This window comes from Zea mays, chromosome 7 (assembly GCF_902167145.1).
Source record: "Zea mays cultivar B73 chromosome 7, Zm-B73-REFERENCE-NAM-5.0, whole genome shotgun sequence".
Classification (NCBI taxonomy): Eukaryota; Viridiplantae; Streptophyta; class Magnoliopsida; order Poales; family Poaceae; genus Zea; species Zea mays.
The window spans coordinates 180351165-180423253 of NC_050102.1; the positions used below are offsets into that span (position 1 = coordinate 180351165).

General features: G+C 45.8%; 1 protein-coding gene across 4 annotated transcripts; it reads right to left on the minus strand.

Moving 5' to 3' along the window:
• Positions 1–3774: 3774 nt before the first annotated feature.
• Positions 3775–23933, minus strand: LOC103633530 (protein CHROMATIN REMODELING 5). 4 transcript variants are annotated; one of them, XM_020540744.1, is made up of 31 exons: positions 23241–23933; positions 22121–22807; positions 21934–21995; positions 20725–21144; positions 20161–20385; positions 19942–20025; positions 19551–19610; positions 19385–19488; positions 19083–19134; positions 18932–18995; positions 18305–18398; positions 16384–16471; positions 16163–16297; positions 13986–14177; positions 13836–13903; positions 13240–13333; positions 13008–13132; positions 12754–12817; positions 11890–12099; positions 8870–9112; positions 8664–8774; positions 8496–8585; positions 7644–7826; positions 7474–7554; positions 7137–7376; positions 6221–6373; positions 5958–6135; positions 5697–5878; positions 5049–5399; positions 4869–4959; positions 3775–4713 (listed from the first exon to the last, which is right to left on the minus strand). In XM_020540744.1, exons 2-31 carry the CDS (start codon positions 22755–22757, stop codon positions 4229–4231), a joined length of 5166 nt encoding a protein of 1721 aa, XP_020396333.1. In that variant the 5' UTR covers positions 22758–22807; positions 23241–23933; the 3' UTR covers positions 3775–4228. The 4 variants fall into 4 exon arrangements, with proteins under 4 accessions (XP_020396333.1, XP_020396332.1, XP_008653436.1 ...); XM_020540743.2 differs by having other exon boundaries at positions 4848–4959; positions 23241–23931; XM_008655214.3 differs by having other exon boundaries at positions 20161–20394; positions 23241–23931.
• Between the last annotated feature and the right edge of the window lie 48156 nt (positions 23934–72089).

Sequence of the window (72089 nt, forward strand, 5' to 3'; positions counted from 1 at the left end):
ACCAGTTAGCCGCCTACACCTAGACGGCACGCAGCAGCCTCGCACGATAGACGCTATGAGCCTATGATGGATGATTGATACGTAGATCGCGCTAGCGTTCATGTAATTTGCTTCATCAAATATTTATTAGGTTTGTCGACAAAATTAATGTATATATGTATAAAGATAACATGTATAGTTTTGTCATAAAAAAATAATTTTAATACAACACTGAGGACTAATGAGAGTCATGTAGACCAAAATTTCTTCTTTTGCATATATTCTTGCTTTTCAGAGACATAATGAATTATATTATTTAGCTTTATCTTAGTTAAGTGTAAAATATTAGCCTCGCCTTCAATCCATTTCTAGATCTGCCACTGACTGGAGGTGCTCTTAGAAGATATATTCTCCAAATGTAAGTAGACATTTTCAAACGTCGGGTCAAGGTCGGGTCGTGGGTCGTTTGGACGACCCTTATTCGACATGTGTCTGGTGTCGAGTCAGGTTGACCTGTCCTTCCCTGTTGGATATGTCGGGTTGGATTTTCGACTTTAGGTTGGATTTTTTAGGGTCAGATTGGTTTTATGTAAAAAAACATGTCCTGTTCTTGGCCCGTAGATTGTTACGGGTCATACAATATGGCCTATACCTGCCCATTATGTTTGTCGGATCAGGTTTTTTCGGGTTGGATAAGGTTTTTTTTGACTTTGGGTTAGATTTTTCGGGTTGGATCAGCTTTGTGTTAAAACATGGTGTAAGGAAAATGGACCCCGGGCCATTTGGCTAATTGAGTTTTGGTGTTTGATGAACAACACAATCCGTGAACTAATAAGTTTTCTAGTGTTTGTGTTTGTAGTTCACAGGATGCGAAGAGAGTTGGACCAAGGCAATGAGGATGCAACACCTCAAAAGAAGACATAAAAAGATACATAGGAGTCCAATACTCAAGAACAAAGAAGCCCGAAGAAATCAGCGAAGAAATCCAAGATAAGGGCTGTCAGCCAGCGCCTGGTGGCGCACCGGACATTGGTGTCCGGTGTGCACCGGACTGTCCGGTGAGGCACCGGACTGTCCGGTGAGGCACCGGACAGTCTGCGCAGAGAGGCCACAGACAGGCGCTCTCTGGCTGTAGCACCGGACTGTCCGGTGTGCACCGGACTGTCCGGTGTGCCAACGGGCAGACGGCAACGGTCGGATCCAACGGTCGACTGCTACAGGCGCCAACGGTCGGCTGACGTGGCGTGCACCGGACATCTACTGTGCAGTGTCCGGTGGTGCACCGGACTGTCCGGTACATCTGACGACAGAAAGCTGCTGCTTTCTGTCCAACGGCTAGTTTGGGGTGTGGAGGCTATAAATACCACCCCAACCGGCCATTCTCAAGTGTGAGAGCCCAAGCAACATACCAAGACACATAGTGCATATTTCCAAGTGCTCAAACACCCAAGTGCTTAATAAAATCACTCGGTGATTAGCGTAGGTGCTTTGCGAAGTGCTTAGGTTAGTTAGACCGCTTTAGCGCTTGCTCTAGGTGAACCCTAGATTGTTGAGTGAGTTTAGATAAACCTCACAACCCCTCGGCTCTTGCGTGAGTCGTTGTAATTGTACCGAGTGGGGCGAGAGTCTTGCGAGACCGTGACAACCGCGTTTGTGTCACGGCCGCCACCGTGTACCGGAGGGAACGAGGCCCGCGGCGTTTCAGCCGGAAGCTCGATAGTGGAGACAGCGGGGAGCGTCCGAGAGGAGCCGGAAGCGGAGCACCACTTGCACGTGAAGAAGGCCCGCGACTCTCTACGGAGTTACTCGACCGTGGTGCTTGGCCCTCGCGTGGGCTTCCCTTTGCGTAGGGGCACCAACGAGGATTAGTCGGGACCTTGCGTGGTTCCGGATACCTCGGTAAAAATACCGGCGTCATCCACGAGAGTTTGCTTCTCTACTTAGCTCTTTACATTCCGCATTTATATTAAGCATTTAAGTTTCAATCTTGTAGTCATACTTATTTAGTGTAGATTGAAACTTAGCCTTTGCGGTAGAGATAACAACACTTAGACAAAACCTAGTTTGCACAATCTAGTTTTGATTACTTGCATAGGTTTTGCTCTAGGGATTTAATTGTGGCCTAGTTAAGTAAAAGTTTTAGAAGTCCTAATTCACCCCCCCCCCCCCCTCTTAGGCGTCAACCGTTTCCTACACATGGTCCGTGCTCGACCGGTAGATTGTCGTGTCAAAAAATATGGCATATACTCGTCCGTTACATTGGTAGGATCGAGTTGGGTCGGGTTTTTTCTAGACAGATTGGATCAGGTTAGGTTAGTCGGATGACCCATGTTCAGGTCTATGTGTAAGAGAAAGTAGTTCCCTATTATAGTGAGGTGGATGAAAATAACATGTCACATAGTCTCTGTACCGACAGCGTTCCAGTGGCACATCGATCGACGCTCTTCCATGGCTCCCCACCATCCGTGGGACTTTCCCCGGAAGGAAGCAATCATGGCGAACCATCCATGAGTGCCTGCCCTGTGCCTTGCTTGTTTGGTCGCCAATGGCAATGGCATCAGCTCATGAGCCGTCAACATGGCGTCGCCTTGGCCAGGACATCGATCTCGCCGTCTCGATCGCCTCGCATTGCCGAACACGGCATTGCCTCCTCACGACCATGCCTGCCACTGGTACCGTGCAATGCATATAGCCATTGCTGATCCATACGGACCACATGGAGGCCCCAGCGATCGCAACAAGCAGATGGTCCAGACCTACGCAAGTGAGGAGACCTGCGCAGCCGGCCAGGAACAACTCTTTGCTGAAATGTGGCTACAGATACATGCTACCACACCCTAGCAGGAAGGCACATCCAGCTTGTGCGACGTCTTGCAGGAAGGCACATGATGTAGCATGTTCGTAGTTGGTGGTATCAAGGGCACCGTTGAAGCTTCAGCAACTGAAATATATCCACAACTGGAAACAATTGGCGTCTGCTACAACACCATTTATATACATGATTACAATTTTAATCGAGCGTCATCAAATTTATACTACCTCCTCAGTTCATAAATATAAGACGGCGTTGACTTTTTTTAAAAAAAGCTTCGATCACTCGTATTATTTAAATTATTTATTTGAAAATGTAAAATTTCAAGTTAAAATCAGTGATAAAAGCAAATCACAACAAAATAAACAATAACTCAAGAATTTTTTGAATGAGACGGATGATCAAAGTTTCGCAATGTCATATTTATGAGGGAGGGAGCACAGAGCTAGAAACATCCTCACTGCATCTAAATAACAAAAGTGAGGCATCCAGGGTAAAGTAGGCCTCATGCAACTCCTAAATTGTTTGCTTTTGCGAAATGACTTGTAGAATGGCTTTGATCACCTAGCTAACCTGCACCACAGAATACAGATCATGACATGTCAAAATGTAAATCATAACACCGTGTTGTCAAACAATTATTTGAAATACATATAACCACACACCTCATTCTCACATCACCTCAGGAAAAAAATACTATGGAATCAATTCAAGTATCTACCGATTCCATCGCGTGAACAAAATATATATTTCCTCTATTTAGAGAAATTGAAACTAACACATACTATGCCCCCCCAGCTGCAACTTCTTTATTAGGTGGGAGAGTTGCTCTGCAACTTCTCCTCTTTTGTAATGTCTTTTTTCCTCTCTAATATATAAGATGCGCAGTTCTCCTGCGGTTTTCTAAAAAAAAAAAAAAAAAACGAGAACATGCATTTCTTTGATCTATTACATCAATACAGAAGGGCACAAAACACACTGAGTGGGAATAACTGAACCATATTTCATTATATTGCAATGTAAAACATAATACATGTATAGAGTGAACTATAGATCATTGTTGAGATGAACTTTTTCCTAATGACCCCCAACTTTTCTATTGGATCACAAAACTGAATCGACAAAATTTCCTCGATTAATCCTCTTGGCAGTTGACAAGCCACCATGTATTCGTTTTACTGTGATGTTGTCAGAAGGATATTCAGTGTAGCTGTTAACAAATCCCTGCGTCGCCTCTGGAGTCCTGGCATTACCTTTGAGGGACAGTATTCAAACTGCGCTCCAGGTCAGGTCTTGCTTTTTATTCCTTCTTGTTATGGAAAAAAGAATTTCAATTCCGACAGAGTTCCACCATTTGTAACTATATGGAAGCTGAAATTCACTGGGAACAGTTATGCCAAAGTGGACAAGGTTGTTCGAGTCATCTAATTCCTTCAGCTACAACAAAGGTCCATGCCCAGTAGGAAAATGACTAGGATGAACACCACGCTTTGGCCTTTCATTACCATACCGTCTCATTTCAACTGGACCCCAACCAAGAATTCCTGCAGAACTACTAGATTCCTGCAACCTATTTCCATTTGTCATAATTGGAGGTTGATACAAAGGCTGGGTGTCAAACTGATTATCAGGGTCTGCTCTCCGTCGACGCTTCCAGGCTTCAGAACTTCCAGAGCTCTCATTATTGTGCAAAGACTCAGAATTGTACTGGAGAGACCTGGTTGGCCTATGGTTTCTTGTAGGATGAAGTTGATTTGAGTTACCTCCCTTGCTGGAAGGAATGGATGTGAAATTGGCACCATGAGATGGGCCAACTCCACCTTCCAGTTGGTCTTGACTAAGTTTCAAATAGAGATCATGCAATTGCTCCCCAGACATGTTTGAAAAGGTGGCAACATAATTCCATAACCTCATGGTCATGCCTGCAATCAATACAACAATTTAGACAGGAACTATTAAGGGATCCAACTATATGGAATTCAAAATCATCTGCAAAATGTTAAGACAGAGAGACTGTCTCGAGACTGATTTTGGAGAAGAGAGCATATACACTTACGGGAGGTGCGGCTACACTTACGGGATTGCCTATAAGATTCACTGTGTTGCCGGACAACTTCACCAATTTTGTCCCCAATTATCAGGAGATACTTGCGGATTCTTGAAAGAACCTAAACACAGTAAATTAAGATAAGATTGAGGAGGGGGGAGGGTGGGGAGGCAGCAGTTTGAGAATACATTGTCCACACAAAGCAGATACCTTTTCCTTTGGGAGGTTTACACTTGTATTCTGCAGCCTGTCCAGGCGCTTCAAAGTTTCCTGTTCCTCATTTAAAACTTCAGAGCACCATTCGAGCCACTTCTCCTCTTTGTCCAGACGATACTTTGTCTCTGCCTCTGATTCAGAAATTTCACCTTCTTCTCTTGCTTCAGCTTCCATCATTACCTTGCGCTTCTGAATGTCATCTTTGTTCGGCTTATTATCCTCTTTATCTGGTGCATCCTTTTGTCGGCCTCTCATTGATCGAGCTCCACTATTACTGTCGTTATTGACTGTCTGGCGGGCATTTCCTTTGACTTTTGAGCTATTACCGCTAAACTTAGCATATTCCTTGACAAATACAACTTGTCAGCATGATAGAATGCAAAAAAAATAGAGTGCAAGGTAACACCTAAACGCCACTGTACTTGATCCATCCTATGGGGCATTCAGGGTTGCAATTTGATAACAGTTCAAAACCTGAACTTATCAAATGATCAGGACATGGTAGAAGGCTTCAACTATTAGTAGTCCGTAAATTAGATAATCACATACAAAAAAACAAGAAAAGAACATTGTCCAAAAGTAAACAAATTCATGCGCATTTAAAAATAAACCGCACATGAACCTCTGGTTCGGAAGAGGTACCTTTTGCAGGAGAGCGCTAGCACGGTTATCCAAGTTTGGAGCACGTGGTAAAAATGTCTCTCTCTCACCAAGTGTTGCTGGTGCAATTTTTGTTGTCAGGCCAAGCTTTGGATCCAAACGTATTTTCTCCCAATTCCCGTAGCCATACCAATGAATTCCAACCATCAATCTAGCATCATCAGCTACAACCATACAAGAAAAAATGATAAGATTCCCATGTTTTATAGAATGTCTAAGCAATTAGGGTTGAAATGCAATTACTTTCAGTCCATCCACAGCTTGCTGACCACTGAGGCTTTTTATAAGGTAGTTGGATGCGGTATTGCTTGATTGGATCTTTGTATCGTGCAATGCGCTTTGACAACAACTGAAGCTCTTCAACACGAGCTAGCAATTCATAGGCCTTCACAGCTACACCGAAAAAATCCAAAACTGTGCCCTATATTGGAAGTGCACAAGTGAACTTAACAAAGGTGAGGTCATGAAATACTCTTTACAGTTACCAAAAAGGAGAGAGTTATTACCTTGATATCTGTATTCTCTTTAACAGCTTTCTGACAACCATCAATCAACAAATCAAATAGCTCTATTTGTGCTTCATGTGGTGCCTTCTCTAGTACACCACCAACATCATCCACAATTAAGTCAATCTGGGTTGCATTCCCAAATTTTTTAACCTAAAAAAATTCACATATCAGGGTGAGAGTGCATCAACAAACATATTGCTTCAGAAACAATGCCAGATGTAGTGCAACCAAATCAGACTAACTGATCTCATAGAAAAACTTTCCACGAAAAAACTTGCAAAATCAACTAGCAATTACATGCCCATAGAATTAGACTATATATTTACTTGTTCTACACTAACGGGCCGAGGAGGGAATGACCGCCCTACCGCCCTCCCGGTATTATACTAAGAAGAGACCAAAACAATGGTCTCGGCCAACAAAATCCCCGAACCCTAGCCCCCTATCACTAACGGGCCGGCGTCAAGCGTCCACTCTGCAACGGCCCAACCGGAGGGTGGCGCACAAGACGTAACCCGAGAGCAGATGGGGCACAACGAGGGGATTTTTTTAACCAAGCCGAGAAATTTGGCCCCGAGGGGAAACGTAACCGGGACTTGGATGTGCTACTCAGAAGCCTTTAACCACTAGGCTAAAGGCCCTTTCGCTAATGCAAAGTATTACAATCTCCCATCAAGCTGTCAACTCAAAGCAAAAAGAGACGATGCAATGACATATTGATAGCATGCTAAGACAGAAGAATGATAGAGCCTTTAACCACTAGGCTAAAGGCCCTTTCGCTAATGCAAAGTATTACAATCTCCCATCAAGCTGTCAACTCAAAGCAAAAAGAGACGATGCAATGACATATTGATAGCATGCTAAGACAGAAGAATGATAGATAGGTACATAGATAGATAGACGTGTATATTACCGCTCGTACAAAACGAGAAGCATCCTTCTTTGGAATATTACCAAAAGACCACTCTCGTACTTGAGCTACTGCTCCATCAACCAATGGTACTGAATTAACTGTTTCCACTGTTCTGCCAGAACGCCTCCTTGGCTTTTCTTGTGCTTCAACTGCACGTCTTTTCCTGTTATTATTTTTGTCAAACTGGGGATCTTCAACATAACTCTTTTTATTACGTGCAGCACGAGGCGCCAAAGTTTCCTGAAGAATATCAGTTATCACTATCTGATAATGTGTATATGAAGAAATGACTAAAGCAGGTTATAATAACTGGGCAAACTGGCTAGCCAATCAAGACCTGAATAATATCTGCAGGATCTGGCTGTATTAGCCTACTCCAGAATGTTGCATCATCCTCGCCACTGGAAAAGTTTGCGACCTATCCAAAACATGAAGAATAAATGTTAGTTCAGAATACCTCCTGCTCAGCATCAGCAAGCATTAGCAATTAGCATACACATCACATGCCTTGAAAGCACTAAGAAGCTCATTTCCTTCCTCCCCTTCACCACCCTTTGTCTCGACTTTCTCTGCTCTCTCAAGAATTTCATCAATGTCCAAACTTTCAAGGTTTCTCTTGGCCTCTTCATCAGTCTTGTCTTCTTTGAACAATTCCTCTGCTCCAAACCTCAAGATAGCCGAAAGTTCATTCTGCCAAGTGATGCAGTTTACATCAGAATTGTAAAACAGTGCAAAAGGGAAATAGGGAGGGAACAAGAGAATACAGTATGAATCTTTTTTCCCTTCTGGTTCAAAGGGAAATAGGGAGGGAAATAGGGAGGGAACAAGAGATTACAGCTCGTCCTATTACTCCCTCCGTCCCAGTATACAAGGCGTAACCACTTCTGGTTCAAAGACCAAAAAATGCATTTAATTCTCTCTATACCACTGCATCGATGTACGTGTGCATAGAGAGAGTGTGCCTTATATTGTGGGACAAGAACAAAAAGTGGTTACGCCTTATATTCTGGGTAGGAGGGAGTAGAAGGCAAAAGGAATAAGCAAGTGCATTTAGCTTCTAAAGTGAACAAAATTAATGTGATAGGCACTTGAATTTTCAGCATTTGATAAGCTATACGAAAATTTCTTGAAAGCAACATGTTACAGCTTGTTTCAACCAGAAACTACATTCAATGGCTGCCCCATAATGAATTTACAGTGTGTTGTTCAATTCCCTAAGGGAACTTTAAAGTTTCCATGTTAGATACAAAACAAGTCACTAATGAATCTTGTAAACCACCCAATACAAAACTTATAGGGTAATTCATGCCAAACAGTTAGCCTAAAACAAGGAAAGAAGATAGTCGAAAGCAAACCTACCTTGTCAAATATGGAGCCACCCTTTTTGGATTCTTTCTTCTCAAGCCTGCCCTCAGCATTTAGCTTCTGAATAACCAAGTGATCAAGAACCTGAAATAGGAAACAATAGGTAAAAAGAACAGTTCAATAATCCTACTAAAGAATACATGAACAATGCACTTTGACAACCATCTTTTTCTTTGCGCGTTCCAAAATATCCTCTTCAACACTTTTGCATGTGACGAAGCGGTAGATATTAACAGTTTCCTGTTGGCCAATCCTATGTGCCCTACTCATGGCCTAGCAAAAATTGAACCATAAAAACATAATAAAGATAAATAAATCTTTTTAAGTTAGACACACACTTGCAGGAGGAAGAGAATGAGAGGAAGAACCTGCAGATCATTTTGTGGATTCCAATCTGAATCAAAAATTATCACTGTATCTGCAGTTGCAAGATTAATACCAAGTCCTCCGGCACGTGTGGATAAAAGAAAACAGAAGTCATCACTTCCAGGAGCATTAAAATGTTCCATGGCTTGATGACGAAGATCTGCTCTTGTACTACCATCAAGCCTCTGAAACTGAAATCCCCGAAGGGAGAGATATTCTGCAAGGATGTCCAACATCTTAACCATCTGCAAGGTGTCAAGTAGTAATCCACATTAGGCGCAGATACCTTAAAAAATATTTTGCTTTCAGAAATATCATGTGAGCACTGTAATGTTTTAACTCCTAAAAGGGATCTATGCAATCACAAAGAGCTGCAAAAATAGAAAAGAATCAGTAGGCGAAACAAGTAGAATTTTTTTCCACAACAGCCGAGACGAGTTTCATTTCCATGAAGAAATGAAATTAGATTACAATTTTAAGTTGTAGCCTACAGATTTAACGAGAAAAAGAAGTGAGTGCCTGATCCTCTGAACATGGTCAGTTCATTTGGCTAGGCAAACACCAAACAAAGTCATTGTTTTGGTTTCCAAACACCTGCCATTTAGAAATAACTAATGTTTATTCAAGCATTTTTAATTAGTTTCCAATTCTTTTCATTTAGAAACATTTTCCAACAAGTGTCCCTCTGAATGCCTCTCCACGGATAGGGGGAGCCCCAAATACCTGCAGGGGAAGGTTGCCATCTGAATGCTTTCTCGGCAGCAGTTCCAGCCCTTTGTTGAAAGAATTGCAGATCAACTCCCTAATTGGAAAGCTGACTTGATGTCCAGAGCAGGAAGGAGAATTCAGGTGCAACATGTTCTCACAGGCATGACGGTTTATTTAGCAATGGCAATTGACATTCCCTAATGGGCCTTAGATGCCATTGATAAGATAAGAAAGGGTTTTCTATGGAGAGGCAGAAAGGAAGCAAAGGGAGGACATTGTTTGGTTGCCTGGGGAAAGGTGTGTCGACCCCTTCGGCTGGGAGGCTTGGGAATCTCTAGTCTCCTAGAGCTTTGTTGGGCTCTCCGCATGAGATGGTTGTGGTTGCAGAAAACAGATTTGGGGCGACCTTGGGCAAGTCTTCCCATACAGGTCCCAAACAAAGCTAGGGCTTTTTTCTCTATGGCTCTTATTTCTATGGTTGGGGATGGTTCAAACACCTTGTTCTAGAATGATAGATGGCTGCATGGCACTCGAATCGCTGATATTGCCCCTAGCCTGCACAAGTCAATTCCAAGAAGAATTGCTAACAGAAGGACGGTGAAAGAAGCACTTTTAAACAGGAAATGGATTTCAGATATTAGGGGGGCTCTTACAGTAAGAGTCTTGGTTGATTATCTAAATCTTTGGGAATCCCTCACAGAGATTGAGTTACAACCAAACATAAGGGATAAACATGTTTTCAGCCTTGCTTCAGATGGTAAATACACAGCAAAAGCAGCTTATAAAGGCTTGTTCTTAGGATCTGCTACTTTTGATCAGTACAAAAGAATCTGGAGATCTTGGGCCCCCTCAAAGTGTCGTTTTTTCGTTTGGTTGGTGGCACACAACAGATGCTGGACTGCTGATCGTCTGGCCAAAAAGGGCCTGAATCACCCGCACAGGTGTCCTCTTTGTGACCAGGAAGATGAAACCATGAACCACCTCCTTATTTCCTGCGTCTTCACAAAATTTTCTGGTATATGCTCCTAAGGAAATTTGGGTTACATGCCCTGGCCCCACAGCCTGGCCTCACATCCGTCTTAGAGTGGTGGAAGGGGGCTGCAGAGGCAGTGCAGGGAATGGTCAAGAAAGGGCTGGATTCTCTCATCATTTTGGGTGCCTGGAAGATATGGAACTTCCGCAATAGATGTGTGTTTGATGGAGAGACCCCCAGCCTTTCTCGAATCCTGAAGCAGGCTGATGAGGAGAGAAACCTTTGGGAGCTAGCAGGGGCCAAGGGTCTCTCCTTTTTGGCTGCTCCTTTGTCGGTAGCCTGAATTCCTAATGGATTTGTTTCTTTATGCTTGTTTCTGGCCTCCGTAAGGAGCGTTATTGTACTATGTATTATGTTTTTCCTCTTCTTAATATAATTAAAGGCGCAGTTCCCCTGCGCTTTCGAGAAAAAAAAAATGAATGCCTCTCCGCCATTGTCATGAAATCATTGTATGGTGAAAAAAATCTACTTTTTAGTGAAGAAAGTAGTTTGTTGAAATCAGTTTTGCAGTTTTCTGATTTTTTTTGTTACTATATCATGATGTTGATCTATGCAACCAGCTGCCCCTAACTTAAGTTTCTCGTTCTACCACTAGCAAAGCAATACTCTCAAAGGTGTACTCAACAGGTTGACATGTAAGTAGCACTCACATTCTTGATTTCTCTCTTAGGGCACCCGTATCCCGTAGTGCTTGTTTGAACCAAACCAAACTGCACTGAAGGGCCCCTTCATATTTGGTTTGGTTACAGGTTCAACGCCTCTAGAAGTCTAGAGTCGCGTTTAGTTCATGGGACCGCAGCAGAGAAAAATAAATGAATCCACATACACATTCTTTATTCTCCAATTCCCTCTTTCCATACTACTGTTGCCACAGAAATCAAACACTACCAGCAGTCAAGTCCACTCAAAATAGCTAGCTGGCCCGCACAACCTCACAGACCCAACAGTGCAACTTCAGACTAAGGCATTAGGAGGCTCGATTTTGGCAATTATGAGCTTGATTGTGCCAGCACAACCTCAATTTCCTGTCACCCGCCCTACTATCTCCACTACCAGTCACTAATCACCCCACCTCCATGGCCACCAACTCTTAGTCCGTCCTTGTTAATCTTCCTCAATTATTATTTTATTATTCATTTCTGCTGCCCAGAGGTCAAATGAAGTTTGAGATGCAAAATGAGAAATATTTTCCCTCAGTACAATAGACAGATGTATCCAATTGTTAACACTATCTAAAATTTGAATAACAAATCAAGTGGCGAGATTCTGGTAGATACAAACCTGTGAGAATATAAGCACACGATGGTTAGTCTCCCGTAGTCTCACCAATAGTTTGTCCAACAAGACAAGTTTACCACTACTCATAACAATCCGTTCAACTTTATTCCGATCGCCAATGCTATCTCCACCATAACCGTGATCGGCACTTTCAAACAAAAATGGATGGTTGCAGCATTTCTTCAATTCAACAACAATGTTCAAAAGTGATACCTGCATATGCCATGATCAAGTCAGTTTGGTAGCCAATGGCCAAGTGTTGCCTTGTGCCCATGCTCCAGTTTGCTAGGTAATGCACAGTGAGGTGAGGAACTGCTTGCGCTAGCAATAGCAGGTGAGAAAGAATAGTAACATTGTTCCAAGCAAGATAATCCTGGCAAACACCACAGCTTTTAGCAAGAAAAACGGTCCTAGACTACCAGCAACAGTATATATTCATGTATGAACATAAGGGTCAACTTGCTACATACTGAGACAACCAAATTACATTCAATTCCAAGATAAAAAAGAGCGGTAGGCCGGTAGCTAACAAAAAAAACCAAATGCACCCATTGAAATAACTAAAACTAAAGCCTAGAATCCTACAAAATACTCTTGAAGATGTCAGGCTGTGGAGTTTAGTTGGGGCAACAGTCCTTAGAAGGTTATGCCCTAGTTTAGGGATGTTGGTCTGTATATTCCTCTACCCCCCTCCCCTTCTTGGCTGCCTGTTCAGGCAGTTTGTGATTTGGTCGTATACAGACCACCCCCCTTTTCTTCTTAATATAATGATGCGCAGTTCTCCTACGTGTTTGAGAAAAATAACATAAGCCGCAGAAAATTAAAAAACATAAGAACTTGATTAAAAGAACAGGATGTAACAAAAACCTGATTCCCACGGACTCCTTTATTTAGATTCTGGAAATTCCGCTCTAAAATCCACTTGTAGTATCTAGTAAAAAACAAAAAAGTTTAGCCTCAATGTATAAACAGAGCAAGTTATAGCTCCAGGTCCATGGTCCATGCAGGATTTGGAGCTTGTAGGAAAAAAACGAAAGGTCTAAGAATATGGGTTTGATCCAAACTAATAGGAAAACTTCTTTAAAAAAAGAGGTTCAAGAAAATCAGAATGAAGTACTCACTGTTTCTGAAGGGGTGACATCTCGACACGTAGAATCCGTTCAATTTTAGGAGGTAAAGACTTCTCGACATCTTTTATAACCCGCCTTAGAATATGAGGCCTCAATTCCTTATGCAGATTCGCAAGCTATAAGAAAACCGGCAAAAGACGTTATGGTTATGAGTTTCAATCAACGGAAAACCAACATATTATATGATGTTCAGTAAATATAAAGCTTTCATTTGGAACACTACCTCGGTTTCATTGAAGGAACTCAAATTTTTGTATCTTTCAACAAAACTATCCTTGCTGTTGAATTTAACTGGATCAAGGAAATGAAGTAATGCCCTACAAACAAAGGGAACTCAGAAACGAAGGAAAATGAAGGATTAAAAAAGATTAACAAAACTGAATTAGACCAGATGTAGCAACTGTGAACAGATTGCTGTTTTTCAAAATATTAAAAAAAACTCGACCTGCGGGGGTAAGACAGCCCCCGAGCATTGTATTAAGAAGAAAACCTTCTCACACAGGTCGAGAAAACCCCCGAACTCCTGCCCCACCCATACACAGCGGCATCGAAGCCCATGTGAGAACGACCACGACCGGGGTTGGGCCTTAGACCTGTGCTTTGGCGTGGGACAGACGAGGGGATTTTTTTCAACCACAGCCTGAAATTCGCTCCCACGGGGAGTCGAACCTAGGACCTGAGGAGTGCTACTCAGACCACCTAACCAACTCAGCTAGAGGCTCTTTCGCTTTTCAAAATATTATAATTCCACATAAATAAAAGATAACATATCACATATAATATAAGTTAGATATTATAACTCCACATAAAGATCCATACCAAAGCTCTTCCACACTGTTCTGCAAAGGTGTTCCAGTGATAAGCAGCTTATTCTTAGTGCTGAATTCCTGTAGAAGCAATACAAAATCAGTCTAGTCATTAATCCCAATAAAAGTTGTGTGATCCAGAAGCTAAAAAATTGTTTCATACCAAAAGGGTAGTATATAGTGATGCTTCACAATTTTTCAACCGGTGGGCTTCATCAACCATAAGATAGTTCCATTTGATCTTGGAAAGAACCGCTTTGTCCTTGAGAATCACCTCATATGTAGTTATCAACGTATGGAATTTTACATGACGCCCACCCTTCTTGTCTGAAAAAAACTCATGCTTCTGGCACATCTGTGGCAAATATAAAAAGATACAACCAAGTCAGTGTTAATTAGAGGTTGAAAGCGCGTTTTGGGGTTCTAAACTGAAAATCGCGGTGTTTCATGTGTTTTAGACCATTAGCTACTTTCGGGCCCAGTCTGTTAGTTACTTTTGGGGGTCCAATACGGCTCATGGGTGAAGTTTTGGTAAGCCACAAACCTCTCTGTTTTGGTATTTAACTTCATGTTATTGTCTGAAATTATGATATATTGGTATTTTCCTATGTTGTTTAAAACTACGTTTAATTTAAAAGTCAAAATTTCACCCATGAACGTTTCAACATGTTATCGTTCTAATAACCTTGAACCAAGGTGAATAAAACAAAATTAGGAAGTGTATTAGTTAGAATTTTGAGCCTTATGATTCCTCAATCCAACTAATTCATATTTTTAACTAAAAATAAATGTAACACGAGCAAACAGAATGAGAAAGGAGGCAAGAAAACAACACAATTCAACACCCTAAAGAAAAGTCAAACAACAAAGTGCTACGTGTTGGAACTGGACCACCGACACATGGCGAGCCCGTCGGATCGCCTGCACACGCGGCGCACCCACGCACACACCCAGGCCGTCACACGCACCCGAAAGCACAGCAGCGGGTTTTAGGTCCGTTGGGCCAACACCCCCCCCCCCAAAAAAAAAGCTAGCCCATTAGAGGTTGCACCCTCAACCATATAAACCATGTTTGCTCACCCACAACTCATAATGTGGGACTATTCCCAAGTTTCCCAACACTACGCACATCAATATATAATTTGTGCAGAGATCCATGTTACAAAAAAATTTCATTTAAACAACATTAACAGTTCATCTCAACGACATGTGATGTTATCATAACATAGATAGACTACAGCCTCATAAAGATGGAACATTCCTGTTTTGGAGGAAGACGGGAAGCCTTGTAGCGGCTTTGAAAACTAAGAAATGCTATGTGTTTTCAGAACTTGATCTGGAAGGAATATGAATATGTCCCTGCTAAAGATTGTGGTCATGGTGCAAAGTTGGAAACTGCTTTGCACTCAAGACAAGCTCCAGTTCTTCAACTCTAAGTTGGAAGAGCTAAAGAGGTTGGTGTCTATGCCAGCCAGGATTTCTGGCTGGACAAGATATCAAGGCCTGAAGACAGCTTCACATATGAGAACGCAGGTGACTGGCAACCCACAAGGAGATGATGGAGTTACTGAACAGTGGCACTTCTTTTAAAGAGGCGGTCAAGTCAGGGAAAGTGGCTCAATCAGGTTGTTTTTGGTCATTGTGGAGCATGAAGTTTTGTGTAATTGTTGGTTGTTTGGTGGTCATCAGTCTCTTGGTTATGGTTGGGGAGGTGAATGGTGACTGTCCTGCACTTGTTGAATGTTGTAAACGCTGATGGTCTTTAGCTTTGATAAGACAGACTAATCCCTTAAACTCTAAAAAAAGAAAGAAAAGTTTGATAGTCCTTTTGGACGTTCAATTTTCCTCGCCTTAGCATATTGGTTTCTCTAAACTTTTCTAAATCATAGAAAGTGAAATGGAAGTAACACAAAGAAGTCCATCATACAGAGTAATCTAGGTTCAAAGTCATGATATTGTTAAGTCGTCACAAAAAACTATAATTCAGGTAAATTTAATAAGATACTATTCTATTGTATCAGCCTTTTACATTCCTAATATTTCTTTTTTACAAAGGCTTCTAATTTCAAAGGGGAAAACCTAACACCATGCAATTTACAAGTTGAAACCTAAAGTTACTCGCCAGTTCAAAATATTCATACAGGAGGGGCGGTCTCTCTTACAGATGATATGAAATCCTAGTGCTGACAGCGAATAAATAATTCTCAGCAGTAAAACTATTTGGTATTATCAGGTAGAGATTATATTTAGCAAAAAAATAACAGTATACAGTTTTAGTCGATAATTCTTGTTGCCAACATTTGACAACATAAAAAACAGATGGAGAATAGTTTAACATACCTCTCTGCTGGCACGGTTGCCAACATAAATGACAACATTCATGTTGGGCAGCCACTTCCGAAATTCTTTTGCCCAGTTCGACAATGTTGACAGTGGCACAACTACAAGAAATGGACCATTGATTTCTTGAGCATTCTGCGACAAATAAATCAGATATCAATATTAAAAGACAATTTCATTCATCATAATGATGACAAGAAAATACAATGAGAAATAATTACATGAAGGAAGCCAAGCATGGAAACAGATTGGATAGTTTTCCCCAGACCCATTTCATCAGCAAGTATAACATTAGTATCATTTCTCCACCTGTGTCACCAATCAAACAATCAAAAAACGAAATATTTGTATTCTGTTGTGCATATATGTGTTATGAATTGAAATATATTCAATATGAGGATACTAGACCTGAATATATAGTTATATACACCGATATAGGATAGTGACCAGGTAGAACAATGACTATATATGAGACCGAATACAACAAGGTTGTATTCCGTCTCATATATAGAAGTATAGAGCCTTTGTTAGATGTCTTTGTATGTGTCACACATGCATAGACATCTAACATCCCCCTCCTCAAACTCAGGGTGGATCAAACACAATGAGTTCAGAGAGATATAACCTATGATGATCACTGATTTACACCTTCACAAAGAAACCAACTGAAGCTCTGAAGGCACATAGTGAAGATCAATCATATCATCCTAAACCTGTGCACGTGTGTAATAGCCTAATAGGCATCAACACCTATATGATTAGTAAGCTCATGCTTGACCGGATCACGAGCAATACTAATAGCATTTGCACTGTTTTTTCCCCTCAAAAGCAGCATTTGCGCTGACAGACAAGAGGAGTCAGCGTAGAAACAGAAACACCAAAATTCTTGAACAACCATTGTAACCAAATAACCTCTTTAGTCACAAGGGCCATAGCACACAACTCAACCTCTGCACTCAAACGAGAAACTGCTACCAAATTCTTAGTCTTCCAAGCAATGAGAGAACCATCAAGAGAAACACAATAAGCAGAAAGAGATCGTCAATCCGAGGAATCACTAGCCCATGTAGTAAGACCTAAGACTTAAGCTATGAAGAGCTAGAGCATGAAAAGGACGGGCGTCTAGATATAGTCCCACGAAGATATCATAGGCCAAAGCATGTGACTATAGTGGACCTGGGTGGGAGCGAAAACAAACTGACTCAAAATGTACAGGATATGAAATGTCAGGCCGACTTACACCAAGGTAAACAAGACTCCTTAAAAGGTATCGATAATAAGATCCTCAAGGGGTTCACTATTCGTGGCACAAAGGTGTACATTGAGTTTCATAGGAGTTTCAATTGTTCGTTAATCAGTAAGAGAAGCCTGATCAAGATGAACTTGAATGTGCTTCTCTTGAGACTAATAAAAAGTTAAAAACCGTCAGATGAAGAGAAAAACTTTATCCCAAGAAAATAATGAAAAGGGCCAAGATCAGCATGAGAAATTCTCACAAAGATGTGCCTTAACAAAGGCTATGTACTCAGGATTATCTCATGTGATGATCATATCATCAACATAGAGAAGAGTCTGACCACGAGACAAAAAATCATAGAGAAGGAAAGAACCCTAACCCTAAAAATTGGCTTTGGTACCATGTTATTTTTCTCGAACGCGCAGGAGAGCTGCACACCATTATATTAAGAGAGGAAAAGGTCCAAAGTGGACCGAAATACAACGCCCTGTAGGGCAGAAAAAAACAAAACACCGGACCCAATTACCAAGACCTAACACCCCTCCTCTCCAACACCCAAGAAAGGTGCAACAAAGCAAAAAAAGGAGAGGGCTGATAGGCCCTACTAGACCCTATTTAAGGCGACAACCAGCCCCAGACTGTCTATATGCTTAGCTCCCGCCTTATTCCAACTGATCAACTCATCTAAAAACTGAAATCATGTTATGAATTGCACTATATTCAATATGAGGGCACTAGACCCAAATATATGCACATTGCCCAATACAGGATAGAGACCGTGTAGAACAAGGACTCTATATATGAGTCCGAATACAACAAGGACACATGCATAGCCATCTAACAAGGACTCTATATATGAGACCGAATAGACCAAGGATATGTACATTCATATTGATCTTACGTACCCATTCACGAGAAAGTTTAGTCCTTCCAGCTGATAATCACGAAGCTTACCAGCTTTTAGCCATTCTGGCTGATCATCAAGCCTCCTCAAACTAGCTGGAAATGTAAAGTTCGATTCAGTTAAACTCAACAATAGTGATTCACCTGTGCTAGAAAAAGTACATTAAATGCCCTAAAACCCACACAAAAAGGTAAGCCAATGCAAATCCATATTCAAACTATGATCATAAGAACATTGTAAATTTCCAAAGGATAAAGACCACTTAATTTGCTAAAAATATCACATCATAGATTCATGGCAAATAGCATACAAATAAACACTCGATAACAAAGAACAAAGGTGAAAACCTACACAAAAGGAACAAAATAGCATAGAAGAGTTTTCAACTAGTATGGCTTATGTATTAAATATTTTCTAGACCAACAATAAGTAGGAATGTGAAGGGCAAGCTTGGTACAGTGGTGAGAGCTGTCTCACTGAGACACTGAGTCACCAAGTCCCAGGTTCGAAGCAGCCACTCCGCATTTGAGGAGGAGGCTTGCCTCAATTTATCCCTTCTCCAGACCCCACTCATGTAGGAGCCTCCGGCGCTAGGTCTACCCATTAATAATAAATAGTAATGTGTTACCTTTGCTTTTCTTTCGTTGGAAATCTACTGTTTTCCCAAGTATAGATGTGGCAGCTTCACGAGCCTACCATTTAGTGCAAAGCCGGTCATGATACAACATTACACACTAAGGTAAATTTACACAAGCTATTATAGAGTACTGAGTACTTACCTTATATTCATCAATTGCATCTTGAGCAAAATCGATATCTGTATCTTTTTCCCTGAAACAACGCACCAACAGCAAGGTCAGTCAGACTAATGCATACTAATTAAACAGTAAAGGCATATTCCTATTTCCTACAATAAAAAATTAACATCCACCAGATAGAATATAAAATGTATGAAAGATCATCACATATAATCATACTCTGAATCAACAGAGGTAGAGATATTGTGTATATGATCAAAGCTCATTCATGTGCAAAACAATAATCATAACCATAAAACTGGATACCATGCCATGAAAATTACCAGGTAGATTCTGCATAAGGAAGTCCTTGCCATTTGACTAAATATTCAGGAACCAGATCATCTCCATCAGCTTTGCTGACCCTATCAGCAAATATCCGTTCAACCTGAAGATTTAATGTCAGAAGATATGCAAAGCGACAATGAACAGTGTAGATCAACAGTCAACCTGACTATATTGTTTAATAAGATCCAGCTCCATCTCCTTGCCCACATCATGCACCTCAACCTGATATATGAATATGTTAGCATAACCAGAGAAACATATCAAATTAATGCCAATATGTTGCCAAGTAAAGAAGCCTACGGACGCAAGCCAATATCACACCATAACCACTAATTAATAGCAGCGAATTTAACCTAACAATGACTTAATTTTGAACATCATAAAAAGAACTACTGTGTAAAAAAACAGGGACCTTCCATACAGAAAGAGGCGCCAACATTTCCTTTACATTTTGAAGTTTTATCACAGTGGATTTTCATATCTGGATGCTGAGATATAAAAGGTGACATGCTTCAATTCATGTTAAACTTGAAATTGTTATCTACTGGTTTACCTCTTCACGTGATAGTGCCCTCTTGTACCTCTGTTCCTCAGCAACTCTTTTCGTGTAATTTATTACCTTCTTGAATCCACTAACCTGTCATGTAGAGGTTACATGAGTGAAAGCAGATTTAGAAAGAACAAAGACAAAGGATTAAGCACATACACCTAACTGACATACAGATAACATTATATATATATATATATATATATAGTCTACATAAGTACTTACACTTTGAAGCTCTGATAATGTCTTCCATTGACAATGCAGGTAAGACTGGCCTTTCCATTTTATATAGAACTCTAATTCATCCCACTGTTGATCAAAGTCCGATGTTAGGCTGACAACAGTAGGTTGAGCTGATTGGTGATTCTTTATTGCTTCTTCAGCTACACCCTTGGGTTGATGCCAAAGAACTTTTTCAATTGTTTCTCCGTCTTCCTCTTCCAGCTCCTCCTTCATGAGCTAGATTACATTAGAACTTGTTAAGGTGGTCATAATATATATGGATTGATTTTTTACACTATCAGAAGAAAGTAACTACAATTAACAGCATAATAGATGACATAAACAATAAAATATAGACAAAAAAATTAGAATACAAATATCTAGTTTTTCTATTGTCAAAGAAGCAACTTAAAAGTGAAAATCAGAAAACGAATAACAACATCAAAAATATAGCACAAATGCAACTAAAGCATGATAACAGGTAATATATGACAACTAGTTTGCCAGTTACCGGTTATGAATCCTCAGTGACGAAATTGCTACTTTCACTAATAGTTTTGACCTCACCTTTTGTTGTTTAGTTGACTTCTCCTCGCTATCATCACTTTCTTCGCTTTCAACATATGAGATCTTTTTCACTGTCCTCCTTCCAGAAGTTCGAAGCTCATTATGAGAATTGATTGGGGCAACATCACTGCGGCCCACAGATTTCTGATGCAACCTGTCAGGTCTTTTCGATCTGTGTTTGAAATCAGCATCACTGGGAAGATCTGAATCTTTTCCTGAAGAATATTCTTCATCGCTGTGAGACACCCCTCGTTTTCGTTGAGCTGGCATGGGCAACTTCCTTCCCTTGGAAGTTTTAGTTGCTACAATCTTAAGTCGTTTAGGTTGCCTCCGGTTCTCAACAAAGTCATCATCATCATCTGAGAGTTCAAGGCCATCATCATCGTCGCCATCAGAATTCTCACTATCCATAAACTTATCCTGTGAGTTGAGTGTTTCAGAGGGTAGATAATCGAGCAAAAAAACTCTAATAGTTCAAATACAAAAAATAAATAGCATTAATTTGATAAATTTCCTTGAATGGACCAATAAAAACTCAGTGATGCAGAAGAAAACACAATGACATAGCTATGAAACTATTTATTTATGTATAGGGCCTTAGGGCCCGTTTGAATGCACTAGAGCTAATAGTTAGTTGGCTAAAAACTTGCTAGTGGAATTAGCTAACTAATAAATAGCTGGATAACTATTAGCTAATTTTAGCTAGGTTGAACCAGCAAATAACTAATGGTTAGTTGAGGGTATAGCTAATAGTTAGCTGGACTATTAGCTAGAGGTGTTTGGATGTCTCCAACTAAAAGTAGCTAATAGCTAAACTATTAGTTGAGTTGTTTGGATGTATGTAGCTAATTTTAGCAGCTAACTATTAGCTCTAATGCATTCAAATAGGGCTCTCGTACACAAGCTAACCCAAATAGTAAAAGCAAGATGTAGCTTAATATGTGGAAACTGTAGCATGTTACAGTTATATGCCATTCCATGCAGAGCAACTAAGGTGTTGTTTGGTTCACGAAATGTAACGTAAATGGCAACGGTAATGATTCACGCTCGAGTACCAGCGTCCAGCGGTAATAAGTTTGAATAGGCCGATATCAATTTCTAGTGTGGTATCTGATTTTAGTTGGAGTTAAACAAACATGATGTAACGTCATCAGTTATCTATTACATTACAAATATGTGAACCAAACAGCACCTAAGTAAATAAATGACCTTATCAGTAGCTTTGTCCGTTTCGCTGTCTGGCTCAAAATCCACATCAGCGGGGTCGTCTTCTGCAGGTATAAGAAAAAAAATGCCGATCAACTTGGGTTTTAAGCTGTAACATCATGTATACAGACACAAATAAAGCAATAACACATTTATTTTGTTAAGCACAAGATCCCATATTTCAATATACCATCAGCGTCATTGTCATCGTCATTCTCATCATTATAGTCATCGTCATCATCGTCGTCATAAGCATTGTACTTTGACGCCTTCATTTGTCGTGAGCCAGATTTTGCTGCCCCACCAGAAGTGGAACAGCTTGATTGCTTCGTCCCGCCACGATGCAACGATTCAATCTGCTCCTCTCCGTCCTGCTCATAATAGTCATCGGAGAGCATTTCCTCAGCAGGCACCTCACCATTTGCCCTGTTCAGCTCATCATCCTCTCCACTATCATCCAAGCCATCATGCAAGCTAGCAGCATTCATTCCTCTACCACTATTCGATGGAACATCCTCGGCCATCTGTTTGGACCTGGAATCCTTCAGAAAATTTGTGCCCCATGGACCACCAGAAGATCTGCCTCCTTTCTGGATATGCTGCCCTGATGCCTTCTCAGAAGAGTACAAACCTGACTGGCCCGCCTCATATTGCTCTGCTTCACAATGGTAAGCATCATCTGCTTTCTCATTTAAGTTCCACTGCCTAGAACTCAGGTCAACATTCCCATCCTGAACTGACTCGTAGATGCCCTCATCTTCGGCCTTTTCATTCAGGTTGTACCCTCCTGAATCAGCCTTGCTCCCGGAGTTGCTGAAGAATGCCATCCCAGATTATGGCATTATATGGAATACCTCTCACAGGCTCAGTATCACTCCTGCAGTTCATGCAACGAAGTCAATTCAGAACGTGGCCAGTGATCAATATGCCGTGCCATAAAGAGGGCAATCCAACTAGAATCTAATCAATTTCTAATGCTTTTTGTTAGGGGTGATCATTTGAATGCCAAATGGATTAAAATTTTCAGGTGAGGGACGTGACTCGAGCCCAGCTCTAATCAAAATCGATCAGCAGAAGCAGAGATACACCGGTGAGCAGCCTCGGGTGCGTAGAATCAAGCTGAACTCTGAAACCCTAAATCCCAAACGCTTGACGCGCGGCCACGCAGATCGACGCGTGCGGCGGCCAGATCGAGCAGCCGGCGGCGCGGATCGGGCGGGCGGCGCTCGAAACCGGTGCCACATCACGCGGGCACATGCCTCGGAACCAACCACTGCCACAAAAAGCCGCGAGGTGGCAAGGGGACGCACCTTGTGCCGCGGCCGACGAGAGGAGCAGGAGGCGGCGGGCAGGCGGGCGGGGACAGGCAACGGGTGCTCAGTCCCCACGACAGAGACGAATGCTCGGACCGGCACGAGGCGGGTTTTTCTGGCTCGACGCGGGCGCCTATTTGTCTGCGCGATCGCCGTCGCCGGCGGCCGCGGGGCTGGCGGCGGGAGGGGAGCGAGAGGGGCGGGGCGCAACGCCCGTGCGATTTATTCAAACAGAACCGGGCGAATTTCCGCGATTTTTTGCGGTATTTTCCACGATTTTTCGTCTAGGATTCGGATCGAAGGCGGGGACAGGAGGGGGGCTAGACGGCGGCGATCGCCGGAGACGGGCTCCCGGCGGGGAGGCGCGGCGGCGGCGGCGGCGGCGCGCAAGGGAGAGGGGTGGTTATCTAACACAAGGGGGTAAGGGCGATTAGGAAGGGCAGATAAGTTTTTTCCCCTCTCTCTGTATGTCTCTCTCTCTCCGGCTCTCGCCTTTTCGCTTGTGTATTTGTCTCGGTCGCGTTGGGGCTTGTAACAGAGTATTTCGGGGCTCGCTTGCTCGTCTCTGGACGCCTCTGAATTCGTTGGTGGGACCAACCAGTAAGCGACGCGTATATGTGGGGTGTGGCCGTGTGGGAGCCGTCCGCCTCGGCGGCGCCCCGTCACTGGTGCTTTCTCTCGATGGCGTGTGGGGTCGGGATCGTGGTGGGGGTGGGGATATATTGTCAGTGACTGCCATCCTCGTGGGTGTCGCGACGTGCGTTGGTGTGCCACGCGGCGTTCGTAATTTCTGGAGGGTTCACGGCTCCATGGTTTTTGTTTGTTGCAATGTTGCTTCTCACCCAGGGACACACCCTTTGGAATAAATAATAAACTGTCATTATCTATCATGGTCTCTGTTATTTGTCTCAATCTCGCTATCACTGACATCTAACACAATCTAACACGTTATCAGCACTGCTCGCAAAATCAAGGAAGAAGACAACAGATCACTCGTAGTTGAAGAAGGTTGAAGGTATGGAACCTACCATTCCTCTCTATATTCGTTGTTGGAAAAAATGCCATCAGTGGCTACAATTGTACAACCAGAGGGCGTTGTGATGGCACGGCCCAGCGCGAACCAGCCTCGGCCCCCGCACAAGGGCGGTGTGGGCCATCAACGGCAAGGCCACGCGCAGGGCAGCGCGCCTCGGCCAACCGCAGCACCCTACGTGATGGGACTGACTGTACAAGGGTCATGGGGCTCCCGCACAGGGCCTGCGACCTCCCTGCCAGGGGCGTGGCACGAGGCCTACAGCCTCCCAGGCGCGTGCTCGGCCACGGGTGAGCCCCGAGCGACCCCGTCGGCGTGTGCAGCGGCTCCCAGGCACGGGCGCGGCCGGCTCCGGCCATCTGGATCCTGGTTGTCGCCTCGGTCTGCTTGGACGCGGCCTGGGCGCCTGCTCGGATGCGGCGTGGCTGCCCGCTCGGGCGCGGCGCGAGAGCCCGACCAGGGCGCGGCTGGTCCCAATGCGGGCGCGGTCGGCGCAAAGACGTGGCGGCTGGGCAAACCGCCCTGGTGGCGGCAGCGACTGGGCATGGGTAACCCTAAGGCTGTCTCCAGCAACAAACTCTATACACTCTTGTACGCTAAATTTAGCGATCCAAGCGTTCGCTACATCCTCCAGCAACGAACGGTAAACCAGTCGCTAAAGTACCGGACGATGTTCGTACACGCTATTCTCAGCGATTCACTGTGTGTCCGCTATCTGTCCTTTCTGTGAAATCGAGCGTGGACTTGGGAGGTGGCAACGGCGGTAGCGATGACCGTGGAGCATGGCGTCGTCGACCAGCAGCGCATGGTGTCGCTTCATCCGGCCAAACGCGAGCATCGATTTCTTGGGCTTGGTTGGAGAAAGCAGCCGGCAGACGTCGTTGGGTGGAGAGGCGGCGGCGTTTGTAGCAGGAGGCCGAGTGAAGGTGGCGCTGGCCATGGACAGAGATCTGAGGAGCGGCGGCGGCCATGATTGGAATCGAGGAGCGACGGCTTGGTCTGGTGTAGTAGGTTGTAGCGTGTTCGGCCAAAGAAAAAAACTAGGTGGAGGACAAGCAAACGGAAACAGCCAAAAAACATGAACATACGGCTTGTTATTTGTTTTTAATTAGTATATACACTCAAACAATTGACGTAGTGATAAATGTTAATTAGGTTTTTTTAATTAAGTACGTTAGGACAAATTCAAATTACATGCAAAAGATAGAATAAATATGATAGTTTGTAAATTCTGTCAACGTTGTAGATATAGAGGACCGAATTTAGGGAACGTTGTTGGAGATGCAGAATATATAGAGGACGGAATCTTTTAGAGAGTGTTGTAAAGGACAGAGAATATTCCTTTAGAGGACGAAATTTAGAGGACGTTAATAGAGACAGTCTAACCGCCTCCCCTTTAAAGGACGCGAGGGGCACCTGTTGGCCGCATGGGCCACTCCGGCCTTTGGCTGACGCCTAGGCCGCCTGGCCTGGCTGGCGCCTGGGCCGCCCAAATGGTCCAAAAATGGCATGTTTATCATTTAAAATTTCTAGTTTTTATGTTATGTAAATTCAGTTCTAAGTTGTATTACCGCGTCTAAATTAGACATTTTGAACTGCAAATTGTTCTATGTATTGTACATACTTGTCTGTTTTATTATCAATATAGCAGATTTTAGTTTGTGGATTCTATTTATTTTACATTTATAATTCACATTTTTCGACTTGCCTTTTTATATTCTTTTATATTTGCATGGTAAAAGTCACCTAGATAGGGTGAATAGGCGTAATCTGAAATTTACAACTTTAAACACGCACTACAAGCCGGGGTTAGCGTTAGAATTAAATTCAAGTCGGAAAGAGAGGGAAAACAAATCAACCAAGAAATAATGTGAGTGAACACGGTGATTTGTTTTACCGAGGTTCGGTTCTAAAGAACCTAGTCCCTATTGAGGAGGTCACAAAGACCGGTTCTATTTCAACACTTTCCCTCTCTCAAACGGTCATTTAGACCGAGTGAGCCTTCTTCCTTAATCCCACGGGTCACTAAGACCCCGCAAGGACCATCACACACTTGGTGTCTCTTGCCTCGCTTACAACACACTTGAGAATAAGAATGAGAAAAGAAGCAAGGCAATCCAAGCGACAAGAACTCAAATGAACACAAAAATCTCTCTCTCACAAGGCACTAAGTGTTTAGAATGAATTTGGGACTTGGAGAGGATTTGATCTCTTGTATTGTGTCTTGGAGTGAATGCTAGAGCTATTGTATTGAATGTGATATTCAGAAAACTTGGATGCTTGAGGTTGTGGTGGTTGGGGGGTATTTATAGCCCTCAACCACCAAAGTAGTCGTTGGGGAGGCTGCTGGTGATGGGCGTACCGGACAGTCCGGTGCACCACCGGACACTCACTGTTCAGTGTCCGGTGCGCCGCCACGTCACCCAACCGTTAGGGTTCTGAGCAATTGACCGTTGACGCATTTGTCTTCTTGTGGCACCGGACAGTCCGGTGCCCATCTGACTCGCTGCTCTGACTTCTACGCGACACTGTTTCTCACTGTAGCTCCTGTCGAAGTCGACCGTTACACGCTGGAGAGTCGTTGCCCGCTGGCTCACTGGACAGTCCAGTGGCACACCGGATAGTCCGGTGAATTATAGCGGAGCGCGCCTGCATTTTCCCGAGAGTGGCTGGTTGACCCTTGTACGGTCCTGGTGCACCGGACACTGTCCGCTGGCACACCGGACAGTCCGGTGCACCAAACCACAACACACTCAGATCTTTGCTCCGGTTCAATTTAGTCCCTAACTTGAATCTTTTTATTGGTTTTGTGTTGAACCTTATGCACTTGTAATACATGAGTTCTAGAGCAAACTAGTTAGTCCACATGTTTGTGTTGGTCATTCAACCACCAAAATTAATCGTAGGAAAAGGTTAACCCTATTTCCCTTTCAATCTCCCCTTTTTGGTGATTGATGCCAACACAAACCAAAGCAAATATATAAAGTGCAGAAATGAACTAGTTTGCATATGGTAAGTGCATAGGTTACTTGTAGTTAAACCAATTGATAATCTCGCTAGATATGAATGGATTGCTTTCCTTTTAATTAACATTTTGGACCACATTTGCGCCACTTGTTTTGTTTTTGCAAATTCTTTTACAAAATCTTTTGCAAATAGTCAAAGGTATATGAATAAGATTGCAAGAAGCATTTTCAAAATTTAAAATTTCTTCCCCTGTTTCAAATGTTTTTCCTTTGACTAAGCAAAACTCCCTTGAATGAAATTCTCTTCTTAGCTTTCAAGAGGGTTTTTGAAATAGATACCAATTTGAAAATTAAAACAATACCAATTGAAGGATTAATTGCAATTATATACCAATTGAAATTTTACTTTCATAAATCAAATGAGGCAAAGATAGCAATTGATATCAAATACTATTTTTGAGAATACATCAATTGAAATAAATACCAATTGAGAAATTGCCATGACATATATACCAATGTGAAAAATATCAATTAAAACTTCATTTCAAATTTTTTTTAAAATGGTGGTGGTGCGGTCCTTTTGCTTTGGCCTTAATATTCTCTCCCCCTTTAGCATTAATCGTCAAAAACGGAGACTGGTCTGGTGCGCTAGCCAACCAATGTCCAATTTCAGACCTCTCTGTGTACTCGGTCTGGTGTGCAATCGGTTCGGTGCTCTACAAACAGACCCACTTAACTCCGATTTGGGCAATTCTTCTTCATATTGATTTAGCTGAGTTTGTGGGTGTTCCTATGACTTAGACAAATATATCTAGAGACTGTCCAACTAGTCTAAGTCATGGAATTCGATCTTTTTAATTCCCTCAAACCACATTGCAATTCTGGTTTGACTTTAGCTCCAAAAGTGTCAAAACTTAAACATGAGCTTTCTAACTTCTCTAGTTAGCTCAAATACGTTCAAAGGGGTGTTTAGAACTGAAAGGGAAATAGGCTTACACCTTTCCCTAATTGATTTTGGTGGTTGAATTGCCCAACACAAACAATTGGACTAACTAGTTTGCTCTAGATTATAAGTTTTACAGGTGCCAAAGGTTCACAACAAACCAATAAAAAGACCAAGAAAGGGTTCAAATAAAGAGAGCAAAAGACTACCGAAGTGTGCCCTGGTCTGGCGCACCGGACAGTGTCCGGTGCACCAGGGAATTCCAGTCTGAACTTGCCACCTTCGGGAATTCTGGGGGGCGCTCCGCTATAATTCACCGGACTGTCCGGTGCGCCAGCGGAGTAACAGCTACACAGCGCCAACGGTCGTCTGCAATGAACAATAATTGCACTACAGTGCGCGCCTGCGCGCGCAGAAGTCAGGACAGGCGCCAGAAGGCGCACCAGGCAGTGAACAGTGATTGTCCGGTGCACCACCGGACTGTCCGGTGGCCCAGCTGTCAGAAGCTCCAACGGTCAGAACCCAACGGCCGGGTGACGTGGCTGGCGCACGTGGACTGTCCGGTGCACCATGCGACAGAAGCCCTCACCAACGGTCACTTTGGTGGTTGGGGCTATAAATACCCCCAACCACCCACCATTCATTTTATCCAAGTTTTCAGCCTTCAAACTTCATACAAGAGCTATTGAAAGTCGCCTAGAGGGGGGGTGAATAGGGCGAAACTGAAATTTATAAATATAAACACAACTACAAGCCGGGTTAGCGTTAGAAATATAAACAAGTCCGCGAGAGAGGGTGCAAAACAAATCGCAAGCAAATAAAGAGTGTGACACGCGGATTTGTTTTACCGAGGTTCGGTTCTCGCAAACCTACTCCTCGTTGAGGAGGCCACAAAGGCCGGGTCTCTTTCAACCCTTCCCTCTCTCAAACGATCCCTCGGATCGAGTGAGCTTTCTCTTCTCAATCACTTGGAACACAAAGTTCCCACAAGGACCACCACAAGTTTGGTGTCTCTTGCCTCAATTACAAGTGAGTTTGATCGCAATGAAAGAATCAAGAAAGAAGAAAGCAATCCAAGCGCAAGAGCTCGAAAGAACACAAGCAAATCTCTCTCTCTAGTCACTATGGCGTTGTGTGGAATTTGGAGAGGATTTGATCTCTTTGGTGTGTCTAGAATTGAATGCTAGAGCTCTTGTAGTAGTTGGGAAGTGGAAAACTTGGATACAACGAATGGTGGGGTGGTTGGGGTATTTATAGCCCCAACCACCAAAAGTGGCCGTTGGGAGGCTGTCTGTTCGATGGCGCACCGGACAGTCCGGTGCACACCGGACATGTCCGGTGCCCCCGCCACGTCATCACTGCCGTTGGATTTTGATCGTTGGAGCTTCTGACTTCTGGGCCCGCCTGGATGTCCGGTGCACACCGGACATGTACTGTTCCTTGTCCGGTGCGCCAGTATGGGCGCGCCTGCCATCTGCGCGCGCAGAGCGCACATTAAATGCGCCGCAGGTAGCCGTTGGCGCCGAAATAGTCGTTGCTCCGGAGTTGCACCGGACAGTCCGGTGCACACCGGACATGTCCGGTGAATTATAGCGGACTAGCCGTTGGAGATTCCCGAAGCTGGCGAGTTCCTGAGGCCGCTCCTCCTTGGCGCACTGGACACTGTCCGGTGTACACCGGACAGTCCGGTGAATTATAGCGCGAGTGCCTCTGGAAATTCCCGAAGGTGGCGAGTTCGAGTTGGAGTCCTCTGGTGCACCGGACACTGTCCGGTGGTGCACCGGACAGTCCGGTGCTACCAGACCAGAGGGCCTTCGGTTGCCTCTTTGCTCCTTTGTTGAATCCAAAGCTTGATCTTTTTATTGGCTGAGTGTGAACCTTTTACACCTGTATAATCTATACACTTGGGCAAACTAGTTAGTCCGATAATTTGTGTTGGGCAATTCAACCACCAAAATTTTTTAGAAACTAGGTGTAAGCCTAATTCCCTTTCAATCTCCCCCTTTTTGGTGATTGATGGCAACACAAACCAAAGCAAATATAGAAGTGCATAATTGAACTAGTTTGCATAATGTAAGTGCAAAGGTTGTTTGGAATTGAGCCAAAATAAATACTTACAAGATATGCATGGGTTGTTTCTTTCTTATATAACATTTTGGACCACGCTTGCACCACATGTTTTGTTTTTGCAAATTCTTTTGTAAATCTTTTTCAAAGTTCTTTTGCAAATAGTCAAAGGTAAATGAATAAGATTTTGCAAAGCATTTTCAAGACTTTGAAATTTTCTCCCCCTGTTTCAAATGCTTCTCCTTTGACTAAACAAAACTCCCCCTAAAAGAGATCCTCCTCTTAGTGTTCAAGAGGGTTTTGGTTTATCCTTTTTGAAATACTATTTTCTCCCCCTTTTGAACACAAAAGAATACCAATTGATAATATTCCTTGAAACACAAAGTTTTTGAAATTGGTGGTGGTGCGGTCCTTTTGCTTTGGGCTCTTACTCTCTCCCCCTTTGGCATGAATCGCCAAAAACGGAATCATTAGAGCCCTCGAAGTGCTATCTTCCCCTTTGGTCATAAATAAATGAGTTAAGATTATACCAAAGACGAAGTCCTTTTGCTCTCTCCCCAAAAGATGGAGAGTCTCTTGGAGCGACGGCGAAGGATGAGTTACGGAGTGGAAGCCTTTGTCTTCGCCGAAGACTCCAATTCCCTTTCAATACACCTATGACTTGGTTTGAAATAGACTTGAAAAACACATTAGTCATAGCATATGAAAAAAGACATGATCAAAGGTATATAGAAGAGCAATGTGTGCAATTTAACAAAAGAAGTTCCTAGAATCAAGAATATTGAGCTCATGCCTAAGTTTGTTAAAAGATTGTTCATCAAGAGGCTTGGTAAAGATATCGGCTAATTGATCTTTAGTATTAATGTATGAAATCTTGATATCTCCCTTTTGTTGGTGATCCCTAAGAAAATGATACCGAATGGCTATGTGCTTAGTGCGGCTATGCTCGACGGGATTGTCGGCCATTTTGATTGCACTCTCATTATCACATAGCAAAGGGACTTTGGTTAATTTGTAACCGTAGTCCCGCAGGGTTTGCCTCATCTAAAGCAATTGCACGCAACAATGACCTGCGACAATGTACTCGGCTTCGGCGGTGGAAAGAGCGACTGAATTTTGCTTCTTTGAAGCCCAAGACACCAAGGATCTTCCCAAGAACTGGCAAGTCCCCGATGTGCTCTTCCTATTGATTTTGCACCCCGCCCAATCGGCATCCGAATAACCAATCAAATCAAATGTGGATCCCCTAGGATACCAAAGCCCAAACTTAGGAGTATAAGCCAAATATCTCAAGATTCGTTTTACGGCCGTAAGGTGAGCTTCCTTAGGGTCGGCTTGGAATCTTGCACACATGTATACGGAAAGCATAATATCCGGTCGAGATGCACATAAATAGAGTAAAGAACCTATCATCGACCGGTATACCTTTTGATCCACGGACTTACCTCCCGTGTCGAGGTCGAGATGCCCATTAGTTCCCATGGGTGTCTTGATGGGCTTGGCATCCTTCATTCCAAACTTGCTTAGAATATCTTGAGTGTACTTTGTTTGGCTTAGGAAGGTGCCTTCTTGGAGTTGCTTTACTTGAAATCCTAGAAAATACTTCAACTCCCCCATCATAGACATCTCGAATTTTTGTGTCATGATCCTACTAAACTCTTCACATGTAGACTCGTTAGTAGACCCAAATATAATATCATCAACATAAATTTGGCATACAAACAAGTCATTTTCAAGAGTTTTAGTAAAGAGTGTAGGATCGGCCTTTCCGACTTTGAAACCATTTGCAATAAGAAAATCTCTAAGGCATTCATACCATGCTCTTGGGGCTTGCTTGAGCCCATAAAGCGCCTTAGAGAGCTTATAGACATGGTTAGGATACTCACTGTCTTCAAAGCCGGGAGGTTGCTCAACATAGACCTCTTCCTTGATTGGTCCATTGAGGAAGGCACTTTTCACGTCCATTTGATAAAGCTTAAAGCCATGGTAAGTAGCATAGGCTAATAATATACGAATTGACTCAAGCCTAGCCACGGGTGCATAGGTTTCACCGAAATCCAAACCTTCGACTTGGGAGTATCCCTTGGCCACAAGTCGAGCTTTGTTCCTTGTCACCACCCCATGCTCGTCTTGTTTGTTGCGGAAGACCCATTTGGTTCCTACAACATTTTGGTTAGGACGTGGAACTAAATGCCATACCTCATTCCTAGCGAAGTTGTTGAGCTCCTCTTGCATCGCCACCACCCAATCCGAATCTTGGAGTGCTTCCTCTACCCTGTGTGGCTCAATAGAGGAAACAAAAGAGTAATGTTCACAAAAATGTGCAACACGAGATCGAGTAGTTACCCCCTTATGAATGTCGCCGAGGATGGTGTCGACGGGGTGATCTCGTTGGATTGCTTGGTGGACTCTTGGGTGTGGCGGCCTTTGTTCCTCATCCTGCTTGTCTTCCTCATTTGCATCTCCCCCTTGATCAATGTCGTTATCTTGAGGTGGCTCATTTACTTGATCTTCTATTTCATCAATTTGAGCTTCATCCTCATTTTGTGTTGGTGGAGATGCTTGCGTAGAGGAGGATGGTTGATCTTGTGCATTTGGAGGCTCTTCGGATTCCTTAGGACACACATCCCCAATGGACATGTTCCTTAGCGCGATGCATGGAGCCTCTTCTTCACCTATCTCATCAAGATCAACTTGCTCTACTTGAGAGCCGTTAGTCTCATCAAACACAACGTCACATGAGACTTCAACTAGTCCAGTGGACTTGTTAAAGACCCTATATGCCCTTGTGTTTGAGTCATAACCAAGTAAAAAGCCTTCTACAGTCTTAGGAGCAAATTTATATTTTCTACCTCTTTTAACAAGAATAAAGCATTTGCTACCAAAGACTCTAAAATATGAAATGTTGGGGTTTTTACCGATTAGGAGTTCATATGATGTCTTCTTGAGGATTCGGTGTAGATATAATCGGTTGATGGCGTAGCAGGAGATGTTGACTGCCTCGGCCCAAAACCGATCCGAAGTCTTGTACTCATCAAGCATGGTCCTTGCCATGTCCAATAGAGTTTGATTCTTCCTCTCCACTACACCATTTTGTTGTGGCGTGTAGGGAGAAGAGAACTCATGCTTGATGCCCTCCTCCTCAAGGAAGCCTTCAATTTGAGAGTTCTTGAACTCCGTCCTGTTGTCGCTTCTAATTTTCTTGATCCTTAAGCCGAACTCATTTTGAGCCCGTCTCAAGAATCCCTTTAAGGTCTCTTGGGTTTGAGATTTTTCCTGTAAAAAGAATACCCAAGTGAAGCGAGAATAATCACCCACAATAACTAGACAGTACTTACTCCCGCCGATGCTTATATAAGCAATCGGGCCGAATAGATCCATGTGCAGGAGCTCCAGTGGCCTGTCGGTTGTCATTATGTTCTTATGCGGATGATGAGTGCCAACTTGCTTCCCTGCTTGGCATGCGCTACAAATCCTGTCTTTCTCAAAATGAACATTTGTTAATCCTAAAATGTGTTCTCCCTTTAGAAGCTTATGAAGATTCTTCATCCCAACATGGGCTAGTCGGCGGTTCCAGAGCCAACCCATGTTAGTCTTAGCAATTAAACATGTGTCGAGTTCAGCTCTTTCAAAATCTACTAAGTATAGCTGACCCTCTAACACACCCTTAAATGCTATTGAATCATCACTTCTTCTAAAGACAGTGACACCTACATCAGTAAATAGACAGTTGTAGCCCATTTGACATAATTGTGAAACGGAAAGCAAGTTGTAATCTAAAGAATCTACAAGAAAAACATTGGAAATAGAATGGTCAGGGGATATAGCAATTTTACCCAAACCTTTGACCAAACCTTGATTTCCATCCCCGAATGTGATAGCTCGTTGGGGATCATGGTTTTTCTCATATGAGGAGAACATCTTCTTCTCCCCTGTCATGTGGTTTGTGCACCCGCTGTCGATGATCCAACTTGAGCCCCGGATGCATAAACCTGCAAAACAAGTTTAGTTAGGTACCCAAATGGTTTTGGGTCCTTTGGCATTAGACACAAGAACTTTGGGTACCCAAACACAAGTCTTTGACCCCTTGTGCTTGCCCCCAACATATTTGGCAACTACTTTGCCAGATTTGTTAGTCAACACATAAGATGCATCAAAAGTTTTAAATGAAATGCTATGTTCACTTGATGCATTAGGAATTTTCTTCTTAGGCAACTTAGCACGAGTTGGTTGCCTAGAGCTAGATGTCTCACTCTTATACATAAAAGCATGGTTAGAACCAGAGTGAGACTTTCTAGAATGAATTTTCCTAATTTTGTCCTCGGGATAACCGACAGGGTATAAAATGTAACCCTCGTTATCCTGAGGCATGGGAGCCTTGCCCTTAACAAAGTTAGACAATCTTTTAGGAGGGGCATTAAGTTTGACATTGTCTCCCCTTTGGAAGCCAATGCCATCCTTGATGCCAGGGCGTCTCCCATTATAAAGCATACTACGAGCAAATTTGAATTTTTCATTTTCTAAGTTATGCTCGGCAATTTTAGCATCTAATTTAGCTATATGATCATTTTGTTGTTTAATTAAAGCCATGTGATCATGTATAGCATCAATGTTAACATCTCTACATCTAGTGCAAATAGAAGTGTGCTCAACGGTAGATGTAGAGGGTTTGCAAGATTTTAGTTCTACAACCTTAGCATGCAATATTTCATTTTTACTTCTAAGGTCGGAAATAGTAGCATTGCAAATATCAAAATCTTTAGCCTTAGCAAGCAATTTTTCATTCTCAATTCTAAGGCTAGCAAGAGAAATGTTCAATTCTTCAATCCTAGCAAGCAAATCATCATTATTATCTCTAGGGTTGGGAATTGAAACATTGCAAACATGAGAATCAACCTTAGCTAACAAATTAGCATTTTCATTTCTAAGGTTGTCTATTGTTTCATGGCAAGTGCTTAGCTCACTAGATAATTTTTGACATTTCTCAATTTCTAGAGCATAAGCATTTTTAACCTTAACATGCTTCTTATTTTCTTTAATAAGGAAGTCCTCTTGAGTGTCCAAAAGGTCATCCTTTTCATGAATAGCACTAATCAATTCATTAAGTTTCTCCTTTTGTTGCATGTTGAGGTTGGCAAAAAGGGTACGCAAATTATCCTCCTCATCACTAGCATTATCATCACTAGAAGACTCATATTTAGTGGAGGAGTTAGATTTAACCTTCTTCCGTTTGCCGTCCTTTGCCATGAGGCACTTGTGGCCGACGTTGGGGAAGAGGAGTCCCTTGGTGACGGCGATGTTGGCGGCGTCCTCGTCGTCGGAGGAGTCGCTAGAGCTTACGTCGGAGTCCCACTCGCGACAAACATGGGCATCGCCGCCCTTCTTCTTGTAGTACCTCTTCTTCTCCTTTCTTCTCCCCTTCTTGTCGTCGCCTCGGTCACTGTCACTAGATATAGGACATTTAGCAATAAAATGACCGGGCTTACCACACTTGTAGCAAACCTTCTTGGAGCGGGACTTGTAGTCTTTCCCCCTCCTTTGCTTGAGGATTTGGCGGAAGCTCTTGATGACGAGCGCCATTTCCTCATTGTCGAGCTTGGAGGCGTCTATCGGTTGTCGACTTGGTGTAGACTCCTCCTTCCTTTCCTCCGTCGCCTTGAATGCGACGGGTTGAGCTTCGGATGTGGAGGGATCATCAAGCTTGTTGATCTTCCTCGAGCCTTCGATCATGCACTCAAAACTTACAAAATTCCCGATAACTTCCTCGGGGGTCATTTTAGTATATCTAGGATTACCACGAATTAATTGAACTTGAGTGGGGTTAAGGAAAATGAGAGATCTTAGAATAACATTAACCATTTCGTGGTCGTCCCACTTCTTGCTCCCGAGGTTGCGCACTTGGTTCACCAAGGTCTTGAGCCGGTTGTACATGTGTTGTGGCTCTTCCCTTTTGCGAAGTCGGAACCGACCGAGCTCCCCCTCGATCGTTTCCCGCTTGGTGATCTTTGTGAGCTCATCTCCCTCGTGTGCGGTTTTGAGCACATCCCAAACCTCCTTGGCGCTCTTCAACCCTTGAACTTTGTTATACTCCTCTCTACTTAAAGAGGCGAGGAGTATTGTTGTCGCTTGAGAGTTGAAGTGCTCGATTTGGGCCACCTCATCCTCATCATAGTCTTTATCCCCTACAGAAGGTACCTGTGCACCAAACTCAACAACATCCCATATACTTTTGTGGAGTGAGGTTAGATGAAATCGCATTAAATCACTCCACCTAGCATAATCTTCACCATCAAAAGTTGGTGGTTTGCCTAATGAGACGGAAAGTAGAGGTGCATGTTTAGAAATGCGAGGATAGCATAGGGGGATCTTACTAAACTTCTTACGCTCTTGGCGTTTAGAAGTTACGGAGGGCGCATCGGAGCCGGAGGTCGATGTTGATGAAGTGTTGGTCTCGTAGTAGACCACTTTCCTCATCCTCTTTGGCTTGTCCTCACTCCGATGCGGCTTGTGGGAAGAAGATTTTTCCTTCTTATCTTTGTGGTGAGAAGAAGATTTCTTCTCCTTCCCTTTGTTGGAGGAGCTCTTCTTCTTCTCCCTCCTCTTGGTGCGGGACTCTTCCGATGAAGTGCTCCCGTGGCTTGTAGCGGGCTTTTCGCCGGTCTCCATCTCCTTCTTGGCGTGATCTCCCGACATCACTTCAAGCGGTTAGGCTCTAATGAAGCACCGACTCTGATACCAATTGAAAGTCGCCTAGAGGGGGGGGGTGAATAGGGCGAAACTGAAATTTATAAATATAAACACAACTACAAGCCGGGTTAGCGTTAGAAATATAAACAAGTCCGCGAGAGAGGGTGCAAAACAAATCGCAAGCAAATAAAGAGTGTGACACGCGGATTTGTTTTACCGAGGTTCGGTTCTCGCAAACCTACTCCCCGTTGAGGAGGCCACAAAGGCCGGGTCTCTTTCAACCCTTCCCTCTCTCAAACGATCCCTCGGATCGAGTGAGCTTTCTCTTCTCAATCACTTGGAACACAAAGTTCCCACAAGGACCACCACAAGTTTGGTGTCTCTTGCCTCAATTATAAGTGAGTTTGATCGCAATGAAAGAATCAAGAAAGAAGAAAGCAATCCAAGCGCAAGAGCTCGAAAGAACACAAGCAAATCTCTCTCTCTAGTCACTATGGCGTTGTGTGGAATTTGGAGAGGATTTGATCTCTTTGGTGTGTCTAGAATTGAATGCTAGAGCTCTTGTAGTAGTTGGGAAGTGGAAAACTTGGATACAATGAATGGTGGGGTGGTTGGGGTATTTATAGCCCCAACCACCAAAAGTGGCCGTTGGGAGGCTGTCTGTTCGATGGCGCACCGGACAGTCCGGTGCACACCGGACATGTCCGGTGCCCCCGCCACGTCATCACTGCCGTTGGATTTTGATCGTTGGAGCTTCTGACTTCTGGGCCCGCCTGGATGTCCGGTGCACACCGGACATGTACTGTTCCTTGTCCGGTGCGCCAGTATGGGCGCGCCTGCCATCTGCGCGCGCAGAGCGCGCATTAAATGCGCCGCAGGTAGCCGTTGGCGCCGAAATAGTCGTTGCTCCGGAGTTGCACCGGACAGTCCGGTGCACACCGGACATGTCCGGTGAATTATAGCGGACTAGCCGTTGGAGATTCCCGAAGCTGGCGAGTTCCTGAGGCCGCTCCTCCTTGGCGCACTGGACACTGTCCGGTGTACACCGGACAGTCCGGTGAATTATAGCGCGAGTGCCTCTGGAAATTCCCGAAGGTGGCGAGTTCGAGTTGGAGTCCTCTGGTGCACCGGACACTGTCCGGTGGTGCACCGGACAGTCTCCGGTGTACACCGGACAGTCCGGTGCTCCCAGCCCAGAGGGCCTTCGGTTGCCTCTTTGCTCCTTTGTTGAATCCAAAGCTTGATCTTTTTATTGGCTGAGTGTGAACCTTTTACACCTGTATAATCTATACACTTGGGCAAACTAGTTAGTCCGATAATTTGTGTTGGGCAATTCAACCACCAAAATTATTTAGGAACTAGGTGTAAGCCTAATTCCCTTTCAGCTATAGCATTCAATACAACACACAAACAAAGAGATCAAATCCTATCCCAAGTCTGGAATCACTCCAACCAAATTAGTGACTAGAGAGAGAGACATTTGTGTTCATTTGAGCTCTTGCGCTTGGATTGCTTTTCTTCTTCCTTCTTTCTTGTGTTCAAATCACTTGTAATCAAAACAAGAGGCACCAAGTTGTGGTGGTCCTTGTAGTGGACTTAGTGTCCCATTTGATTGAAGAGAAAGTCTCACTCGGTCTAAGTGACCGTTTGAGAGAGGGAAAGGGTTGAAAGAGACCCGGTCTTTGTGACCACCTCAACGGGGAGTAGGTTTGCAAGAACCGAACCTCGATAAAACAAATCATCGTGTCATCCGCCTTATTTGCTTGTGATTTGTTTTCGCCTTCTCTTTCGGACTCGATTATATTTCTAACGCTAACCCCAGCTTGTAGTTGTGCTTAAACTTTATAAATTTCAGATTTGCCTATTCACCCCCCCTCTAGGCGACTTTCAATTGGTATCAGAGCCCGGTACTTCATTAGAGCTTAACCGCTCGAAGTGATGTCGGGAGATCAAGCCAAGAAGGAGATGGTGACCGGCGAGAAGCCCACCACAAGCCATGGGAAGGCTCCAGCCAGGGAGTCCGGTAACAAGGTGAAGGGATCCCCTTCACACGACAAGTCGCGTCAGAGCGGCGAGAAGAAAAAGAAGATGAAGAAGGTGGTCTACTACGAGACTGACTATTCATCGTCATCCACCTCTGGCTCCAACACACCGTTCGTAACTTCTAAGCGCCATGAGCGCAAGAAGTTTAGTAAGATTCCCCTATGCTATCCTTGTATTTCAAAACGTACTCCTTTACTTTCCGTCCCATTAGGGAAACCACCCATGTTTGATGGTGAAGATTATAATATGTGGAGTGACAAAATGAGGCACCATCTAACCTCACTCCACACTAGTATTTGGGATGTTGTTGAGATTGGAGTACAGGAACCATCGTCGGGGGATGAAGACTATGACTCGGACGAAGTTGCCCAAATCCGACACTTCAACTCCCAAGCCACCACTATACTCCTCGCATTTTTAAGTCGAGAGGAGTATAACAAGGTGCAAGGGTTGAAGAGCGCCAAGGAGATTTGGGATGTGCTCAAAACCGCGCACGAAGGAGATGAGGTGACCAAGATCACCAAGAGGGAAACGATCGAGGGGGAGCTCGGTCGCTTCATGCTTCACCAAGGAGAGGAGCCACAAGCAATGTACAACCAGCTCAAGACATTGGTGAACCAAGTGTGCAACCTCGGGAGCACCAAATGGGATGACCATGAGATGGTCAAGGTTATTCTTAGATCACTCGTATTTCTTAACCCTACTCAAGTTCAATTAATTCGTGGTGATCCAAGATATAAACTAATGTCTCACGAGGAAGTTATAGGGAAATTTGTGAGCTTTGAATTGATGATCAAAGGCTCCAAGAAAATCATCGAGCAAGGCGCCACCTCTACATCCGAGGTGCAACCCGTCGCCTTCAAAGCGACGGAGGAAAAGAAAGAAGACTCTACACCAAGTAGGGTCCCCATCGACGCCTCCAAGCTCGACAATGAGGAGATGACGCTCATCATCAAGAGCTTCCGCCAAATCCTCAAGCAAAGGAGGGGGAGGACTACAAGCCCCGCTCCAAGAAAGTTTGCTACAAGTGTGGTAAGCCCGGTCATTTTATTGCTAAATGTCCATTATCTAGTGATAGTGACAGGGGCGACGACAAGAAGGGAAAGAGAAGAGAAAAGAAGAGATATTACAAGAAGGGTGGCGATGCCCATGTTTGCCGGGAGTGGGACTCCAACGAGAGCTCCACCGACTCCTCATCCGACGAGGACGCCGCCAACATCACCGTCACCAAGGGCCTTCTCTTCCCCAACGTCGGCCACAAGTGCCTCATGGCAAAGGACGACAAAAAGAAGAAGGTAAAATCTAGAGCTTCCACTAAATATGCAACTTCTAGTGATGAGGCTAGCTCTAGTGATGATGAGAATGATTTGCTCACCCTTTTTGCCAACTTAAACATGCAACAAAAGGAAAAATTAAATGAATTGATTAGTGCTATTCATGAAAAGGATGAACTCTTGGATAGCCAAAAGGACTTCCTAATTAAAGAAAACAAAAAACATGTTAAAGTTAAAAATGCTTATGCTCTAGAGGTAGAAAAATGTGAAAAAATAACTAGTGAGCTAAGCACTTGCCATGACACTATTTCCAACCTTAGAATTGAGAATGCTAATTTGATTACTAAGGTTGAGAAGTCAAATATTTGTGATGATTCAATTACTAATCTTAGAAATGATAATGCTAGTTTAATTACTAAGATTGAAAAATTGAATGCCTCTCTTTCTAGCCTTAAGATTGAGAATGAAAAATTAATTGCTAAGGCTAAAGATTTAAATGTTTGCAATGATGTTATTTCCAATCTTAGAGATGAGAATGCTATTTTACATGCTAAGATTGTTGAACTAAAAGATTGCAAACACTCTATATCTACCGTTGAGCATGTTTCTATTTGCACTAGATGTAGAGATGTTCATGTAGATGCTATCCATGATCACCTTGCTATGATTAAACAACAAAATGATCATATAGCAAAACTAAATGCTAAAATTGCCGAGCATGAATTAGAGAGTGAAAATTTTAAATTTGCTCGTAGTATTGTCGGGGACCATAATTAGGGGTACACCCAAGACTCCTAATCTCAGCTGGTAACCCCCATTAGCACAAAGCTGCAAAGGCCTGATGGGCGCAATTCCGGTCAAGGCTCCGTCCACTCAAGGGACACGATCTCGCCTCGCCCGAGCCCAGCCTCGGGCAAAGACTGCCGACCCACGAGGATTCACGTCTCGCCCGAGGGTCCCCTCAAGCAACGGGCACACCTTCGACTCGCCCGAGGCCTGGCTCGGGCAGGCTTCGCGGAGAAGCAACCTTGACCAGATCGCCACGCCGACCGACCGTATCGCAGAGGCAATCAATGCAAGGATCGCCTGACACCTTATCCCGACGCACACTCCTCAGTCGACAAGGCCGAAGTGACCGTAGTCACTTCGCCGCTCCACTGACTGACCTGACAGGAAAACAGCGCCGCCTGCCTTGCTCTGACTGCTGTGCCACTCGCCAGAGTGAGGCCGACAACAGCTAAGTCTAGCCTCGGGTGCCATAGGAAGCTCCGCCTCACCCGACCCCAGGGCTCGACCCCCGTCTCGGCCTCGGAAGACGGACTCCGCCTCGTCCGACCCTAGGGCTCGGACTCAACCTCGACTTCGGAAGACGGTCTCCGCCTCGCCCGACCCCAGGGCTCGGACTCGACCTCGACCTCGGACGACGGTCTCCGCCTCGCCCGACCCCAGGGCTCGGACTCAACCTCGACTTCGAAAGACGGTCTCCGCCTCGCCCGACCCCCGGGCTCAGACTCAACCTCGACTTCGGAAGACGGTCTCTGCCTCGCCCGACCCCAGGGCTCGGACTCGACCTCGACCTCGGATGACGGTCTCCGCCTCGCCCGACCCCAAGGCTCAGACTCAACCTCGACTTTGGAAGATGGTCTCCGCCTCGCCCGACCCTAGGGCTCGGACTCGACCTCGACCTCGGACGACGGTCTCCGCCTCGCCCGACCCCAGGGCCCGGACTCGACCTCGACCTCGGACGACGGTCTCCGCCTCGCCCGACCCCAGGGCTCAGACTCAACCTCGACCTCGGAGAAGCCTCCGCCTCGCCCGACCTCGGACTCGGACCAACCACGTCACAGGGGGGCCATCATTACCCTACCCCTAGCTAGCTCAGGCTACGGGGAACAAGACCGACGTCCCATTTGGCTCGCCCCGGTAAAATAGGTAATGATGGCACCTCGCATGCTCCATGACGACGGCGGTTCTCAGCCCCTTACGGAAGCAAGGAGACGTCAGCAAGGATCCGACAGCCCTAACAGCTGTACTTCCACAGGGCTCAAGCGCTCCTCCGACGGACATGACATCACATGAACAGGGCAGCAACACCTCTCCGACAGCCACGACGGCATGTACATAGGGCTCTGGCTCCTTTTTGCTAGACACGTTAGCACATTGCTACACCCCCCATTGTACACCTAGGCCCTCTCCTTACATCTATAAAAGGAAGGTCCAGGGCTCTCATACAAGAAGGTGGCCGCGAGGGTGGCCGCACGGGAGAACGGGCCAACGCACAAGGCTCGCGCTCTCTCTCTCTCTCTCCCTCGCGAACGCTTGTAACCCCCTACTGCAAGCGCATCCGCCCTGGGCGCAGGAAAACGCGAGGCCGTGGTTTCCCCTTACTGTTTCCCCCCTTGTGTTCCGTCTCGCGTCGACCCATCTGGGCTGGGACACGCAGCGACAATTTACTCGTCGGTCCAGGGACCCCCCGGGGTCGAAACGCTGACAAGTATGCTCTATAGTGGGAGACGCCCTGGCATTAAGGATGGCATTGGCTTCCAAAAGGGAGACAATGTCAAGCTTAATGCCCCTCCTAAAAGATTGACCAATTTTATTAAGGGCAAGGCTCCCATGCCTCAGGATAACGAGGGTTACATTTTATACCCTGCCGGTTATCTCGAGCACAAAATTAGGAGAATTCATTCTAGGAAGTCTCACTCTGGCTCTTTGTGGGGGATAGATATCCCCCGGGTCCACTAAAGGAGTAAAAGACCTCACGAAAGGCCCAAGGGCCCAATAAATCGTAAGGTCATTCTTTCGTGGGCCTGGGGAAAGACAACCAACAAAGCAGAGAAGACGTAAGACCAGATTGGTGCAAACCCGGACGGCCCACAACGTCGAACGAGTAAATCGCAACAGAGACCCGACTTTCCCGCGCTGAAGCCCCCATGCAACGGAGCCATGCGAGGATAAGTCGGCGAGGGTTACGTAGGGATAAACTCAAGAGGTTCACTGCCTTTTAGCTACTTGTTGTTATCATATCCACGTGTACTGCCCCACGGTCGAGTATATAAGGCCTAGGGGCACCCCTTCAGAACGATCGACCCAACATTACTTAGCCACCCACATCAACTCTCTGTGTCTTCAAACCAGAGAGCCCTCTTGTAACCACGCACACATACTCACCAGGACGTAGGGTGTTACGCATCTCTAAGCGGCCCGAACCTGTAAATCTTGTCCACTGTCCCTCGTGCGATCGGCATGAACCATTTTGCTACAGTCGTCGACACCGTCCTACTCCTAGAAAACACCTTGAGGGGCAACCCCGGGTGTGCGGTCGGACCCAAAACACCGACAGCTGGCGCGCCAGGTAGGGGGTGTGTCGACGATCCAAGCTAGCTCAATGGCCATCACCTTCTACAGCAAGATCGCCATGCGTCCTAGATCCGTATTCTGCTTCGGGACGATCTCATCTATAGCAGATGAAGAGGGAATTCTACACCGTATCGCGGATCCGCCGGAAAAGAAGTCTCCTCCAACGAACTCCGAAAATGCTGGAGAGACGCAACCTCTGGCTCTTCGGAAAAAGATCATCTCCGGAAAGGCTGGAGCCGGGAGCTCGCTGACCCGGAAGACTCCGCTGTCTACTTCCCCGACAAAAGAGTGGACATGGATCACGAGGAAGAAGGAGACCAGGGAAAAGCAAGTCGTTCTTTCCATTCCTCCGGCCTCAAAGGAGAACGGAAAGAAAGTCGCCACGACAGCAGCACCATTCTACCCCGACGTCCTCTTCATCGGGAGAGTGGAGTCGCCCACCGTCTCTGACGACGAACCGACCGCGCCTGGAGAAGAACCACCTCAACGAGCATCCCGCCGACGGAGGAACCGACGCAGGAACGTTCGACGACATCCCGCGGCCGGAGAACGGGATCCAGAGCAGCCTGTCTTGCAAGACGAGGTCTCGGAGATAGGAGAAACTCCGGAAGAACACGTCTTCAGAGAACGAAGGAACTCCCGACGACGTGATCGCCGACGGTCTCAGTGAAAGGGAAATGTGCCTTTGGGCCATTTCTAAGTATTTTGGTGATTGAGTGCCAACGCAAGTGCTTAAATGTGAATATATGCCCATGGATGAACAAAGTGCAAATCACAAGTAAAGGTATGTTTCTAAGCCTTAGTACTTTGGTTTTGTGTACTAATTTATTTGTCTAAGTGTTAGAAACAGAGAGAAGAAGAAAAGGAGAATGTTGGCTGTGTACAGCCAACAGGCTGTTTCGGTCTGGGGCACCGGACTGTCCGGTGGTGCACCGGACAGTGTCCGGTGCGCCAGGCTGCCTCGACCTGAAGACGCCGCTCTCGGGAATTTGCCGACGGCGTACGACTAAAATTCACCGGACTGTCCGGTGTGCACCGGACTGTCCGGTGAGCCAACGGTCGGCCGAGCCAACGGTCGGCCGCGGAATCTGCGCGCGACACGTGGTCTGGCCAACGGTCGGAAGAAGGCACCGGACTGTCCGGCGTGCACCGGACTGTCCGGTGCGCCAGATCTGCAACGGTCGGCAACGGTCGGCTGCGCCTGTTAAGGAAAGAAATCGGGCACCGGACAGTGTCCGGTGTGCACCGGACTGTCCGGTGCGCCCGACGACAGAAGGCAAGGATGGCCTTCCAGATTTGTTCTCAACGGCTCCTAGCTGCCTTGGGGCTATAAAAGGGACCCCTAGGCGCATGGAGGAGATAACCAAGCATTCCTTGAGCACTCTTGATCACTCACACATCAATCTTGCGCACTTGTTCGACATTCTAGTGATTTGAGCTCCGTTCTAGTGTGCTAGTCTCTTGAGCTCAAGTCTGGGTCTTGTGTGTGCGTATTCGCTGTGATCTTTGTGTCGTGTGTGAGTTGCTAATCCCTCCTTTGCTCCGTGATTCTCTGTGAACATCTTTTGTAAGGGCGAGAGGCTCCAAGTTGTGGAGATTCCTTGCAAACGGGATTGAGAAAAGAAAAGCAAGAACACCGTGGTATTCAAGTTGATCATTGGATCACTTGAGAGGAGTTGAGTGCAACTCTCGTCCGTTGGGACGCCACAACGTGGAGTAGGCAAGTTTTTGTACTTGGCCGAACCACGGGATAACCACCGTGTCATCTCTGTGATTGATTTCTTGTGGTTATTGTGTTTTGACTCCTCTCTAGGCACTTGGCCATACTTGTGCTAACACTTAACAAGTTTTTGTGGCTTAAGTTTTGAAGTTTTACAGGATCACCTATTCACCCCCCTCTAGGTGCTCTCAATTGGTATCAGAGCCATTCTCTTCAAAGAAAGGGACTAACCGCCCGAAGAGATGGATCCTAAGGGGAAGGGAATCGTGATCAACGACAAGGAGAAGGACTCCTTCGTCAACGAGCCCAAAGATGACAAGCCTACCGACTCCGGCTCGGGCCATAGACGGAAGGAAGGGAAGAAGAAGAAGACAAGGCGCATCAAGGAGATCGTCTACTACGACGACAGCGACGAATCTTCCTCTTCCCAAAAGGACAACGACGACAACGACTATGACAAACAAAAGACGGTTAACTCAAACTTTTCTTTTGATTATTCGCGCATTCCGCATAGCTCAAATGCTCATTTGCTCCCCATTCCACTTGGCAAGCCTCCTCACTTTGATGGAGAGGACTACGGATTTTGGAGTCACAAAATGCGTACTCACCTATTCTCTCTCCATCCAAGCATTTGGGAGATTGTGGAAAGTGGAATGAAATTTGATAGCTCGGATAGCCCTTCGTTTATTAATGAACAGATCCATAAAAATGCACAAGCTACTACTGTGTTGCTAGCCTCTTTGTGCAGGGACGAGTATCACAAGGTGAGCGGCTTGGACAATGCCAAGCAGATTTGGGACACCCTCAAGATCTCTCATGAGGGGAATGATGTCACCTTACTCACCAAGATGGAGTTGGTGGAGGGCGAGCTCGGACGATTCGCGATGATAAGGGGCGAGGAGCCGACACAAACATACAACCGGCTCAAGATCCTTATCAACAAAATAAGGAGCTACGGAAGCACGCGATGGACGGATCACGACGTCGTCCGCCTAATGCTAAGGTCATTTACCGTTCTTGATCCTCACTTGGTGAACAATATTCGTGAAAATCCTAGGTACATCAAGATGTCGCCCGAAGAAATTCTTGGAAAATTTGTAAGCGGGCGAATGATGATCAAGGAGGCAAGGTACGTGGACGACGCGTTGAATGGCCCAATCCATGAGCCTCAACCCATTGCTCTCAAGGCAACAAGGAGCAAGGAGGCGCTACCCAGCAAGGTGGCGCAAATTGAGGCGGCCGGTCTTAATGATGAAGAGATGGCCCTCATCATCAAAAGATTCAAGACGGCACTAAAGGGTCGCAAGGGACAGCCAAGCAAGACTAAGACCAAGGCAAAGCGATCATGCTTCAAATGCGGTAAGCTTGGTCATTTTATTGCTAACTGTCCCGACAATGATAGTGACCAGGAACACGGGAGCAAGAGGGAAAAGAAGAAGCATTACAAGAAGGCCAAGGGCGAGGCACATATCGGAAAGGAGTGGGATTCGGATTGCTCCTCCTCCGACTCCGACAATGAAGGACTCGCTGCCACTGCCTTCAACAAGTCGTCCCTCTTCCCCAACGAGCGTCACACATGCCTTATGGCAAGGGAGAAGAAGGTATGTAATCAAAACAATGTCACTTATGATTCTTCCAGTGATGATGAGTCTAGTGATGATGAAATAGATTACTCTAGTTTGTTCAAGGGATTGGACAGAACTAAAGTAGATAAAATTAATGAATTGATTGATGCCTTGAATGAAAAAGATAGACTCTTAGAAAAACAAGAGGACCTTTTGTATGAAGAGCATGACAAATTTGTAGAGGCACAAAAATCTTATGCTTTAGAAGTTAAAAGAAATGAAGTGCTTTCTAGTGAACTATCTTCTTGTCATGAAACCATTGCTACTTTAAAAAGTGTTAATGATGACTTAAATGCTAAATTAGAAGTAGCTAGTAAATCTAATTCTTGTGTAGAACATGTTGAGATTTGCACTAGGTGTAAAGATTTCGATATTGATGCGTGTAGTGATCATTTAGTTTCAAGTTCCAAATTAACTGAGGAATTGGCTAGTCTTAATGCTCAACTTAAGACTAGCAAGAATGAATTTGATAAACTAAAATTTGCAAGGGATGCCTACACGATCGGTAGACACCCCTCAATTAAGGATGGACTTGGCTTCAAGAGGGAAGCCAAGAACTTAACAAGCTATAAGGCTTCCATTCCCGCTAAGGAGAAAGGGAAGGCCCCTATGGCTGCTAGTGCTACAAAGAACCATGCCTTTTTGTATCATGATAGGAGACAAACTAAAAATGCTTATAGGAGTTATAATGCGTATGATGATTTTTCTCATGCTATGTTTGCTTCTAGTTCTTCATATGTGCATGATAGAAATGTTGGTAGAAGGGATGTTGTTCATAAAATGCCTAGGAGAAATGTTGTTAATATTCCTAGGAAAGTTAATGAGCCTTCTACAATATATCATGCTTTGAATGCTTCCTTTGCAATTTGTAGAAAGGATAGAAAGGTAATTGCTAGGAAGTTAGGGGCAAAATGCAAGGGTGATAAAACTTGCATTTGGGTCCCTAAGGATATTTGCACTAACCTTGTAGGACCCAACATGAGTTGGGTACCTAAGTCCCAAGCCTAAATTTGCCTTGCAGGTTTATGCATCCGGGGGTTCAAGCTGGATTATTGATAGCGGATGCACAAACCATATGACGGGGGAGAAGAAGATGTTCACCTCCTACGTCAAGAATAAGGATTCCCAAGATTCAATCATATTCGGTGATGGGAATCAAGGCAAGGTAAAAGGGTTAGGTAAAATTGCAATTTCTAATGAGCACTCTATCTCTAATGTGTTTTTAGTAGAGTCTCTTGGATATAATTTGCTATCTGTTAGTCAATTATGCAACATGGGGTATAACTGTCTATTTACAAATGTAGATGTGTCTGTCTTTAGAAGAAGTGATGGTTCACTAGCTTTTAAGGGTGTATTAGACGGCAAACTTTACTTAGTTGATTTTGCAAAAGAAGAGGCCGGTCTAGATGCATGCTTAATAGCTAAGACTAGCATGGGCTGGCTGTGGCATCGCCGCTTAGCACATGTAGGGATGAAGAACCTTCACAAGCTTCTAAAGGGAGAACATGTGATAGGTTTGACTAACGTGCAATTCGAAAAGGATAGACCTTGTGCAGCTTGTCAAGCAGGTAAACAAGTGGGAGGAGCGCATCACAGCAAGAATGTGATGACCACCTCAAGACCCCTGGAGCTGCTGCATATGGACCTCTTCGGACCCGTCGCCTATCTGAGCATAGGAGGGAGTAAGTATGGTCTAGTTATTGTAGATGATTTTTCCCGCTTCACTTGGGTGTTCTTTTTGCAGGATAAGTCTGAAACCCAAGGGACCCTCAAGCGCTTCCTCAGGAGGGCTCAAAATGAGTTTGAGCTCAAGGTGAAGAAGATAAGGAGCGACAACGGGTCCGAGTTCAAGAACCTTCAAGTGGAGGAATTCCTTGAGGAGGAAGGGATCAAGCACGAGTTCTCCGCTCCCTACACACCACAGCAAAATGGTGTGGTAGAGAGGAAGAACAGGACGCTCATCGATATGGCGAGGACGATGCTTGGAGAATTCAAGACTCCCGAGCGTTTTTGGTCGGAAGCCGTGAACACGGCTTGCCATGCCATCAACAGGGTCTACCTTCACCGCCTTCTCAAGAAGACTTCGTATGAGCTGCTAACCGGTAACAAACCCAATATATCTTACTTTCGTGTATTTGGGAGCAAGTGCTACATTCTAGTGAAGAAAGGTAGAAATTCTAAGTTTGCTCCCAAGGCAGTAGAAGGGTTTTTATTAGGTTATGACTCAAATACAAAGGCGTATAGAGTCTTCAACAAATCATCGGGTTTGGTTGAAGTCTCTAGCGACGTTGTATTTGATGAGACTAATGGCTCTCCAAGAGAGCAAGTTGTTGATCTTGATGATGTAGATGAAGAAGATGTTCCAACGGCCGCTATGCGCACCATGGCGATTGGTGATGTGCGACCACAGGAACACTTGGAGCAAGATCAACCTTCTTCCTCAACTATGGTGCATCCCCCAACTCAAGACGATGAACAGGCTCATCAACAGGAGGCGTGTGATCAAGGGGGAGCACAAGTTGATCATGTGATGGAGGAAGAAGCGCAACCGGCACCTCCAACCCAAGTTCGAGCGATGATTCAAAGGGATCATCCCGTCGACCAAATTCTGGGTGACATTAGCAAGGGAGTAACTACTCGATCTCGATTAGTTAATTTTTGTGAGCATTACTCCTTTGTCTCTTCTATTGAGCCTTTCAGGGTAGAGGAGGCCTTGCTAGATCCGGACTGGGTGTTGGCCATGCAGGAGGAGCTCAACAACTTCAAGAGGAATGAAGTTTGGACACTGGTGCCTCGTCCGAAGCAAAATGTTGTGGGAACCAAGTGGGTGTTCCGCAACAAACAGGACGAGCACGGAGTGGTGACGAGAAACAAGGCTCGACTTGTGGCAAAAGGTTTTTCCCAAGTCGCAGGTTTGGATTTCGAGAAGACTTTTGCTCCTGTGGCTAGGCTAGAATCAATTCGTATCTTGCTAGCATATGCCGCTCATCATTCCTTCAGGTTGTACCAAATGGATGTGAAGAGCGCTTTCCTCAGCGGGCCAATCAAGGAGGAGGTGTACGTAGAGCAACCCCCTGGCTTCGAGGATGAACGGTACCCCGACCATGTGTGTAAGCTCTCTAAGGCGCTCTATGGACTTAAGCAAGCCCCAAGAGCATGGTATGAATGCCTTAGAGACTTTTTAATTGTTAATGCTTTCAAGGTTGGGAAAGTCGATCCAACTCTTTTTACAAAGACATGTGATGGTGATTTGTTTGTGTGCCAAATTTATGTCGATGACATAATATTTGGTTCTACTAATCAAAAGTCATGTGAAGAGTTTAGCAGGGTGATGACACAGAAATTCGAGATGTCGATGATGGGCGAGTTGAACTACTTCCTTGGGTTCCAAGTGAAGCAACTCAAGGACGGCGCCTTCATATCCCAAACGAAGTACACGCAAGATCTGCTAAAGCGGTTTGGGATGAAGGACACCAAGCCCGCAAAGACTCCGATGGGAACCGACGGACACACCGACCTCAACAAAGGAGGTAAGTCCGTTGATCAAAAAGCATACCGGTCAATGATAGGGTCATTACTTTATTTATGTGCTAGTAGACCGGATATTATGCTTAGCGTATGCATGTGTGCTAGATTTCAATCCGATCCTAAGGAGTGTCACTTAGTGGCGGTGAAGCGAATTCTGAGATATTTAGTTGCTACGCCTTGCTTCAGGCTCTGGTATCCAAAGGGGTCTACCTTTGACTTGGTTGGATACTCAGACTCCGACTATGCTGGATGTAAGGTCGATAGGAAGAGCACATCGGGGACGTGCCAATTCTTAGGAAGGTCCCTGGTGTCGTGGAACTCTAAGAAACAAACTTCCGTTGCCCTATCCACCGCTGAGGCCGAGTATGTTGCCGCAGGACAGTGTTGCGCGCAACTACTTTGGATGAGGCAAACCCTCCGGGACTTTGGCTACAATCTGAGCAAAATCCCACTCCTATGTGATAATGAGAGTGCTATCCGCATGGCAGAAAATCCTGTTGAGCACAGCCGCACAAAGCACATAGACATCCGGCATCACTTTTTGAGAGACCACCAGCAAAAGGGAGATATCGAAGTGTTTCATGTTAGCACCGAGAACCAGCTAGCCGATATCTTTACCAAGCCTCTAGATGAGAAGACCTTTTGCAGGCTGCGTAGTGAGCTAAATGTCTTAGATTCGCGGAACTTGGATTGAATTGTAGCATACATGTGATCACGTTCATTCTGCATTTTGTTGCTTATTGTGGTGCTCAAGTTGTACAAACACTCCCTGGACCTCACAAGTCCGTTGCAAAGTGATGCACACGTTTAGGGGGAGATGTGTTACAACTTGACCCTTTGAGACTAACTATGTAGTTGAGTTTGCTTGATTTAGTCTCGAAGGAGAATTGAAAGGAAAAAGGTGGACTTGGACCATGAAAGACTTCCACTGCACTCCGATGAGAGGGTAACTTATTCCAAGTTCATCTCACGTACTCTTATTGCCATTTGATCTTACTTGAAGATTTTGGTGAGGCAATGGGGTTAAAGGGCCAAAGTTGATTCCGTTTTGGTGCTTGATGCCAAAGGGGGAGAAAATAAAGGCCAAAGCAATAAATGGATCAGCTACCACTTGAGAGATTTTGAAAAAAGTAGATTAGAGCTTTTGGTTTGTTCAAAACTCTTGCATTGTCTCTTTCGTCAAAAGATGGCTTCTTGTGGGGAGAAGTATTGATTATGGGAAATAGGGGGAGTTTTTGAAATCTTTGATCAAATCTCTTTTGGAATGACTCTCTTTATGCTTCAACATGTGTGTTTGACTTAGAGATAGAGATTTGAGTTTGATTTGCAAAAACAAACCAAGTGGTGGCAAAGGATGATCCATATATGCCAAAAAATGAATCAAAATTGATTTGAGTTCTATTTGAAGTGATTTTGCACTTGTTCTAGTTGCTTTATGTTGTGTTGGCATAAATCACCAAAAAGGGGGAGATTGAAAGGGAAATGTGCCTTTGGGCCATTTCTAAGTATTTTGGTGATTGAGTGCCAACGCAAGTGCTTAAATGTGAATATATGCCCATGGATGAACAAAGTGCAAATCACAAGTAAAGGTATGTTTCTAAGCCTTAGTACTTTGGTTTTGTGTACTAATTTATTTGTCTAAGTGTTAGAAACAGAGAGAAGAAGAAAAGGAGAATGTTGGCTGTGTACAGCCAACAGGCTGTTTCGGTCTGGGGCACCGGACTGTCCGGTGGTGCACCGGACAGTGTCCGGTGCGCCAGGCTGCCTCGACCTGAAGACGCCGCTCTCGGGAATTTGCCGACGGCGTACGGCTAAAATTCACCGGACTGTCCGGTGTGCACCGGACTGTCCGGTGAGCCAACGGTCGGCCGCGGAATCTGCGCGCGACACGTGGTCTGGCCAACGGTCGGAAGAAGGCACCAGACTGTCCGGCGTGCACCGGACTGTCCGGTGCGCCAGATCTGCAACGGTCGGCAACGGTCGGCTGCGCCTGTTAAGGAAAGAAATCGGGCACCGGACAGTGTCCGGTGTGCACCGGACTGTCCGGTGCGCCCGACGACAGAAGGCAAGGATGGCCTTCCAGATTTGTTCTCAACGGCTCCTAGCTGCCTTGGGGCTATAAAAGGGACCCCTAGGCGCATGGAGGAGATAACCAAGCATTCCTTGAGCACTCTTGATCACTCACACATCAATCTTGCGCACTTGTTCGACATTCTAGTGATTTGAGCTCCGTTCTAGTGTGCTAGTCTCTTGAGCTCAAGTCTGGGTCTTGTGTGTGCGTATTCGCTGTGATCTTTGTGTCGTGTGTGAGTTGCTAATCCCTCCTTTGCTCCGTGATTCTCTGTGAACATCTTTTGTAAGGGCGAGAGGCTCCAAGTTGTGGAGATTCCTTGCAAACGGGATTGAGAAAAGAAAAGCAAGAACACCGTGGTATTCAAGTTGATCATTGGATCACTTGAGAGGAGTTGAGTGCAACTCTCGTCCGTTGGGACGCCACAACGTGGAGTAGGCAAGTTTTTGTACTTGGCCGAACCACGGGATAACCACCGTGTCATCTCTGTGATTGATTTCTTGTGATTATTGTGTTTTGACTCCTCTCTAGGCACTTGGCCATACTTGTGCTAACACTTAACAAGTTTTTGTGGCTTAAGTTTTGAAGTTTTACAGGATCACCTATTCACCCCCCCTCTAGGTGCTCTCACTCAGGAACAAGCCGAGCAAGATGCAAGGCAACGCCGGGAGAATCCGCTCTTCGGACGCAACCTGAATCCCGACTTCGCCCGAGCTATGAACACGCCAAGCGAAGTCGGAGGGGTACTAGCTCGGATAGCTGACGGACTTCCTCGGACTCCCGACGCCGAGGGATACCGACGCCTGTTCACCCAGGCAGCCAACCATCTTCTACCGCTCGCTCACCCACCGAACAATCTACGACACGCCATCAACAGTCGCCGAGACGCGCGAAGCTCTATCAATGCTTCGCGCGAACGGCGGCATGAAAACGAGATTCGCCGTCGGGAGGAGTACGACCGGGATCATGGCATCCCGACTCAGAGCCAGGCCACCAGGACTTAGTCGGCAACAGCTTCAACTGGCGGTACCACCCGGGGACGGTCGAGGAACCACAACCACCACTCCCCTCCCCGGGACAGACATCGTCCCCGACGACAGGAGGACACGTGCGGAGTGTCCGCTCTTACTCCGCGCCTCAGGGCCATCCAATGGCCTCCCAACTTCAAGGTATCCAATGTCGACAAATATGAACCTAAGCAGGATCCAGGGGGTTGGTTAGCCGTCTACACCACCGCTGCTCGGGCTGTCGGGGCATCTGAGGACGTCATGACCGCGTATCTGCCCATCGTCCTTGGGCAAGATGCGCTACAGTGGCTACAACATCTACCCCGACACTGCATCGACGACTGGGAGACTTCAGTCGATGTTTCACCGCCAACTTCCAGTCCCTCTCCGACAAGCCAGCGCAACCATGGGACCTCAAATCCATCAAGCGCCGGGGGGATGAGACTCTCCGGTCGTACCTCAAAAGGTTCCAGACCATGAGAAATCGCATCCCCGAGGTCACGGAGGCGGTCATGATCGAGGACTTCTACCGAGGATCCAACGACTCGGCTTTTGTCCGAGCCATACTACAGAAGGCGCCGACTACTTCCGAGGAGCTATTCCGGGAAGCCGACCTCTACATCACCGCCGACGAGCGAGCTCAGGACCTCATCGGAGGAGCGAAGCCTGCACCGGCAGCACCATGACGTGACGCGAACCAACCACCCGACAAACGCTGGGAGAAGAGGCCTCGCGAAGAAGTACACGCCGCCGGACCACCTGCCTCTCGCGCCCGAGGAGGACCTCGCGGAGGCGAGCGCACGCTGGACGACATCCTCGACGCCCAGTGCCCATACCACAAGGACATGCGCCACACTCTTCGCAACTGCCGGGACTTCAAGCACTTCGTTGGGCATGGCCGACCCTTCCAACCTCTACCTCCTCCTCCGCCGAGGGGAGGACCGGATGAACCATGACAACCTCATCAGCCGGAGGAGGGAGGAGGAGCTTTCCCACGCGTCGACAGGGAGGTCAACGTCATCTTCGGCGGACATGGGTCGCAGGAGAACAAAAGACAACAAAAGCTCAACGACCGTCAGATACTGGTGGCGACCACCGGTCCTCCCGCCCCATACCGGTGGTCAGAACACCCGATCACCTTCACTCGGGAGGATCAATGGCTCAACTTCGACCATCCGGGCAAATACCCGCTCCTCGTCGATCCGGTGATCCGAGAGAGCCGGGTGAAGAAGGTGCTAGTGGACGGGGGGAGCAGCATCAACGTCACCTTCCCCCGGACACTCCAAGGCTTGGGGGCTCACCTCAAAGAGCTCCACAAGTCGGACACTCCCTTCTTCGGCATCGTGCCGACGGAGGGGGAATACCCGCTGGGCCACATCTACATGCCGGTCACCTTCGGAACTCCGGAGAACTACAGAACCGAGTTCCTGAGGTTTGAAGTGGCAAACTTCGACTGCGGGTACAACGCCATCATCGGAAGGCCGGGATTGGCCAAATTCATGGCCATTCCGCACTATACATACATGATACTGAAGATGCCAGGACCGCAAGGAATCATAACTGTGCGCGCCGACTTCCAAGGCGCCGCAGAATGTTTCCGAGTGGCCATCCAAGCAGCCCTCACCACCAAGCCGTCAACGGTTCCTTCTACACTGGCGAACTCTAAGCCTGAGGAGGACCTCGCAGTACCGGCAAACGAAGCTCAGGCCGCGACCTCTATGCGGCCGATTGAAGAAACCAAGCGAATCAACCTGGGGTTCGCTGATGAGCGCAAGACGACCATCATCAGCTCCAGCTTGGACGACAAATAGGAAAGCGAGCTCGTCCAGTTCCTGCAAGATAACCGAGATGTATTCGCATGGCAACCTGCGGATATGCCGGGAGTCCCAAGAGAACTGGCCGAGCACAAGTTGAAGGTTTACCCCCAGGCGAGGCCGATCCGGCAAAAGCTACGTCGTTTCACGCCCGACAAGAGAGAGGTCATTCGTGCCGAGTTAGCTCGCTTGGCCGCGGCTGGATTTATTAGAGAAGTATTACACCCCGAGTGGTTAGCCAACCCTGTTCTTGTACTAAAAAAGAATAAAGTGGATTGGCGCATGTGCGTCGACTATACTGATCTCAACAAACACTGTCCGAAGGATCCCTTCGGGCTCCCGAGGATAGATCAGGTGGTGGACTCCACCGCTGGATGTTCTGTGCTGTCTTTCTTAGATTGCTATTCGGGGTATCATCAGATTAGTTTGGCAAAAGAAGACGAGGAAAAACGGCGTTCATCACTCCGTTTGGTGCTTTCTGTTATACCTCCATGCCGTTCAGCCTCAAAAACGCTGGAGCGACTTATCAGAGAGCCATTCAAACATGCTTAGCCGATCACTGGGGCAAGCGTGTGGAGGCTTACGTAGATGATGTGGTGATCAAAACAGAGAATTCGGAAAACTTCATCGAAGATTTACAGCTGGTTTTCAACAGCCTGAGAAGATATAGATGGAAGCTCAATCCTAAAAAATGTGTTTTCGGGGTACCAGCAGGAAAGTTGCTCGGGTTTATCGTCAGCCACCGGGGAATTGAGGCTAATCCAGATAAGATTGAAGCTATCATGAAGATGGAAGCTCCTCGGTCACAAAAGAAGGTTCAGCGACTTACTGGATGTATGGCAGCTCTGAGCAGATTTATATCCAGGTTGGGAGAAAAAGGTTTGCCATTTTACAAGCTACTCAAGAAGGTGGATAAGTTTCAATGGACTTCAGAAGCACAAGAAGCTCTAGACGCACTAAAGAAATTCTTGACAACACCACCAGTACTGAAACCACCCCGGCGAACTACGCCGACTCAACCGGCTGAAGATTTGCTGCTGTATATCTCTTGCACGACTCACGTGGTAAGCACCGCGTTGGTAGTCGAGCGAGTAGAAGAAGGACATGCCTATCCAGTGCAACATCCTGTTTACTTCATCAGTGAAGTTCTAGGCCCCTCGAAGAAAAAGTATCCTCAGGTTCAGAAGCTATTATACGCAGTACTTCTAACTGCCCGCAAGCTGCGTCACTACTTTGACGACCACAAAGTCATAGTAGTCACTGGTTTCCCAATAGGGGACATTCTTCACAACAAGGAAGCCATTGGCCGAATAGCCAAGTGGGCTTGCGAGCTGGGATCCCACGACATCGAGTTCCGACCTCGCACTGCCATCAAAACTCAAGCACTGGTTGATTTCGTATCAGAATGGACAGAACAGCAAGTACCAGATAATCCAGAAACTGCAGAAGTATGGCAAATGTATTTTGATGGCTCGCTGAAGCTGCAGGGAGCAGGAGCAGGGATTCTCTTCACCGCACCTGGAGGCGAACACCTCAAGTACGCCCTCTAGTTGCTATTCCCGGCCTCTAACAATGCAGCCGAGTATGAAGCTTTGATACACGGATTGAACATCGCCATATCACTGGGCGTCAAGAGATTGATGGTATACGGAGATTCCCTGGTAGTCATCAGCCAAATAAACAAGGAATGTGATTGTTCATGTGATTCAATGGGAAAATACTGTGTTGCCGTCCGAAAGCTGGAAGATAAATTCGAGGGTCTGGAATTTCATCATATAGAAAGAGATCGGAACACAGCAGCCGATGTACTGTCCAAGCTCGGATCCGGTCAAACTCAGGTCCCACCCGGAGTCTCCGTGCAAGAAATTCTGCAGCCAAGTATCTCAATGGATCAAACAGAAGAGTGCAACATCATAAATCAACCCGAGTCAGACTCTGACGACTGGAGAAGACCGATTATTAAGTATATAAAGAATGAAGAAGAACCAGACGACAAGAACTCGGCAGAGCGCATTGCCAGACAGTCGGCTCACTATACACTCATTGGGGAGGTATTGTACAGAAGGGGCGCGTCAGGCATCCTCATGAAGTGCGTTCTCCCGTCCACTGGGAAACAACTTCTGGAGGAAGTCCATGCAGGGCAATGTGGGATACATGCAGCATCCAGAACACTAGTCGGGAAGGTTTTCAAGTCAGGATTCTATTGGCCGACGGCGAAGAACGATGCAGCCGAGTTAGTTCAGAGATGCGAAGCTTGCCAATACTTGTCAAAGCAACAGCACATGCCAGCACAACAACTACAAACCATACCAGTAACCTGGCCTTTCGCATGCTGGGGACTGGATATGATTGGACCTTTCAAGAAAGCTCAAGGGGGATATACTCACGTATTGGTGGCGATTGACAAATTCACTAAATGGATAGAGTTCAAGCCCATTGCTTCTTTAACCTCTGCTAAGGCCGTGGAATTCATACAAGACATAATATTCAGATTCGGGATACCAAACAGTATCATCACTGACTTGGGATCCAACTTCACCAGTTCAGAATTCTTTGACTTCTGCGAGCAAAAGAGCATTCAGATCAAGTACGCATCTGTAGCACATCCAAGAGCCAACGGGCAGGTTGAGCGAGCCAACGGAATGATATTTGAGGCACTCAGGAAAAGGGTCTTCGATAAGAATGAAAAATTCGCAGGAAAGTGGATAAGAGAACTGCCTTATGTTGTTTGGAGCCTAAGAACCCAACCTAGCCGAGCCCTGCATGGAAACACTCCTTTTTTCATGGTCTATGGATCGGAGGTAGTGCTACCTGCTGATCTCAAGTTTGGGGCGCCAAGGTTGATCTTCGAAAGCATAGCAGAAGCTGAGGCCACCAGGCTGGAGGACGTTGATGTACTTGAGGAAGAACGGCTGAATGCGGTAATCCAATCAGCACGGTACCAACAGACTCTAAGGCGCTATCACGACAAGGCTGTGCGGCAACGGTTCTTTTCGGTAGGAGACCTCGTCCTCCGCCGAATTCTAACGGGAGAGGGACGGCACAAGTTATCACCCTTATGGGAAGGACCCTTCGTAGTAGCAGAAGTCACTCGGCCCGGATCATATCGCCTCACTCAGATGGATGGCACAGAAGTTGGGAACTCCTGGAACATAGAGCACCTCAGAAAGTTTTATCCCTAAGCTGTATTTCAAAACTGCTGGGGCGACAACGTATTTTGTAAAGTGGAAATATGTCATCAATAAAGAGAGATTTCAAAGATACTCGGCTCGTTTACGATTGACTTGCATTCTTACTTAACTCGGGGTGACCACTATGCCCTACAAACGGAGCAATCGACTTAAGTCGGCAACGACTTAAGGCGGTGCAACATGCTCACGCTTACTTAACTCGGGGTGACCACTATGCCCTACAAACGGAGCAATCGACTTAAGTCGGCAATGACTTAAGGCGGTGCAACATGCTCACGCTTACTTAACTCGGGGTGACCACTATGCCCTACAAACGGAGCAATCGACTTAAGTCGGCAACGACTTAAGGCGGTGCAACATGCTCACGCTTACTTAACTCAGGGTGACCACTATGCCCTACAAACGGAGCAATCGACTTAAGTCGGCAACGACTTAAGCCGGTGCAACATACTCGCGCTTATGCAATTCAGGGGATGACTTCCATATCCCGCAAACAAATTTCATAATCATCATGCGTCATTACCACAAATTTACGAACCAATAAATTCTGATACAATAAGAGAGTAATTATATCATTCGAATGATAAACAGATGTCTTCTAAATACTCGATCATGCTAACCGCGCGTTCAGAGCACGCAAAATGTTTCTCTATTTCCCAATGTCTTTCTCAGGAACGACCGACGAAGAAGGGCGATTCGAGGAATCGGGGGCAGCATTCACGTCGGCCTTTATGTCTTCAGGAACAACCACGCCGGGTCTCCTCATCAAGATTCGTCCAGCACGAATAGCCTTGTCCATGGCTTTATCGCGCTGGGCTTTGAGAGTAGTCGCAGTTTCTTCGGCAACTTTAGCAGCCAGCCGAGCAGCCTCTAACTCCTGGGCAATGGATTTCTTGGAAGCTCGGAGTCCTTTGATGGTGGCATCCTTCGCCGATATCAATTGCTTAAGGCGGGTCACTTCGTCCGCAGATTCTTGCAGCCTACAACGCTGATTGTCCAGTTCCTCCATTGTAAAGCGGTGACTCCTCTCTAAGATGGTCAGCGAGTTGCTAGAATCACGATACAATCTATCTAGATTGTCACGAGAAGCAGCAAGGATACGTTTTTCTTCCTGCAAACAAAAATCAACTCCTTCAAAAACCAAGCAAGTAGTAAGAGCATAGCAAGGCAAGGCACGGTTTTGTAAGTTACCTTTTTAGAGTCAAGCCGAGAATGAAGAGAAGAACTCAGGGCGTTGGCGTCATCCAAAGCAGCGGAGACATGATTTAGTTCAGTTTGGCTCTGAGAGTACTTCTCCTCGAAGTCAGCGCACCGTTGAACCATTTCAGCATGATCTCGGGAATGTTTTTCCTCAAGAACTGCAATCTGCCGAGTCATTCCTATCAAGAGGTAATCAAACAAAATGAGGTCAGAAGGTAAAACGGTCCACGAACAAAGGCGAAGAAGAAGAAGAAAAAGGGCACTAACCAGCGTTAGTTGCCTCCAACTCGGATACACGACGATGAAGCGACACTGGATTCCAACGCTCAAGAGACGAAGCCACTTCTGGGACAGAAGCACCCTGCGATCTCAGCTGGCTGGCCATCCCATCCACCAAAGCCTGATGAGAAGAACAGGTGAACATAATGACAAAAGTTCATGCAACGTAAAGATCAAGCTAAAGTACAACACAGTACCTGGAGGTTGGAAAAGAACGAAGGGATCCCCAAATCAGGAGAAATCAGCTGATAACCAGGCGCAAGACCACCACCCGAAGCAGCTTGCAACAGACCAGTAGGAATCAGCTCAGTGCCTTCAACAGAGCCAAACGCCAGATCAGCGGGGATGCTGCCCTCTAAAGCGACTCCCTGATCCAGAGTTTGGGCTACCACCATGCAGCCATAATGTGGAGGCGAACCCGCATGAACGTCCATGGAGGTGCAGGAAGGAGACCCTGCTCGGGCACCCTCGGGGGCTGGGTCATAGTTGGCACTGCCCACTTGAGCCGGATCATCCCCGGCAGCACCCTCGGGGGCTGGGCATGTGTCAGCACCATTCTTGAGGTCTAGGCTCTCCGCAGTAACCACCTCTAAGGTTGACGGGCCTTCAGCCACTTCCATGGAACCAGGACAATCCAAGTCAGCATCCCGACCCTCGAGATCGCGCTCTAAGGTCGACGAGGCACGGGATGACCTCAACCCAGCATCAGGCACGGCAGCGCAAGTCTCTGTTGCATTATCATTCACTGGCTCTGATAACAAGTCCTCTGGGACCATATCCTCAAGAGTTTGATCAAAGTTGGCCAGGGACAGTTCTTGCAGACCAATGAGGGCAGGCAAAGCAGGAGAAGGAACTCCACTACTTCCACCGCTGGCGATAAACTGCCGACTGTTTTTCCGAGTTAAAGGAGCTTCATTTTCTTCCTCCTCATCTTCCACAGTGACAACACAAGCAGCACCCCCATTGGGATCAGCAACAGATGGAGCACCCACATTGGGATCAGCAGCAGTTTGGGTACACCCATTGGGGTCAGCGTCAGTAAGGCCAGTTGCAGGCACTTCTTCAGCAGCAGGAACTAAGGTACCGGCGTCCTCATCAAAACTGGATACTCGCCGGAGGCGTCTTCTCTTCTTCTTTTGCTCATCAACAGAAGGCTCAGGCTGACTGGTTCGGCTAGGGCGCCTCAAGCGAGTACTGACTGGTTTCTGGACATCCAAAGTTGAACCAACCTCTGGAAGGGGCACCACTGCCAACGTACCAGTAGGAGCAGCGTCGGAGGAATCCTCAGCTAGCAGATCAAGCATGGCATTTATATCCGCATCACTAGGGTTCAGGGGCACCTCAAAATGAACCTGCCGCTCGTCATCAGGAATCTCCCCAAGCGAAGCAACCAAAGTACTGACTTCTTCAGTAGAGGGTCGCACTCTAAGGCCCAAATTGCCATCAGTCACAGGCGGATTTGACACAAAAAGGGTGAAAGCTTTGGGAGGAGGTAGGTTCCAGGCCGAGTTTGCCACTGGAGCACCAACATTTGAAACCTTACCCCTGAGGATCATTTCAAGTCGGCTTACCAAGTCTACAGAAGGAATTCTCCTATTGGTAACCCGAGTTGAGTCGGCTAGCCCTCGATACAGATATGTCGGATAGGCCCTGTCTTTCAGTGGCTGAATGTTCTTGAAAACAAAGTCAGCGACCACAGCTTCAGCAGTTAGACCTCTCTCTTTCAGCAGTCCAACTTCAGTTAGCAACACACCTGCCTCAGCCACTTCCTGATCTGTGGGAGACTCGGTCCAGCTCGGAGTGCGAACGTCTGGCTGTCTTCCCGACCGGGAGGGGAGAGAATTTCCATAATTATCAACTATGAACCACTCTAGACGCCACCCCTTAATGCTATCCTTGAGGGGAATCTCAAGATACTCAGTTTTCCGCCCACGGCGCATCTCCAAACTGGCACCTCCGACCAACTGATGTTGTCCCCCGGCCATCCCAGGGCGACAATGATAGAGATACTTCCATAAACCGAAATGCGGCAGCACGCCGAGAAAGGCTTCGCATAGGTGAACGAAAATGGAGATTTGCAGAATGGAATTAGGGTTCAAATGAGTCAAGTTAATGTGATAGAAATCAAGGAGGGCGCGGAAAAAAGGAGAGATGGGAAGGCCGAGGCCGCGGAGAAGAAAAGGAGCGTAAACTACAGACTCGTGGGTATCCTCTGTTGGGACAGTAGTCCTGTGGCAAATCCGCCAAGAACAGAGTTCCCGCGGAGGAAGAACCCCGATGGAGACGAGGTGAAGAAGTTCAGCTTCGGAAATAATGGACATATGGTTACCTGCGAAGGGCAACTGGCTGTTGGGGTCGATTGGAGGGATCACCGCAGCAGACGAGTTCGCAGTTTTCCTCTTGGGCGCCATCTCGCTTTTCACTAGCGAACAGAGTAGGAGGTGAGTGGCAGAGAGGATTCGGAAGCAGGAATGCAAGAACTAGGGCACGGAAAGCAAAGGCGGCTAAAAGCGCAGCTCTTATGAGATATTCTCGAGCCAGATACCGTTTCAAAAGTGCCCAGTCATCACCTGGCGGTTATTTCCGAAACCCCAGCATGCCACGTGGTCATTCGGCAGTTATTTCCAAAAAGCCGACGTGCCACTTCATCACTCGGCTATCATCCTCAAAATAACTCATGCGGCCGGCTATCACTCGGCGTTGACTCTAAAACGCTGATTTCATACTCAATTGCTCGGCATTACCTCTAAAAAGCCGATGCCGACCTCCAGTCACTCGGCGCTGCCTCTAAAACGCTGACCTCGTATTCAATCGCTCGGCATTACTTCTAAAATGCCGACGTTGACCTTCAATCACTCGGTGTTGCCTCTAAAACGCTGATCTCGTATGCAATCGCTCGGCATTACCTCTAAAAAGCCGATGCCGACCTCCAGTCACTCAGCGTTGCCTCTGAAACGCTGACCTCGTATTCAATCACTCGGCATTACTTCTAAAATGCCGACGTCGACCTTCAATCACTCGGCGTTGCCTCTAAAACGCTGATCTCGTATTCAATCGCTCGGCATTACTTCTAAAATGCCGACATTGACCTTCAATCACTCGGCGTTGCCTCTAAAACACTGATCTCGTATTCGATAGCTCGGCATTACTTCTAAAATGCCGACGTCGACCTTCACTCACTCGGCGTTGCCTCTAAAACGCTGATCTCGTGTTCGATTGCTCGGTATTACTTCTAAAATGCTGACGTCGACCTTCAATCGTTCGGCGTTGCTTCTAAAACGCCGATACCGACTACAAGATTACTCGACAGCTACTACTGGAAGCGTCAGTGCGATGCACAAGTTATTCATCTACTGTCTCAAAAGAATCAGTTCTATGATCAAGAAAAGCAAGTCATCAAGAAGAGGCCAACGCCATTCTTTCATTAAGGGAAAACAATGAGCTTACAAATCAACTCTTTGCGAGTTGATGCTTCCCTACTATTACTACATTACATTACTGCTACTATACTACGCTATACTACTCTACATTACTACTACATTATTCTAACTACACTATACTAATATATAAAGACCAGTGGCACTTAGCCACTGGCCTTGCTGCTGCTGTCACCGCCGCCGCCCTTGGTGCTGCCCTTGCTGCTGCCGCCTCTGGTGCTGCCCTTGTTCCTGTCGCCGCCGCCGCTGCCCCCGCCGCTGCCGCTGCCGTCACCGTCGCCGTCGCCACCGTCGTCGTCGTCGCCATCGTCGTCGTCGTCATCCTCGTCCTCGCCGCCGTCCGAGTCCTCCTCATCCGAGGAGAACTCCGACTCATCCGAGCCCTCGAGCCCGGAGCGCTCGACGACTCGGATGTACGTCCAGACTTCCGCGGCAATTCCCTGGGAGTCGTCTGAATCATCAGACGACGCCGGGGGAGAGACGGGAGCCGGAGACCCCTCGGACTCGGAGGAGAACTCCTCCTCCGAGTATTCCGAGTCGCCGAAGTCCTCCGACGGAGGAGTCGGCTCGCGCTTGCGTTTGTTACTCTTGCCCATGGCGGAAGCAGACGGAAGGGAAGAGAAGGATGCAGTAAAGAACAGCGAAGAGATGTGAAAAAACCAGAGGAGCAACGACATTATTTATAGAAGGGAAAGGCAACCGCTCACCTCCAACCGTGGTCACTGAATAGTCGCAAAGCATTCAATAAGCACTTCCACCCGTCTGGAGACACGTCAGGCGGCTGACGCCGTTTCACGCAACACTACACCCATTGGGACTCCAGTCAACAGCGCAAAGGATATGATTACACTAGCCATCCCATCACATTACTACTCAGAAGCAGCCGGCTAAAACACTCAGCGTACCAAGCCGTCCCTTGCCCACACCCATTGGGGGGGGACGCCCAGGAATTATCAGTGTACTTTTCAAAACGGTCACATCCGTGCAGGGCACACAGTGAATACCTCAAGACAAAAATGAGATATCAGTAAGGATCAGAGGAAAGCCAAATATAGCCAGCGAAGTACAAGATATGGCCGACAGAAGCGACATGAAGACTAGACAGAGAACGTCCATCAAACGTCCAATCAGTCGCAGAAGCAAATAAATTGCATTGCCTAGCAAGATATGGATGGATTGCAAACTCGGCTGCTAAAGACAAAATATATGCTGACCTCTGCAGCAAAATATTGATGACATAATGCTGACCTCCAAAGCATAATGCAAATAGCTTCATGCCAATTTCTACAAACGAAAGGAAGACCTTCGAATGGATTATCCTTAAAAAATCCATTTGAAGGTCGGGGGCTACACCCATTGGGTGCACCTCCGGTGCACCCAATGAAGTTCAGAATTCTACAAATCGAAATGCCGACCTCTAAGGCACAAGCACGAAACTAAGCTTCGGTCAAATGAGTGATCGGAGCAAGAGAAGACAGCAGGAAGTCATTATTTGGACCTGGGATCTTTGGGTTGATTACCTCTAAATTAACCCAAAAGATCGGGGGCTTGTGGGGGATAGATATCCCCCGGGTCCACTAAAGGAGTAAAAGACCTCACGAAAGGCCCAAGGGCCCAATAAATCGTAAGGTCATTCTTTCGTGGGCCTGGGGAAAGACAACCAACAAAGCAGAGAAGACGTAAGACCGGATTGGTGCAAACCCGGACGGCCCACAACGTCGAACGAGTAAATCGCAACAGAGACCCGACTTTCCCGCGCTGAAGCCCCCATGCAACGGAGCCATGCGAGGATAAGTCGGCGAGGGTTACGTAGGGATAAACTCAAGAGGTTCACTACCTTTTAGCTACTTGTTGTTATCATATCCACGTGTACTGCCCCACGGTAGAGTATATAAGGCTTAGGGGGCACCCCTTCAGAACGATCGACCCAACATTACTTAGCCACCCACATCAACTCTCTGTGTCTTCAAACCAGAGAGCCCTCTTGTAACCACGCACACATACTCACCAGGACGTAGGGTGTTACGCATCTCTAAGCGGCCCGAACCTGTAATTCTTGTCCACTGTCCCTCGTGCGATCGGCACGAACCATTTTGCTACAGTCGTCGACACCGTCCTACTCCTAGAAAACACCTTAAGGGGCAACCCCGGGTGTGCGGTCGGACCCAAAACACCGACACTCTCATCATGCTTTTATGTATAAGAGTGAGGCATCTAGTTCTAGGCAATCAACCCATGCTAAATTGCCTTGGAAGAAAACTCCTATTGCATCAAATGAACCTAATATTTCATTTAAGATTTTTGATGCATCTTATGTGCTAACTAACAAATCAGGCAAAGTAGTTGCCAAATATGTTGGGGCCAAACACAAGGGGTCAAAGACTTGTGTTTGGGTACCCAAGGTGCTTGTTTCTAATGTGAAAGGACCCAAGACCGTTTGGGTACCTAAGAACAAGGTCTAAACTTATTTTGTAGGTTTATGCATCCGGGGGTACAAGTTGGATCATCGATAGCGGGTGCACAAACCACATGACTGGAGAGAAGAAGATGTTCTCCTCCTACGAGAAAAACCATGATCCCCAACGAGCCATCACATTCGGGGATGGAAATCAAGGTTTGGCCAAAGGACTAGGTAAAATTGCTATATCTCCTGACCATTCCATTTCTAATGTTTTTCTTGTAGATTCTTTAGATTACAATTTACTTTCTGTTTCTCAATTATGTAAAATGGGCTACAACTGTCTTTTTACGGATATAGGTGTCACTGTCTTTGGAAGAAGTGATGATTCAGTAGCATTTAAGGGAGTGTTAGAGGGTCAGCTATACTTAGTTGATTTCAATAGAGCTGAACTCGGCACTTGCTTAATTGCTAAGACTAACATGGGCTGGCTCTGGCATCGCCGACTAGCACATGTTGGAATGAAGAATCTTCACAAGCTTCTAAAGGGAGAGCACATTTTAGGACTAACAAATGTTTATTTTGAGAAAGACAGGGTTTGTAGCACATGTCAAGCAGGGAAGCAAATTGGTGTTCATCATCCACACAAGAACATCATGACAACCGATAGGTCGCTTGAGTTACTCCATATGGATCTATTCGGCCCGATAGCATACATAAGCATCAGCGAGAGTAAGTATTGTCTTGTAATTGTGGATGATTATTCTCGCTTCACTTGGGTGTTCTTTTTGCAGGAAAAATCTCAAACCCAAGAGACTTTAAAAGGATTCTTGAGACGGGCTCAAAATGAGTTCGGCTTGAGGATCAAGAAAATAAGAAGCGACAACGGGACGGAGTTCAAGAACTATCAAATTGAAGGCTTTCTTGAGGAGGAGGGCATCAAGCATGAGTTCTCTTCTCCCTACACGCCACAACAAAATGGTGTAGTGGAGAGGAAGAATAGAACTCTATTGGACATGACAAGAACCATGCTTGATGAGTACAAGACTTCGGATCGGTTTTGGGCCGAGGCGGTCAACATCGCTTGCTACGCCATTAACCGGTTATATCTTCACCGAATCCTCAAGAAGACATCGTATGAACTCCTAATCGGTAAAAAGCCCAATGTTTCATATTTTAGAGTCTTTGGTAGCAAATGCTTTATTCTTGTTAAAAGAGGTAGAAAATCTAAATTTGCTCCTAAGGCTGTAGAAGGTTTTTTACTAGGATATGATTGAAACACAAGGGCATATAGAGTCTTTAACAAGTCTACTGGACTAGTTGAAGTTTCTTGTGATATTGTGTTTGATGAGACTAACGGCTCTCAAGTAGAGCAAGTTGATCTTGATGAGCTAGATGATGAAGAGGCTTCGCGCGTCGTGCTAAGGAACATGTCCATCGGGGATGTGTGTCCTATGGAATCCGAAGAGCCTCCACATGCGCAAGATCAACCATTTTCCTCCATGCAAGCATCTCCACCAACTCAAGATGAGGATCAAGCTCAAAATGATAATGATGAAGATCAAGAGGAGCCACCTCAAGAGGAGGACAACGATCAAGGGGGAGATGCTAATGATCAAGACAAGGAACATGATGAGGGTCCAAGACCGCCACACCCAAGAGTCCACCAAGCAATACAACGAGATCACCCCGTGAACACCATCCTCGGCGATATTCATAAGGGGGTAACCACTCGATCTCATGTTGCTCATTTTTGTGAACATTACTCTTTTGTTTCCTCTATTGAGCCACACAGGGTAGAGGAAGCACTTCAAGATTCGGATTGGGTGCTGACAATGCAAGAGGAGCTCAACAACTTCACGAGGAATGAGGTATGACATTTGGTTCCACGTTCTAACCAAAATTTTGTAGGAACCAAGTGGGTCTTCTGCAACAAGCAAGATGAGAATGGTGTGGTGACAAGGAACAAAGCCTGACTTGTGGCCAAGGGATATTCACAAGTCGAAGGTTTGGATTTTGGTGAAACCTATGCAACCGTAGCTAGGCTTGAGTCAATTCATATATTACTTGCCTATGCTACTTACCATGGCTTCAAGCTTTATCAAATGGACGTGAAAAGTGCCTTCCTCAATGAACCAATCAAGGAGAAGGTCTATGTTGAGCAACCTCCCGGCTTTGAAGATAGTGAGTACCCTAACCATGTCTATAAACTCTCTAAGGCGCTTTATGGGCTCAAGCAAGCCCCAAGAGCATGGTATGAATGCCTAAGAGATTTTCTTATATCCAATGACTTCATAGTCGGAAAAGCCGATCCTACTCTCTTTACTAAAACACTTGCAAATGATTTGTTTGTATGCCAAATTTATGTTGATGATATCATATTTGGGTCTACTAACGAATCTACATGTGAAGAGTTTAGCAGGATCATGACTCAAAAATTCGAGATGTCTATGATGGGGAAGTTGAAGTATTTCTTAGGATTTCAAGTGAAGCAACTCCAAGAGGGCACCTTCATTAGCCAAACGAAGTACATTCAAGACATACTCACAAAGTTTGGGATGAAGGATGCCAAGCCCATCAAGACACCCATGGGAACTAATGGGCATCTCGACCTCGACATGGGAGGTAAATCCGTAGATCAAAAGGTATACCGGTCGATGATAGGTTCTTTACTCTATCTATTTGCATCTCGACCGGATATTATGCTTTCCGTATGCATGTGTGCAAGAATCCAAGCTGATCCTAAGAAAGTTCACCTTAGGGCCGTAAAACGATTCTTGAGATATTTAGTTTATACTCCTAAGTTTGGCCTTTGGTACCCCAGGTGATCCACTTTTGATTTAATTGGTTATTCCGATGCTGATTGGGCAGGGTGTAAGATTGATAGAAAGAGCGCATCAGGGACTTGTCAATTCTTGGGAAGATCTCTGGTGTCTTGGGCTTCCAAGAAACAAAATTCTGTAGCTCTTTCTACCGTCGAAGCCGAGTACATTGCCGCAGGCCATTGTTGCGCGCAATTGCTTTGGATGAGGCAAACCCTTAGGGACTATGGTTATAAATTAACCAAAGTTCCTCTCCTATGTGATAATGAGAGTGCAATCCGCATGGCGGATAATCCCATTGAGCACACCCGCACTAAGCACATAGCCATTCAGTATCACTTTTTAAGGGATCACCAACAACGGGGGGACATCGAAATTGCTTACATTAACACTAAAGAACAATTAGCCGATATCTTTACCAAGCCATTAGATGAGAAAACTTTTACCAAACTTAGGCATGAGCTAAATATTCTTGATTCTAGGAATTTTGATTGATGTTTTGCACATAGCTCATTTATATACCTTTGATCATCTCTTTCATTTGCTATGACTAATGTGTTCTTCAAGTGCATTTCATCCTAAGTCATAGATTGAAAGAGAAATGGAGTCTTCGGTGAAGATAAGGCTTCCACTCCACTCCATCGAATATTCATCCTTCGCCGTCGCTCCACACCGCTCTCCAAATTTGGTATAATCTCCACTCATACATTATTTACCAAAGGGGGAGATAGTTCGAGAAGGGCTTATATTTCACTCACAAGTATCCGTTTTTGGCGATTCATGCTGAAGGGGAGAAAGTATTAGCCCAAAGCAAAAGGACCGCACCACCACCAATTTCAAAAATGTAGTCTTTCAAATTTGAGTTAAGAAAAGATTTTTTCAATCAGTATCTTATTTTTGATATAATTTCAAATTGGTATACCCTCTTCAAAATTAATATATAAAACCCGCTTGAATACTAAGAGGAGGATTTCATCAAGGGGGAGTTTTGTTTAGTCAAAGGAAAAGCATTTAAAACAAGGAGAGAAAATTTCAAATCTTGAAAATGCTTCTCAAAATCCTATTCATATACCTTTGACTATTTGCAAAAAGACTTTGAAAAGAATTTCCAAAACATTGCAAAACAAAAAACAAGTGGTGCAAGCGTGGTCCAAAATTTTAAATTTGAAGAAAGCCATCCATGCACATCTAGTAGAAATAATTACTGGTTTCATTCCAAGCAACCTTTACACTTACCTTATGCAAACTAGTTCAATTCTGCACTTTTATATTTGCTTTGGTTTGTGTTGGCATCAATCACCAAAAAGGGGAGATTGAAAGGGAAATAGGCTTACACCTTTCCCTAATTGATTTTGGTGGTTGAATTGCCCAACACAAACAATTGGACTAACTAGTTTGCTCTAGATTATAAGTTTTACAGGTGCCAAAAGGTTCACACAAACCAATAAAAAGACCAAGAAAGGGTTCAAATAAAGAGAGCAAAAGACTACCGAAGTGTGCCCTGGTCTGGCGCACCGGATAGTGTCCGGTGCACCAGGGAATTCCAGTCTGAACTTGCCACCTTCGGGAATTCTAGGAGGCGCTCCGCTATAATTCACCGGACTGTCCGGTGCGCCAGCGGAGTAATGGCTACACAACATCAACGGACGTCTGCAACGAATAATAAATGCGCTACAGTGCGCGCCTGCACGCGTAGAAGTAAGGACAGGCGCCAGAAGGCGCACCGGACAGTGAACAGTGACTGTCAGGTGCACCACCGGACTGTCCGGTGCCCCAGCTGTCAGAAGCTCCAACGGTCAGAACCCAACGGCCGGGTGACGTGGCTGGCGCACCGGACTGTCCGGTGCGCCATGCGATAGAAGCCCTCACCAACAGTGACTTTGGTGGTTGGGGCTATAAATACCCCAACCACCCACCATTCATTGTATCCAAGTTTTCAGCCTTCAAACTTCATACAAGAGCTATAGCATTCAATACAAGACACAAACAAAGAGATCAAATCCTCTCCCAAGTCCGGAATCACTCCAACCAAATTAGTGACTAGAGAGAGAGACATTTGTGTTCATTTGAGCTCTTGCGCTTGGATTGCTTTTCTTCTTCCTTCTTTCTTGTGTTCAAATCACTTGTAATCTGAAAGTCGCCTAGAGGGGGGGGGGGTGAATAGGGCGAATCTGAAATTTATAAACTTAAGCACAACTACAAGCCGGGTTAGCGTTAGAAATATAAACAAGTCCGAGAGAGAGGGTTAAAAACAAATCGCGGGCAAATAAAGAGTGAGACACGATGATTTGTTTTTACCGAGGTTCGGTTCTTGCAAACCTACTTCCCGTTGAGGTGGTCACAAAGACCGGGTCTCTTTCAACCCTTTACTTCTCTCAAACAGTCACTTAGACCGAGTGAGCTTCTCTTCTCAATCAAACGGAACACAAAGTTCCCGCAAGGACCACCACACAATTGGTGTCTCTTTCCTTGGTTACAATTGAGTTTGATCACAAGAACGAATGAGAAAGAAAAGAAGCAATCCAAGCGCAAGAGGTCAAATGAACACAAGTGTTGCTCTCTCTAGTCACTATTTGATTTGGAGTGATTCCGGACTTGGGAGAGGATTTGATCTCTTTGGTTGTGTCTACAATTGAATGCTATAGCTCTTGTAATGTGTTGAAAGGTGGAAAACTTGGATGCAATTGAATGTGGGGTGGTGGGGGTATTTATAGCCCCAACCACCAAACTAGTCGTTTGGTGGAGGCTGCTGTCGCATGGCGCACCGGACAGTCTGGTGCGCCACCGGACACTGTCCAGTGCGCCAGCCACGTCACCCCGGCGTTAGGGTTCGACCTTTGGAGCTCTGACTGGTGGGGCCTCTGGGCTATTCGGTGGTGCACCGGACAGGTCCTGTAGACTGTCCGGTGCACCAACTGCGCGTGCTTTGACTCTGGCGCGCACTGTAGCGCATTGAATGCGGTGCAGTCGACCGTTGGCGCGAAGTAGCCATTGCTCCGCTGGCACACCGGACAGTCCGGTGAATTATAGCGGAGCGGCCTCCCATTTTCCTGAAGGTGGCAAGTTCAGCTTCGAGTTCCCTGGTGCACCGGACACTGTCCGGTGGTGCACCGGATAGTCCGGTGCGCCAGACCAGGGTGCTTTTGGGATGTCTTTAGCTCTCTTAATTTGAACCCATCTTTGGTCTTTTCATTGGCTTGTTGTGAACCTTTGACACCTGTAAAAACTTATAGACTAGACCAAACTAGTTAGTCCAATTATTTGTGTTGGGCAATTCAACCACCAAAATCAATTTAGGAAAAGGTATAAGCCTATTTGTCTTTCAATCTCCCCCTTTTTGGTGATTGATGCCAACACAAACCAAAGCAAATATAGAAATGC

What these genes read in the sequence shown, in the direction of transcription:
- LOC103633530 (XM_020540742.2), bottom strand. Translation starts at nt 22,757, where the DNA reads ATGGCATTCTTCAGCAACTCCGGGAGCAAGGCTGATTCAGGAGGGTAC. An exon ending in GTGTGCTTATATTCTCACAG is followed by an intron (nt 9,113 to 11,889) that starts GTTTGTATCTAC and finishes GACACCTTGCAG; the next exon opens with ATGGTTAAGATGTTGGACAT. An exon ending in AGCTTCTTAGTGCTTTCAAG is followed by an intron (nt 7,555 to 7,643) that starts GCATGTGATGTG and finishes TGTTTTGGATAG; the next exon opens with GTCGCAAACTTTTCCAGTGG.